The sequence below is a fragment of the Microcaecilia unicolor genome, chromosome 8 (assembly GCF_901765095.1).
Source record: "Microcaecilia unicolor chromosome 8, aMicUni1.1, whole genome shotgun sequence".
Classification (NCBI taxonomy): domain Eukaryota; kingdom Metazoa; phylum Chordata; class Amphibia; order Gymnophiona; family Siphonopidae; genus Microcaecilia; species Microcaecilia unicolor.
In genome coordinates, this window is record NC_044038.1 from 45,626,030 (window position 1) to 45,698,118 (window position 72,089).

Here is a 72,089-nt window from a genome sequence, read left to right on the forward strand (position 1 = left end):
TACCACTATTGTGGAAAAAGGAAGTCACATCAGAGGGAAGGCTCTGGGCTGGCACAAGCTGCAGATATGAGTCGCTGTTCGCAAAACATTGAAAGATTGAAAAGGTACAGAGAGGTTGGGGGATTGAGTTGACAGATGCCAAAATGTCTGTGGGGGATGGGATGGAGAGATGCCGGGAGTCTTCTGCTGACAAGACTTAAGGAGCCTCGCCAGCCAAATCAGAGTTCTGCCACTTATGGGTGAGCCTGAGCCTAAAGTGGGTGGGCCTGTGCCCACCCAGGCCCACCTGTGGCTATGCCACTGCCACCAAGTCTAATGTCTCTTTCCCCCCCCCCCTCCCTACAAGGTCGTGTGTCACTTTCCTTCCCTCCGCCTGTATGTAGCCCCTTGCAGGAAGTCAGGAGTCAGGACTGACAGAAACAGATCAGCGAATGCACCGGAGACCAGCGCTGAAGAAGACTTTGGCTGGCAGAGGTTGGGGACCCCCCGCCAGCAAAGGTAACTGGGGGGCGGAAGGGGGAGGTTGAAAGTGGTGGGGGAGGGCTGGCGGCAGGGGGGGTTGAAAGTGTCGAGGGAGGGTTGGCAGCTGGGGGAGGTGGGCTAAAATGTGCCCCCCACCTCAGGCTCTAGACTCCTCTCCCACCGAGGTCTGGTGACCAGTATTGAATATCTGGGTTTACTTGGCTGCTAAAAAGTTAACCGACTATGCCCATATTCAGCGCTAACCAGTTAACTTTATAGTGGTCAAAGAAAGACTGTTTACTGGCTTGGAGCTGTTAAATAGTTTTGAATATCAGAGGGGAAGGAGTATAAAAGAGGGTGTGGAGGTAGAGAAATGATACACCAATGGGTGGCAGTAGTAGTCCACTGAGCGGGATGGCGGTAATCCCAGATTCTATAAATGGTGCCTAAAGTTAAGGTATAGAATTTTGTGTGCAGTCTGCATTTCTACATGTAACTTAATTGATCAATTTGCACTCAATTAGTGCTTGGGATATCTTAGGTGACCTTAACAAGCATTAATTGGAACCAATTATTAGTTACATGCAGAAATATTTAACTTCAGTGGCAGTGAACTCCAAAGTGGGCATGGCCAGGTTGGGGATATGGCTAGAAGTTGGGTGTGGCATTATAGAATACAGTGCAATCTGCTTAAGTGCAAGGGTCTTGGACCAAAGAAATACATGCAGTTAACCGGAACGTGAACTTAACCGTTGTGACCCAAAGAAGCTTGACATCTGATAAACATATGTACAGTACTGTTTATTATACGTACAGTATACAGTCTCCGTTAACTGACGTTATTCAGTCTCCGTTAACTGACGTTAGGCTTACTTGAAGTAATCAGTCATAGTCCTCTGTACACTGTTGTGTCTCTGAGTTCCATAGACTATGTCTGCCAGATGGTAAAAACTGTCATAGCACTGACATCCAGTGGCCTCCAGATAGGCCCGCAAGGTGTTGAGACTCTCCAGCGCTCTTGCAAAAGTGACAGGAGGTTGTTGAATTTCATCAGCATGTGCCTCACTGCTTATTTCATCATATGATTCATCATCAGCCATTGCCTGCGTGTAGGCGCATATCTCGACATCAGTGCTGTCATCAGCTGTTTGTAGATCATAATCAACAGCTACGCAGTGATGAAACTCCTCTTCAGTAACACCTGTTGGGATGTCAATAGCCTGTTCATCTGACAAGTTTGCAACAGCTGCATCTGTTTCGTCCCTCTCCACATCCTTAACAAAGCTTGCCTGCTTGTAGCAGTTCACAATGGTTGCCTGTGTAACATGATTCCAGCCTTCTTTCTGCATATGTAGGGAATCCAACAGTGATAGATTACGAGCCAGTTCAACAGCATGTTTATAATTGCCAGTCTGGTCATCCATAACGCTCATCAGAAGACGTAGCACAAGAGCCCGATAATGTTGTTTGAAATTGGCTATTATGCCCTGATCCATAGGTTGGATCAGAGAGGTGGTGTTTGGTGGCAGGAAGACCACCTTGATGTTAGACAGCCTGACATCATCACTGTGTGCAGCACAATTATCACAAAGCAACAAAATCTGACGTTTTTGTGCCCGCATTCTAGTGTCTAACTTCTTAGCCACTGCTTTCCAAATTTCCCCAGTCATCCATGAACTTGCGTTAGCCTCATATGACACAGGAAGTCGCTTAACATTCTTGAAGCAATGGGGCTGTCTGCTCTTTCCAATGACGAATGGTTCCAACTTCTCACTCCCATCCATATTGCAGCAAAGGAGGATCGTCAGTCGGTCTTTCGACGTTTTACCTCCTGTAGTTTTGGCTTGTTTGAATGCAAGAGTTCCATCAGGAATCACTCGCCAGTAGAGACCATTTTCGTCAGCACTGAAAATGTCACGAGGTGCAAACTTGTTCAGATGGTAGGAAGAACTGAAACAACCCAATTTTCAGCACCAAAGCCATCAGTGTCTTGTTTCTCACGATGCTGTTCTTGAATTTTATGTTGTTCCTCTCCTTTCATCTTTCCAACCATCCAACAGTGGCTTTGAATTCAGTTAGTCCAAGACTTTCAGCTAGCTGATTAGCTTTCTCCATAAGCAGTGGACCACTGACAGGAAACTGTCTGCTCCTGACTTGAGAAAACCACCGAAGAAGAGCATCTTCTACATCCTCAGCTTTTCCCGCCTGTTTTCATTTCCGTTGTGTATTTATATTGTTTTGCCAGTCTTCCAGAAGCTGGTGTTTCTGCTTCAAGTTACGTGAAACTTGACTGGGATTGACACCATATTCTTTAGCAATAGATGCTTGACTTTGTTTTTTTTCTAATTTTTTAAGAACTTCTATTCGTTCAGCCAGTGTTAAAGTCTTACATTTGCGCGATGATAACGATGACTCCAGTGTACACTCTAACAACTTTCTTTCGCTTATTCTGCCTGTGGCAGTTAACCAACGATATTTCAAATTTACTGCCCCTTTGTCACGTGCCAATCGGCTTCCATATTCCATGCGTGCACTTATGTGGGGACTTTCCTGCAGAGGAGCGGTCTTAAACCATGCACATAAGCGAATCTTGCACTTATCCGTGATGCGCTAAACCGAAGTTTGTCCCCATAGAAATTGATGGCGCCAAAAACGGGACTGAAGTATGGCATGCAGTTAAACAGAGTATGCGCTTATCCAACGTGCACTTAAATGGAGTGCACTGTACTTGCAATTCTGCGTGCAACTAGCAGAACGTAGGCACCTTTTGTTAATTTGTGGCGGGCATAGATGCCACACCTAAACATAATCGCTGAAATCTGCCCTTAGTGCAAATTCTATAATGACAACACTGTTGTTCTGGAATTTGCACTGAGTCCTGATGATAACGGTACCTATCTTTGGGTGCCATTTACCAACTCTAATGCAGGAGGGCACTGGTATCTACATTGTGCTCTCAGTGCTGCCCAGTCAGTTGCTGTGACTCAGTTGGATTCTATCAGAAATGATTAGTTAGAAGCAGTGCAACTGAACCTTACAAGTTGCATATAACGTAATGCTCATATTTACAGAGAACAGAATCCCAAACATTTTGCAGAGGTTTCAGGAAGAGGGGAAAAAGACACTAAAAAATATTTTTTTTTCTTCATCTGGTCATGTATCCCTATGGATCACTTAAAAATGTTTGAGTCATATGTTTTCCCATGCCCATAGTTTAAAGTATTTTTATGCCGTTTGATGTGATGCTCAACAGCCACACTCATATTGAAATTATATAGCTTAGATGTAGTGAAGTATTCACAAACAGATGGGTAAGTATTCCTCAGCTGCAAAGTACTATCCAGATGGACTGGTCCAGGTGCCTTCACATCCTGTGGAGAACTGCTCAAACTGAATTAATAATTTGCAAAAGAAAAAGAGCAGTGGTTGGAAACCATCTCTTGGCCTGTTCTTGAGACTGCAAGAATAGCTATAATTGCAGTAAGTATGTAAGTATATTTTTATAACATTATTTTTAATTCAGTTCTAAATTGACTCTGATGAAATTAATGACCAGTGCCTGGCTCAGCATGTGAGTGTTCTATACTGGAAATTATTGTTTGCAATTGGTGATTATGTTCACATGGCACAATTATTTAAGCACCGTGAACAAGCAGGGTAATAGATTCACTGTTGAAACAGTAAAGGCGGCAGCAGCAGTCAATGAAATGTGAATGAATTTGCTGTTAACATCAAGATGAATCCTAATGATTTGCAAGCTTCAGTCAGAATATTATGGGATCGATATTCAAAGCCAGTTAAATGGGTAACATTGCCTCTTGCCTGGTTAACTGGATCTGAGCAGGCCCCGAAGGAATTTTCAGCAGCTCTTACTCGGATAGTTCCGTTGAATATCCCTAACTGCTAAAGCCAAAACTGGCTATTGTATAGGGGCAGAGTCAGGGTAGAGCTGGCTCTTAACTGGAAAAGTGCAAATATTCAACCCTTAACTGGTCACATAGAACCACATAATAGCAGTCCAGTCTTTGGCCAGTTTAATTTAAGTGCCAATATTCAACATAAGAACTACATGATAGACCTCATAAACCTACCAACGAGAAACACATCTGAATCATCACGGACTTATCTAAATCTCCACTACCCAAGCTGCAAAGGACTTAAATACAAATCAATCTACGCATCCAGTTTCTCCTATATAAGCACACAATTGTGGAACGCACTACCGAAAGCTGTGAAACATCATATGGCCATTTAAACTTCCGGAAATCACTAAAAACCAACTTGTTTCAACAGGCATATCCTACCGACCCAACTTAAATGCTCAAACTCTGCAACACATCAAAACCTAAGTACGCAATGGTCATTACACAACCCTTCCGCCTTATGATACCCCAGTAAGACTGTTCCACGAGAACCTATCCCACCATAATATCATTTTGTATTCGTGCACGCCAGTGCCTGTGAATGCCTCTCCGGTACTATGTAAGCCACATTGAGCCTGCAAATAGGTGGGAAAATGTGGGTTACAAATGCAACAAATAAAAAAGAATAGCTATAAGAATAGTCACACCAATGGTCCATCTAACCCAGTATCCTGTTTCCAACAGTGGCTAATCCAGATCACATGTACCTGGCAGAAACCCAAATAGTAGCAACATTCCGGAACCCCAAAGAGTAGCAACATTCTATGCTACTAATCCCAGGGCAAGCAGTGGCTTCCCCATTCCATCTCAATAACAGACTAAACTGGTTATCTCGTTGTGTGGGCTGTCCGCAAATACCTGGATATTTAATATCAGTACACAAACGTGACCCAGATACTCAATGCCAAGGCCATGGCTGGGCACCATCATTGAATATAGGGGGTTTGTGGCTGTGCATGGAAGTTATGTGTGTATGGCTGACATTAGTGCCAATCCCACATACCTAGCCAGGCAAAGTTTTAACACTGCCTTTTCTACAGTCCAGCTTTCCCAGTTAGGTATGTGGGCACTGGTACTAAATATCACCAGTGCACGTGTAACTTCTGGGGACATCCGGACTCCAACCCTGAACAACACCAGCATGACCTGTACAATGCTGTGATGGTCATAGCCAATATTCAGTGATACGGCCTGGTTAAGTATCATTGAATATCGGTGGCTGGCAAACTTAAGGGTCCTTTTACAAAGGTGCGCTAATGATTTTAGCATGCACTAAATGTTAGAGAGTCCATATATTTCAATGGGCATCGCTAGCATTTAGCACATGCTAATCATTAGTGCACACTGATAGAGTGCCTTTGTAAAAGGACCCCTCAGTGTGTTTTAAGCAGGCAAGAGCCTCCCTTGCCTGCTAAAACCACACCGACCACCAACGTCTATAAAGGGTGCTAAAAATTGGGTAGGCAAGGGTCATTTACTCGTGTAACTAAGGAGTCCTTGTACTAAGCTGTGGTAAAAATTGGCTTTAGCTTGCCCTTACAGAGGTCTTTCCCATAGGCTAAGGCCATTTGTACTGTAGTTGTAAAAAAAACTATTTTGCTATTGGCTTGCGGCCATTTTTAAAATTGCCACAGGAGCTCTGACTGCCACCTATTTTTAAGGTGGAAAGGGCTCCTATATTATTCATGTGCTAACCGGTTAGTATGCAATAAAGTACATGCACTAACCCCCATATTCTATAAATGGTGACTAAAGTTACACATGCAAATGCACGCACCTACACCAGCGCAGGCCATTTTTTCGGAGTGCCTTAGTAAAAGGGCTCCTTAGCACCTAATTTCATTGGTGCGCAATTCTAAGAAGGTGTGAATGTGGGAGGGGCCAGTTAAATAGTTTTGAATATTGGGAGGGGGGGGGGGTTGTAAAATGAGTGCATGTCAGACAAGCACCAGATAAAGAAATGCTCAGGTGTAAAGTGGGTGTAGTAACCTATCCATGTCTGTCATTATCTGCAGAGAAAAACAGGTTATCAATGTCAGTAGCTCTGAGACACACCTGTTAGTGATTGCAAAGACTCTTAATCATTTCTACCTTTTATCATTTTAGAAATGTTATTAGAACCTATTGAGCCAAAAATGAATAAGAAGTGATTGAAAGACCTAAAAACCAAGATTGCTTTCTTCATGAAAATTAAATTAACAGGTGTACATCACATTTGTTGTCAAGGAGAACAGGATTCCCTCTTTATCCCTTATTCAAAGAAGAAAAAAATATTCTTGGGTCAAATAACGATCAAGCAGAATGACAATATCAGGTGGGTGAACCTGCTCTGGTGTTGGCAACAATGGGGCAAAAGGCCAAATTCTATAAATGGTGCCTAAACATCGGCACAGAAAAAACATGCGCATAGCATGATTCTATAAACTACACCTAAAGTTAGGCATAGTTTATAGAATATGCTCATGCGCCATTCTTGTAACTAAAATTTAGGCCACCAAAAACCAGGCCTAAATGCCTACATCTAAGTTAGGTGCAGATTAGTGTATTCCATAATAGTGTGCATATTTTTTGAAATGCCCACAACCCGCTCATAGTATGCTTATAGCCACGCCCCCTTTTCAGCCGCACGCATTAGAATTTAAACGCACCACATTATAGAATATGCCTAGAAAGTGGTGTATGTAAATTCTAATTAAAGCTAATTAGTGACGTTAGCAATTAGGTTGTGCACACAGTTTGGTCATGCAGCCAAATTAGATTACAGGCTTCAACTCATTTTAGGGAAGGCCCAGTCATTCTTGCCTCAACTCAGATAAATTCAAACTATTTCTTCATTACTCTGAATCTCTGTCTCAGATAATAACTAAATCTGTGTTATGATCCAGCCCTATATATCGTAAATGTCATTATTTCATGCAATAAAAAATATCCCTTGCCGTGAAAATCAATAATATAATCATATCACAACAAAAATGAAAAAAGTCACTAAAGATTTAACTATAAATTATTATGGACCATCAATATAGAGGAGAATCAGCAACTTTAGTGAGACAAACTCACAATGTTGTCAATGCCAACAAGCATTTTATGTTGTCAATCACAGGTCCATTCTTATATCGGTCCCAAATCCATATTGGACCAAATTTTATAAATGGCACCAAAAAAATAACATGCTAACGACTATGTTTACTAAAGTGCGCTATATGTGTGTTAGTGTTTTTAATGCGTGAAATGTTTTCATGCATTAAATGCTAATGCACCCATAGAAATGTATTGGTGCATTAGCATTTAATGTGCTTTAACTTTAAAGGCGCATTAGAAACGCTAATGCACCTTAGTAAGCATACCTGTAAGTGCTATTCTATAAATGACACTGAAAGTTAGGTGCCATTTATAGAATAGCGCTTAGTGCCAGGCAGTGACGATCCTAGGTCAGCTGCCACCTGGGGTGGATCGCCAATGCGCACCCCCTCCCCCCCGGGTGCATTCTTGGCTGCTCGGAGCAGCCACGCGGCTCTCGGCTCCGCTGGCTCCCTGCTCCCTCTGCCCCAGAACAGGAAGTAACCTGTTCCGGGACAGAGGGAGCAGGGAACCAGTGGAACCGACAGGCGTGCGGCTGCTCTCTGCATCCTTCCAGGGCGTGCACCCGGGGCGGACTGCCCCTACCGCCCCACCCTTGGTACGCCACTGGTGCCAGGAATCATGACTACATTTAGGCATGGCCATTTATACCAATGAAACCTTTGTGTAAATCTCTGTGCCTAAATTAGGTGTGGATTCCCTCAATTCTATAGCAATGCGTATAAAGGAATGCCCCTGATCTGCCCATGACCTCTCATGGTCCCCTTTTTGGACCCGTGAATAAAATTTACACACAGATCTTATGCCTAAATTTATGTGCATAAATTTTAAAGCCAATTAGCACCCATAATTGTTAAAATTCCAATTAGCGGAATAATTGGCTCTATTCAATTAAATTGCATCCACAAATTGGGCAGAAACCCAAATTTGCACACACAATTGTTAGCAACTTTCATAAATTTGGGGGCTTAGCGCTTAACTTTAGATGCAAGGACTTACACAAAGTAAACCCTGGTATAAATCCGTGTGTCTAAATGAAGCATGGATTCCCCTTATTCTATAACAGTGCACACAAATTCTAGAAATGCCCCTAATCTGCCCATGACCCCCTCACCCCCCGCCATGGCCATACCCCCTTTACAGAGCTGTGCACATCTGCACCACTAAAAATGCACACTTAAGGCCAATTAGCACCAATAATTGTATATTAGCACCCAATTATCTGTGCTAATTGGCTTGTTCAATTAAATTGCTTGTGCCTAAATTTACACATACAATTTTAAGCACCATTTATAGACTTTCAGGGATATTATGTAATATGTGTTATAAGTTCCCAAATGAAATTCAAATGAATCTTAGTGTCAATCACGATGTAAATTTTCAATGCTGGTACAATGTTAAAAAACTCCAACATAGCACTGCATTTCAATCTAACTCTCTTTATCAAGATGTATTCACAGTCATTTCTGATAAATCATGCAGGGAACGGTTCCCTAAATATAAGTGAATGACTGTCTTATTATTTGACATTTCATCTTTGTTTAATATACCACAAATAGCAAATACATCTAAGCGGTTTACAAAAGTAAATAACTATGTATAAGGGAAAGAGATGAAAGGGAGTACCAAGTTACATCAATTCTTCATAAGTAGCTAATGATGAAAACTCTAAGGGCTACTTTTACTAAGTAGCGGTAAGCCCAACGCGAGCTTACTGCTCGCTACACAGGAAGTACCACTGGGCTACTGTAGCAGCCCGGCGGTACTTCCCACCCCTAGGATGCCGTCATTTCTGGTGCTACAGAAATGTATTTATTTTTGTTGCGGCAGAGTGTACTCGGCGGTAATCAAGCAGTGCCGCGCACTGCCTGATTACTGCCAGGTTAGCGCGGGAGCCCTTACTGCCACCTCAATGGGTGGTGATAACGGCTCCCCCCTGAAATGGCCATTGGTCTGACCCTGTATGGCTACTCTTATGTTCTTATGAAACATGGCCGTGTCGAGTCACAGTTTTTGTGGCACAGATGCCGGTCGACACTATTGAGCACTAAAGTCTCCTTGGTTCTGCAATTCACTTGTCTTCATTGTTTTATTTGCCTCACTATTTTATCCCGCTATTTTATACATGGGGACATTTTTCTTCTTCTATATACCACCTCATGTTGTTTCAAATCCATAATGACCCAATAGAAATTAAAAGTACACTTGGTAGTTTCATAAAGATTATAAGATCTAAAATCAAAGGAGGAGTCAAGTTTGTTTATAACCTTAAAGGTTATCAATAGAAATCAAACACAATAAAACATGGAAAAGAAAATAAGATGATACCTTTTTTATTGGACATAACTTAATACATTTCTTGATTAGCTTTCAAAGGTTGCCCTTCTTCATGAGATCGGAAATAAGCAAATGTGGTAGCTGATTGTATTTCTCTGTTTATCACCCTCCTCTCACCTATCCACACCCATCCTGTTAGACTATCAATGAAATGCTTTGATATTCCCATGCATACTTCCTACCCACCCCCACCCTGCTAGACTGTCATTGTAATGCTTGGATGTTTCACATATATATACTATCAGCTACCACATTTGCTTATTTCTGATCTGACGAAGAAGGGCAACCTTCGAAAGCTAATCAAGAAATGTATTAAGTTATGTCCAATAAAAAAGGTATCATCTTATTTTCTTTTCCATGTTTTATTTTGTTTGATTTCTATTGATAACCTTTAAGAGTGGACTAACACGGCTACCACACCTCTTTTCTTTATAACCTTAAAAATAGTCGAGCCCCAAAATACAACTTTTAAATATGAACAAATATTGTGAATTTATATTACAATTAATATCTGTGACATGACTTCATGTTTACAAGTTGTATTTTTAAGTTATTGATATTTTCTTATCATTTGGAAACAAACACATATCCATACCGTGGATGAAAAATCAGAAAACTGGATAAATGCAAATCCTTCAAAAAGCAGCAGCATGTTATATAAAAAGGCATATGGGGCTGCTGATGCATACCAGTTCTAAGTGTTCAAAACAGCAAATGTAACAATTTTGCAAGATTAATCAATTAGACTGATGACATTTTGCCAGACAAAATCTCTACGTGCTGTATTTCATATTTTAAAACAAGTCAGATTATTTTGCACAATTTAAATCAAACAAGAACATTCTGTTATTTTTCCTTCAAAGAATATTTTGGGATAGCTGAACATTAATATATTTCTAAAGAAACTGAACATAATTCAAATTAAAATATAGCACATAGAACATTATTTTTCTTCTAACAGGAGATCTGTATCCTCCCCCCCCCCCCCCCCCCCCCGCCCTTTCATTTCACATTCATGGCTAGCTATGAAACTACTAATTTTCCAGTACAATAAGAATAGTGTCAACTACTGAAATCTTGAATCAAGGGTGGAAAAAGTCAAGTGAAACACAAAAGCTGCATAGGAAACCTAAAAACTACCAATCAAATTGTAAATGCAACTGTAATGCTTTGCAGAGTATAGTAGACAATTTAGAACACAGCAAGGGTAGGGCAGGGGCAACTGTACATCTTTGCTGTTCCTTTTGGATCAAAGGATAGAAGATTAGTTACTGGGATCAGGACTAGAAATAAATATGGGGTGGAGAGGGCTTCTGTATTCTTTTGTGTATATTAGAGGAGAGAAGGGACAGAGGAGATATGATACACACTTTTAAATACTTGAAAGGTATTACAGAACAAACAAGAGGATATGATAAAGTTATCTGGAGGTAGAATGAGAAACAACCTCTGGAAATATTTCATCATAGAACCAGAAACAGAAAATAATGACTTTGCTTTATTGCAACTGACCATTTTAGCAACCACCTTTCAGACCAGCTCCATATTGTTTATATCATTTTGAAGGTGTGAAATTATATACAATGGACACTAATCCTATATAATAATTCTCACCTCCAACGTTCTGAGGCTGCCTGGAACCGTGGCTTCTGGCCAGAGGTGGTCTACTTCCAATGGAGTAGATAAAAGTGACGTCATGAATGAAGTGCCACTGATTGGCTGCGCCTCCGAGTCCAGCACGATGCCCAGCAACAAACCGCCACACAGGAAAACCGCGACCCAGGCAGCCAGCAGCAAACAGCGACCCAGGCAGGGGGAGGAGTAGGGAATCCCTGCCTAGGAATCGCTGCACACTGCCTGCGAACCTCCCGAAACACCCGCGCACACTAACCGTCCTCAATCGGAGAGGATGGGCGGCGACACGGTGAGCAAACACCTGCGGCAAGTCTCGAATCTGCAGGAGGCGGGTGAGGGCTCAGGACGGGGTCGGGGTCCACTGGTGACTCGCCAGACGGTGGAGGCAAAAAGCAGCGGGTCCTTCTCCAACGCAGCCGTCATCCCCGTTCACTCAAAACAAAGGTAGCAAACCTATGCGATGCTGCAGCAAGTTCAATAGACAGGAGTGGAAGTGAGCAAAGCAAGTCTAGGTAAGCAATGAAGCACATTGGTTAATCTCTGTTTCCACTCCCCTACACAGTCATCATTGGTATACACTGAAAAACAAGCAAAAACTTGCAGCTGCTACACATTGTCGTTTTTAAAATGTTGTTCCATCTGAAACAAGTCTAAAGCTCTTTCAACTGGATAGACAGTGCCTTAAAACTTGCAGGACAAAAGAAGGGGGGAGACAAACACACCCTGCAACTGGGAGGGAGGGAGGGGGGATCCTGCAACTGGGAGGAAGTGAGGGAGGGGGAACCCTGTTACTGGGGAGGGGGGAAAGGAGGAAACCCCTGCAACTGCGAGACAGACCCGGGGGGGCGACCCTGCAACTGGGAGGGAGGGGGGACCGACCTTGCAACTGGGAGGGCGGGGGGACCCTGTCACATACTCTCATTCTCACACACACACTCGCACACAGTCTCACTCTCTCTGTGTCACACACACACACACTTGCACATTCACTCTCTCTCACACACACTCTCTCTCAAACATACACACTCCCAGGAAAACCTTGCTAGCGCCCATTTCCTTTAAAACAGAAATGAGCCTTTTTTTACTAGTTCTATATATTGCGCTGAAAAAATTGGTGCCGAAAAAATACGCCTTGGAGTATTCTATAAATTACACCTAAATTTTGGCACATTTATAGAATATACCTAGTGTCCATCCGTGCAACTAAATTTAGCCGCAGGCAGTTATGCCAAGTAAAACTTGGTGTAAATGCTTATTCCTAAATTAGGCATGGACTGGGTATAGGAGTCCTTTTACTAAACTGTGGTAAAAAATGGCCTGTGGTAGTGTGAAAGTGTCTATTGAGCACACACTGGGCCATTTTTTACCATGTCTAGGGAAAAGGGCCTTTTTTTTTAAGGGGCCAGAAAATGGACGTGCGCCAAAATTGGAAACCAGCATCTGTCCATTTTTGGCCTGAGACCTTACTGCTACCCATTGACCTACCAGTAATGACTCACACGCTACATGTGCGGTGACCAGTCAGCACATGCCAACTGACGATTAATGCTGGAAACACCACGAGCGGTAGGAAATAAAATACAATTTGTCCAGGCATTAGGGGTGCATGCCAAAACCAAAACTACTGCTAGGGGGGCGCTCTAGCCTGGCGGTAGTCTCATTTTGGTACACGCTGCACATGCATAGAGCCTACCGCGCCTTTGTAAAAGAGACCCATAGTTTTTAGAAATGACCACGCCCCATTTTCAACTATGCACTTTAGAATTTAAGCTCATTACTTTATATAATACGAATAGACAGTTGTGCATGCAAATTCTAATACCAATTAGTATCAATAATTGCTTGTTAATTGGCAATTATTGGTGCTGATTGGCTTGTTAGCTAATTAAGTTGTGCATGGAAATCCAGAATAAGGCCGGATTTGTGCGTGCAATTTAAGTTGCACTATATAGAATCCTGGGGAATATTTTAAATGAGGTCTCACTAAAGACTTATTTAGAGACACTATCACCGCCTTTCTCCAGATAACCATTCTTCTCCCTCTTCACCCAAATATTCTTCTGGCTTTTGCTGTTGCCTTTTCTATCTGTTTGGCTACTTCAAGACCACAAAAGTACTTCACCCCCTATACTATATCAATCCGTAGAGTTTTTGCAACCCAAATGTATGATCCTTTATTTTTAGACATTTTGGCCTAGATTCTTTATACAGCACCTGAAAAATCGGCACCAAATATATTTCTGCCTAGGTATATTCTGTAAACTGCGCCTAGATTTAAGCATGGCTTATAGAATATGCCTATCAGCCATTCCTGCGCCAACTTTAGGCGTCTATTTACTGACAGCATCTTTGAACAAGAACATTTTTAGATCAGTCTTAAATTTATCAAGATTCATTTCTAGAAGAAGAAAATGAGGAAGCAAGTTCCAAATGCGCAGTCCATTTACATCAAAGATCTTAGCATGAGCGGTATCGAAGTGAATATGTCTTGATCAAGGGACAGAGAAAAGATTGAGTTGAGGGTCTCCGATTTCTAGAGGGAAAGGCTAAAGCGGCTAGGGCTCTTCAGCTTGGAGAAAAGGTGGCTGAGGGGAGATATGATAGAGGTCTATAAAATAATGAGTGGAGTTGAACGGGTAGATGTGAAGCGTCTGTTCACACTTTCCAAAAATACTAGGATTGGGGGACATGCGATGAAGCTACAATGTAGTAAATTTAAAATGAACCAGAGAAAATTTTTCTTCACTCAACGTGTAATTAAACTCTGGAATTCGTTGCCAGAGAATGTGGTAAAGGCGGTTAGCTTGGCGGAGTTTAAAAAAGGTTTGGACGGCTTCCTAAAGGAAAAGTCCATAGACCGTTATTAAATGGACTTAGGAAAAATCCACTATTTCTGGGATAAGCAGTATAAAATGTTTTGTACATTTTTGGGATCTTGCCGGGTATTTGTGACCTGGATTGGCCACTGTTGGAAACAGGATGCTGGGCTCGATGGACCTTTTGTCTTTCCCAGTATGGCAATACTTATGTACTTATTTACTTATAATAGAGGGTACTAGAAACTGAGAGGGAGGTTGTCAAGAGTGCAATATTTTAAATATTAAAAGGTAGCGCATGCACATCCCACACAATTACTGCGGAATACCTCAGTGCACCCTGCAGTACGCCATATTTTTGCTGCAGTAAGTACATGTTAGTGCTTACCATAGCTTTGTAAAAGAGCCCCATAGATCTGGAAAGGCAAAACTGCACATAATCTTCCCTTCCCTACCTAACTTGGGGGCTCTTTTACTAAAGGACGTTAAGCCCTAAGGGCCCCTTTTATTAAGCGGTGGTAAGCCCAATGCGAGCTTGCCAGGCTACTGTAGCAGCCCGGCAGTACTTCCCATCCCTAATGCGCTGTCTGATCCAGCGCTACAAAACTACATTTAGTTTTATAGCGCCAGATTGTATCCAACAGTAATTGGGCAGTGCCGCATGCTGCCCGTTCACCGCCAGGTTAGCGTGGGAGCCCCTACCACCACCTGAATTGGTGGCAGTAAGGGCTTCCCCCAAAATGGCCGCGCAGCAAGCACTTTACTTGCAGCATGGCCATTTCCTGCAGGAAAGAGAGCCTTTCCTTTTACCCGCTGTGGTAAAAGGGAGCCTCGGTGCACATGAAAAACATGCGCTGACACCAGTGCAGGCCCCCTTTTGCTGCAGCTTGGTAAAAGGGGCCCTTAATGCACTGTTAGCGTGCGAGAACAGGCTACCACAGAAATGCATTAAAGCATTTGTGGTATGTTGCCTTTTTTGCATGCATTAACCACTGCATTATCAAATGTATAAACATTTTTTCAGAGGGAGTATGTCATGGGCAAAGAGTGGGCATTCCCATGTTATTCAACTAGTGTATTATAATTAGCATGCACTATAGGGGGAACTCTATATTTGGAACTAGATTCTATCAATGATGCCTAAAAAATCATCACAGAGAAAAATACGCCTTGGCATATTCTGTAAACTACGCCTAAAAATAAGCGTGGTTTTTAGAATATGCCTACATTTAGACGTAGTGTATAGAATATGCCTAAAGCCAATTTCCCATTTACGGCAACTAGAACCTGGTGTAAATGCCCACGTCTAAATTACATGTGGAACAGGCACTGCACGTAAATTCAGGGAACACTCAGGACCCACCCATGCCCCTCTCATGTCCATGCCCCCTTTTCAGATTTGTGCCCTAGAATTTTCATGCATCACTTCACAGAATTCACTTAGAAAGCTCTATGCGTAAATTCTAATCAAATCTAATGTAATCTGAAACTTGCATAACGCGCAAATCTCAGCTTGAAGTTCGAGGCAGTTTACTTAAAAAGGGACTGCACAGAACAGGAAGAACAGAAATGCAAAGGAGGAAATTAAGGCTTAGTAAAGATTTCACAATCGGCGGTCATGCGTAGTCAATAATTGCTTATTTTGGCAATTATCGGCACGCAAATCAGAATATGACCAGATTTGTGCGTGCAAATTAAGTTGTGCTATATAAAATTTGGGGGATGGTAACAAAAGTTGCACAAGCAAATCTGGCAGTGCGGCCAAATTGTACACACAACTTAATTGATTAACAAGCCAATTGGGGCTGATAATTGAGTGATAACGAACAATTGGGACAATTTTATTTCAGCGGGCCTTTGATGTTGTAATGTGAGTGACATCCAGGGAACTGTATCAGATAAGAGTTTGACCTATGTGTCAATGTGATTAGATGGTACTTAAAAGAATATCGTTCCGGTTTACTAAGCAGCGCTGGTGGCTGTGCATGCGGTAGTGCCGACACGCCCATCCACTTTGAATGGGCCCTGTCAACACTAGCGCTGCTTTGTAAACAGACCCCTATATTTGTTATATCTGTTTTGATTGTTTTTACTGTACAATTGTTTTTACTGTACGATACTTTTTATTATGTATGTAAATTTTGTTATCCGCGTAGGATTTATGAGATAATGCGGGCTATATGAGTTTTTACAATAAATAATAATTAGAATTTACATAAGCATAAGTATTCTTTAAAGTGGTGCCCATAAATTCTAAAGCGCAGGTCTCAAAAAGGGGCATGGCCATGGGAGGGGCATGGGCGGGTCATAGGCATTCCTAAAAATTATGTGCAGTGTTATAGAATATGCCCAATCCACGCCTTAAGTGCAGGCATTTGCACCAGGTTTAGGTCACATAAAAGGTCATGTCTAAATTTTAGTCACTATGCATATTCTATAAACTGTGCCTAACTTTAAGCGAGGTTTATAGTGTAGTGGTAAGCATGCTAAGGTGGTAATTGCTCCTGTGTGAGGTTCCTGTTTGCTAATGACAACTTTAGCACAAACCTACAATAAAATATTTTAAAATCCCCCCAATAAGTACTCTGTTACTTCTGGGCTTAGCACTTGGGAATGTCCCACATTAAATTGTATTAAGCCCAGATTTTATCGCACTTTAGTAAAAGAGTCCCTCAAATTCCAAACCCATCTACATTTTGTTCAGTGACCCCCATGCACATTTTTAACCAGAGTAAAGTGGCCCAATTTTCAGATAATCCATTATTTTGGGTAAATTGCTATTTATTTACTAGGGATAGTGTACATGAAAGAAATTTCAATTTCATTTTTGGATTTTTTTTCCCAGATTTTTTTTTTTACTTTTTCAAAATTTGTACCAATTCATATTGAACTTTTAACATGCACAAATCAACTATACAAATATTAATTTATAGGGTAATGCGTATTATATTGATTTTGCATGCACTACATTTTTTAAGGCATACAATGAACCAAATGCAAGCTAACTAATGCACATTCCTACCATTTATCTGCATACATAGCTTTGAAAATTGTCCTTTAGATTCATAGTTGTAGCATGGCGCTATCATGTTAGTCAATGAAATAAGGATGAAATGTGCTTTCAATGATAAATTTGCTCCACAACTGCTGACAGAATCACATTGTTTATCAGATATTTATAACAATAGACCTGGAGTGGCTATATGTTTGAGGTACATTGGCTAGATTTTTGTAGACATTTCACAAAAAGGAAGAAAACTAAAGTAGGTATAATCAAAAAGGTAATCGGGGACATTGTGTGATAAGCTTACTTAAAAAATACATTTTCCAAGGTATTTTTCACATACCATTGAAGGGATTAATGGATTATATTTATTTTAGCATTTATAGAGTAGCTTAACTGAAAAGAGGGGATATGCACTGAGGATCCCTAGTTGTGAAGAACTGAAGCAAAAAATCAGATATTGACTAGAATTAATAACATTGCACCAGGAATGAAATTGGACAGACAAGATGGGTTTTCTAATTCTTGCATATCAACATACACATGATTCAATGATTTTTTTTTGTCCCATTGATTTGCAGCTTGACCCATAGCAGTAGTAATGTGAGACCACTGCTAGGGGACAACTAGAGCTATTTTGAACCTGAAGCCCAAGGGGACAGCAACAACTGGGGATTGCTCCTGCCCCAGTCACTAGAAACCAGGGAATCCCCATCCTCCAGGAGGATGTGGGGAGGGAGTTGGGGGGTCGTTGGATGGGAACTGTCTCATGGTATGAGATCTTGACTGTGTAGACAAAAGATCATTATCTTCTTTAAGAGAGCTTGGGAGCATCAGTTTGAATGTTACTGGTTTGTTGGTCCAGGGAAGCAGAATAATGCTGCTTATGAGGTTGATACCGTTATCCATATAGGGCCGGATTCAGTAAATGGCGTCTAAAATGTAGGTATTTGGAATAACGCACATAGTGCTATTCTATAAATGGTGTCTATAGTAAGATGTGATTTACAGAATAGCACATAGGCTAGGAGAATGCATGTACATGTAGGTGTGGCCATTTATGCCACTAAAAACCTGGTGTAATATTCATGCCTAAATGTATGAGTATTCCCCTGAATTCATAACAATGCGCGTAAATTTGATTTACAACACATACACGCCTACACTCCTCTCATGGCCATATTCACTTTTCAGCTACACACATTGAAATTTACATGTGCCTTTCTTTAGAATATGCCTGAAAAGAAGCACGTGCAAATTCCAATTTGTTATCTCTTGGATAGCAAGCCCTTGAGCTGTCATATGGGCCTTACTTTGAAGAGCAAGGGAGTGCCAGGCAGTCAGTGACAAGTCACCAGAAGGTTAAGCAGTGTGGGACTGTGTGCTGGACACAGGAGTAGGATCTGGCAGGAGCGGAGAGGAAGGTCTGATGCTAGCCAGAAGTTTGGCTGAGGCTTGCCTGGAGCTTGGCTGAGGCTTGACTGGAGGTTGGCAGAAGCTTGGCTGGAGCTTGGCTGAAGTGAGGCTGGAACTTGGTGGAAACTTGACTGGTGTTTGGCTGAAGCAAGGCTGGAGCATGGCTAGAGCTTGACTGACATTTACAGGGACTTTGTGAAGGCGGGGAATGCTGCCACCGGTGGGTTAAAGTAGTACCCCTGAGTGACATCATCATTCAGGGTACTGGGTAGAGCCCTACCAACCAGGTGTGCAGGAGCACATGCACGCCTCAATGAGCAAGAGTCCATCGACGATGGCTACCATCCTGCCAGCGGTTCCAGCGATCAGCAGTGGGTGGATCTGAGCCCCCCCCCCCCCCCCCCGCCATGCCACGAGAGATAGGCCCAAGGTGGCCATGATACAATTAATGCCAATTAGTGATTATAATTGGTTATTGGCCAATTATTATCACTAATGGTTACTCAATTGAGTATTGTGCGTAAATTGGCCACATGCACAATTTAACGCACGCTACTTGCCATGCCTTATATAGAATCTGGTTCATATTGTGGGAAACACTAATTTGTGCTATTAAGATAACCTCAGGTTATTGGCTCCCACAGTAAACTAAGCTGCAGTAAAATGTGATATTTTACTGCAGTTTAATAACTAGCCCCGAAATCTTACATCATATGGCTTATGTTGTAAACTGCACTTTTCTGGTTGCCTTTCTCTTCTTCGTTTCTATAAACAATCTCTTTCATCTTATTGCATTCCCCAACATCTAATCTTTTGATACCTAGTTTAAGTCTAATTTTATCTGCCTCTACAAATTAGCATACCTTAGGTTTCATTGCGATGTGTCAGCAACCTTTCGCCCCTTCACCTAATTTCCTCAGAATAACTGGATGATTTAAAGCAAACAGAAATAAATGATGACTAATCTGTGGAGCTACCGGTGCTTTTTGACCAAATCAAATCCCAAATTCTGTTGGGAAGTCCAAGCTACCTTTTACAGTCGAGACAAAAGATGATTGAAAAATTGTTTTATATGGAGTGATTAAATAATTCAGACGTCTGCCCTAATTCCAACTATGAAATGTGAAGACTGGAATTATATATTTGACTTTACAATGAGTTGATCCATTTTTCAGTAGTTAAGGCACACTTATAATGCTAAGCGACAGCTCTGATGACGAAGACAGCTGCTTGTAACATCTGTATAAACTTGTGGTTCACAGGTTCAGCTCTCAGCATGGTGAACTCGGTGTTTCATTCTTTTTAGGAAAAGATGAATATTTAATTGAGGTAATAATATACGGTGTTTATAAAGAGTTGGAGAGAAACAAGCAAAATGAGAATAAAAAGTACTATCGCTATTAAGATGTTCAAGACCAGTGTTTGAAATTTAAAATACTGAAACCAGATTTAGCACATCTCAGACTACTGTCTTACTGTTAGTTACTTAAGTGTACTACTGTGTTAGCATGTGCCAGGGGCGTAGCCAGACATCGGCGGGAGGGGGGTCCAGAGCCTCAGGTGAGGGGGCACATTTTAGCCCCCCCACTGCCGCCACCAACTTTGCCCCCCCCTGCCAACGACCCTCTCGACCCCCGCGCCACCAACCTGCCTTTGCCTACCTTTGCTGGCGGGGGACCCAACCCCCGCCAGCCGAGGTCCTCTTTTTCCCGCAAAAGGCTTCCTTCTGTTTCTGATGTCCTGCACGTACAACGTGCAGGACGTCAGACTCACAGAATGAAGCCTTGCAGATCTGCAGACCTTAAGAAAGGTGCTCTGATTGAGCAGCTGTTCAGTGGAGAGATTACGGCAAGTCATCTCCCTAATGTCCCTGTGGTTTCTGTCCCCCTCCATCTCTGAATGTGAAACTAGCAAGGGATACCGGCCTCTACGACAGCAACAGGAACTATGGACATTTATGGCACATTTTTTTTTAAGTATATAATTTTTATTAGATTTTAATGCTTATACAGATATTATAATACTGCAAAGTATAATACAGCCATTAAGTAATAAGATTTACAAATCAGGAAATCAAAGAAAAAATTATCTTCTTATACAAACATAACATGGCTTCCTTAGACCTCAATTGAACAGGGGGGGGGGGGGGGTAGGAATCTAGTGAAGTTAACACAATATACATAAATCATTACAACCTTAATTATGGTTCCGTCATTCCTTACTTCTTTATTCTACTCTACTGATTGTTTACTGTCTAGGAAGGTCTGAAGCTGATTAGGCAAATAATAGACATATTTTATCTGATTTAGTCTAATAATACCTTTACAAGGATAGGCCAGGAGGAACGAAGCCCCCAATTCCAAAACTTTTGGTCTCATGGAGAGAAATTTTTTTCGTCTTTCTTGAGTGGACTTAGTCACGTCCGGGTAAAGCCAAATTTTTTGACCAGCAAACAAACGGTCAGTTGATTTAAAATAAAGACGCATTATTGCATTTAAGTCCTGCTGAAATACAAATGAGACAATTAATGTCCCTCTTTCAGTTACATCTTCAATTGATTGTTCCAAAATGTCTGTGACATTTTGCAGGTCTATTGACTTCTCTGAGTCTATTTTTTTCATTGTAGATGGTATATAATAAATTTTATTCAACAGTGGAAACACTTCTTGAGGAAATTTCAAATTTTCTTTTAAGTACCTACAAAACATGTCATTCGGGGAAACTCCCAACAGTCTAGGAAAATTCAGTATTCGGAGATTTAATCTCCTATTATAGTTTTCCACTTGCTCTATCCTCCTTCTTAAATCCATATTATCCTTTATCACAGCCATTTTAAATTCTTCAGTTTGTTTAAACTCTCCCTGCAAGGCCTCAATTTTCAATGAAAAGTCTTTGTTTCACCAACTCATGAGAGTTCTTCACCTCCTGTATATTTGCATTCAAAATCTTTACCTCTTCAGAAGATTGTTTCAGTATTTTGTCCATCTCTACAAGCTTCAGCCAAATCTTACCCAGGCTCACCTCCATCTCTCCGGCAACCGCAGGTTTTTCCTCAGATTTGAGTTCCCCTCTGGGCTCCTCGGGATCGCCCCTTCTGGGCTTCACAGGAAACCCCGTTCGAATCGCAGCAGTTGCAGGGCAAGGAGGCGTCATAGAGATTGGTGGGGAGAGAGATGTTTCAATTTCCAGCGGGGGGACCGCTTCACCGGTTCCTCCCGCTATGGACTCCACTTCACCTCGTCGGGAAAGAGCGGGGAAGAAGCATTCCAGGCCCACAGTTACCGGCGTGGACGTTCCAGAAGGTAGGGGATTCTTCCGAATCGTTCCCTTTCGTTTCGTGTGCGGCATATTGTAATTGAGGCAAAAAGAAAAATCAGATTTAGCCACTGTGGAGTGGAGCACACTTCAAACGTTACCGCTCATGGCGCCATCTTGACACGCCCCCCCCCCCCCCCCCCCCCCCCCATGGCACATTTTTTAAATTAACTACCATGCAGAGTTGAGGAGTAGAGTAATGGTTAGTACAGCAGGCTGAGAACTAAGGAACCCAGTTTCAAATCCCACTTGAGCTCTTTGTGATTTTTATTTTAAATTGTGAGCAGTCCAGGTTTCTTATATCTGAATGTATAAGAAATCTGCAAGTCTGAAGGCTGTTGAAGTGGTGTACATTCAGGTACAATACGTATTTTTCTGTCCCTGGAGGGCTCATAATGTTAAAAAAAAACACGTACAGCTGAAGTGGGATTTGAATCTGGGTTCCTTTGTTCTCAACCTACTGCTCTAACCATTAGGCTACCCCTCTGCTATGCACTGGATGTCTATGTGGCCATTTTATAACATGGATGTTTCTGTGCTGCTTCAAAGATGTTCATGTCCCTTGTTTTTCCCCATTAAAAATTTAGGTGTTTCAGTTTGTGAAATGGATGATCATGCTGGATATCGTGCAGAAGCCTGGCGGTACTTCCCACCCCTAGCATGCGTCATTTCCAGCGCTACAAAAATGTATTTATTTTTATAGTGCTGGAGGCGTATCTGGCAGTAATTGGGCACTGCCGCTTACTGCCCATTTACTGCCAGGATAATGCAGGAACCCTTACCGCCACCTCAATTGGTGGTGTGGTAAGGATTCACCCCGAAATGGTCATTTCGGCCTGGCCTGGCCATTTCCTTTAGGAAAGTGAGACTTCCCTTTTACCAGCTATGTGTAAAACACGTGCTGGCCCCCTTTTGCCGCAGCTTGGTAAAAGGGGCCTTTAATCACGCAGACAGTCGCAAGGCATATTCTATAAACCGTGCTGAAATTTAGGCGTATTCTATAAAGTACCCCTAAATTTAAGCGTACTATATAGAATATTCCTAGGCATATTTTGTTTTGCTGTTGATTTTTGATAAGATGTTATATAGAATCTAGCCCTATCTCCTGGTTTCTATATAACAATGTGTATAACTTAATTAGTTAACAAGCTAATCAGCGCTGATAATTGGATGTTAACAAGGAGTTAGCACTAATTGGCATTAATTAGAATTTATGTGCACTACCTGCTAAGCATATTTTGCAAAGCGGTGTGTGTAAATTCTAATGCCAAAAAGGAGACATGGCTATGGACGTGGAATGGGCGAGTTGTTGGCATTCTGTAAAACTACCGTCAGGGTTATAGAATACACCTGCTCTGTGCCTATCTTCGGTACCAGTATTTACACCAAGTTTTACTTGGCGTAAATGACTGTACCTAGAGAGTTAGGTACTGTCATGGCCGCTTGGTGTATTCTATAACTCTCACATAAATTTTAGGCTTATTCTATAAAGTATGCCTAAATTTAGTCATTCTTTATGGAATGCTCTTAGCTGAATTTCATTTTGGCGCCAAATTTTAGGCGTGATATATATATATATAACCTAGTCCTATATGTATAAGTGGGAGCTCATGCTCTGCCCTCATGTGCACCCTCATGCAGTTATGTGCTACCTTATTGAATAGCATGTGGAAGGGCATAATCGAAAAGGACGCCCAAGTTTTGCTGAGGACGTCCTCGCAAAATGTCCCGGCGAAGGGGCGGGGAAACCCATATTATCGAAACAAGATGGACGTCCATCTTTCGTTTCGATAATATGGTCGGGGACACCCAAATCTTGAAATTTAGGTCATCCTAAGAGATGGTCGTCCCTAGACTTGGTCGTTTCTGATTTTCGGCGATAATGGAAACTAAGGACGCTCATCTCAGAAATGACCAAATCCAAGCCATTTGGTCATGGGAGGAACCAGCATTCGTAGTGCACTGGTCCTCCTGACATGCTAGGACACCAACCAGACACCCTAGGGGGCACTGCAGTGGACTTCACAAATTGCTCCCAGGTGCATAGCTCCCTTACCTTGTGTGCTGAGCCCTCCAACCCCCACCCCCACCAAAAACCCACTACCCACAACTGTACACCACTACCAAGCACTAAGGGGTGAAGGGGGGCACCTACATGTGGGTACAGTGGGTTTCGGGTGGGTTTTAAAGGGCTCAAATTTACCAGCACAAGTGTAACAGGTGGGGGGGGGGGGGATGGGCCTGGGTCGGCCTGCCTGAAGTGCACTGCACCCACTAAAACTGCTCCAGGGACCTGCATACTGCTGTGATGGAGCTGGTTATGACATTTGAGGCTGGCAAAAAATGTTTTTAAATTTTTTTTTTTTTGGGGGGGGGGGGGGTTGGTGACCACTGAGAGGGGAGTAAGGGGAGGTCATCTGGTCAGTTTGGGCACCTTTTTGAGGCTTGGTTGTGAAAAAAAATGGACCAAGTAAAGTCGACCAAATGCTCATCAGGGACGCCCTTCTTTTTTCCATTATCGGCTGAGGACGCCCATCTCTTAAGCACGCCCCAGTCCCGCCTTAGCTATGCCTCCGACATGGCCCTGTGAACTTTGGTCATCCCCACGATGGACTGCAGTTGAGGGCACACAAAATCAGCTTTCGATTATGCCGATTTGGGCGACCCTGAGAGAAGGACGCCCATCTCCCGATTTGCGTCGGATGATGGGTGCCCTTCTCTTTCAAAAATGCCCCTGATAATGTCCAGCTATGGCTTTAGTGGTTACTTCTGATATTCAGTGACAATATCCTGTTAATTTTCCCTCATTATTATAACGTTATGCAATTGAGGGATACTTTGGTTTTACATCTGTCCTCTTTTTTTATTTATAAGTTTTCAATATTACATTCATTTACCATAAATGCATAGAAATGACTGAAACATAACATAAAAAGAAATATTTTTCCTTAAACAAGGTTAGGAAAATTCACCTCTAACTTTTTCCACAATAATGAGACAAGATACAAGGAAATATCCAAAATCAAAGACTTATAAATCAAATCAATTAGACCAGGGAGATGCCAACACTCGCAGCCCATTTATCCAGCATATTTTAACCTGTATGAGCATTCAGGGTAGAACCTCTTTCATCTTCCTTGGATATTATAAATTCCTGCAATTTCTTCAGATCAAAAACACATAATTTATCGAATTTAAAGACACTAAACATTTACATGCAAATTTTAATATATATGTTCCACCCAAAGCAAGTATTCTTGGTTTTAACCCCAAGAATTCACGTCGTCTTTTTTGTGTGTCTTTAGTTAAATCAGGAAATATTTGAACCTTGGCACCAAAGAACATTGCATTCATATATCTGAAATATAGTCGAAAGATATTATTTCTGTCTGGTTCCAATTCGAAAGTTGTTCGCTCTGTTACTACTTCCAAAGAGCTCTCCAAAAATTCAGTTAGATTTAATTCAGGTTGAGGTTCCATGGTTGGAGTTCTAATTCCAGATATATATTGGACTCTAACAATGGGTGGAAAACCTCCCACCGGAACTCCCAGTATATCTCCAAAGTACCTTTTCAACATTTCTATAACAGGAATAAAAGGTGATTTAGGAAAATTAAGAAATCTTAAATTGTTTCTCCTCCCATGGTTATCTAAATATTCCAGCTTCCTAGCCAGAATATCTCTCTCCTTAATAACTGTCACTGCAAAACTCCGTAATTTTTTTAGTTCTCTTTCTAGTGATTCAGTTTTCCCCTCTTGTTTTTGAATTCTCCCAGACAGAGATTGTTGTGATTGTTTTAAATCAGAGACTTCTTCCTTAAATGAATTTGTTACCTGAAGAAGAGAAGAGTTCATTCCCTGTATAGCGTCCCACCGAGCATCCATGGTCACCACAGCAGGTTTTCTATTTCCTCCGATTCCCATGGAGGCAGCTCCCAGACTGGAGGGAAAAGAGGGCTTACTTGCCCGCATGTTCCTTGTTGTCACCACTTCTGGGGTCCAGGTAGCGGCGGGTCCTCCTCCAGCTGCTTGAGAGATCAACTCCACTTCGGGCGACTCATAGCGCTGCTCCTCTGCCAGCACCAAACTGCTTCCAGGTCACAAGGGAACTGTGTTCGGGGGAGGGCTTAACGAAGCCCCCTCTATGCTGTGATCTGCCAGGGATAGCGCGGATCCAGTCAAAGCAGGTGTCAGCATCTCCAGCGTCTGAACGCTGAACGTCTCCAGAGTCGTCTGTCGGAGAGTAGGATTTCCTCCAGGGTTAGGGGAGGATTGTCCCCTGGTTTTCCCTTTTCTTTTCCCCATGAAGAATCTGGGGAAAAGCTCTACTTCGTCAGACGCGTCCGTGGAGGGTCAGGAGCTCAGGTACGCCCAAACCGCTCTAGACGCCATCTTGTCCATGGATGTCTAGTTACATCTGTCCTCTTTTAAGTCTATTTGATATAACAGAATGTTTCAATCTTCATTCCCTTTTGCAGAAATTAAATCATGGAATGATCATCCTGCAATTGTTAGATTTTCTAATAGTCTTTTGCGGTTTTGAAGCTTTATAAAAACATGGGGCCCTTTTACTAAGCAGCGGTAGCGCTAATGCACGGTTAGTGCACACCAACTCAGCACTACCGCAGGGGGTAGCACAGGTAGTTTTAAAGTTGGTGCGCGCTGTTTCCTGTGGTAGAAAATAATTTGATATTTTCTACCGTGGGAGGCATTCCTGTCGGTAATTGATAGTGCATTGCCGTGCGCTGCCCAATTACTACACAAGTAGCGTGTTAGCCCTTACCAGTAGGTAACAGGTAGTGGTAAGGGCTCAGGTAGTAAATAACCGCATGCTACCTTTAATTTTAGCGCATGGCCATTTTCTGCTTAGCCGTAGTAAAAACTTGGCCCAGCGTGTGCCAAAAACACATGTCCACACTACCGCAGGCCACATTTTACCTTGGCTTAGTAAGAGGACTCTATGGTTATTTGAGAAATTTCTGTATCGAGTATTGAGGGGGCATGATTATTTTTTAATTGTTTTTTTAACAGTTTGTTTGATTGTTTTGATTGATTGTATTTTCCCAGATATGCCTGGCTTCTTTTTATTTGTAAACCACACAGAACTGATAAGGTATTTACAGTATAAAAGTATTTTTTTTAGTTTAGTCTAGTTCAGAATATCGGTGCATAGCTCCACACAAGCAATTTAACTGGTTGGGATCCTCTCCTGGCTGGTTAAATCATTTTGAATACTGACCCCTAAATATGAGAGTCGAATAATGACTTTGGTTATGATACATGTGCGGTTTTCATTAATTCATTAATAAAATGCAGTGGGTGCACAAATTTTAAATTTTAATGGAGTAACCAATATAAAATATACTCACATGAATGATACTCATTTAAAACAAGTTTGTCACAGAGCCATGTGCCATTACAAAGTTGGGAGTTACACTAATTGCATTAGCTTCTTAAGAGGATGGCTATGTGCCATTTATTTCCTTCATGAAAGCTATGGCATATTTCAGAGGTGTGAAACTAATAATTAGTATTTTAACTAGAGCAGTCCTCTGATTTATGAGGCTGAATTACCACAGAATCTAACTGCAGGCATAAAGTGAGAGTGACTCTTTAGTAAATAGACATCCATGAGTTCTGAGTCAAATTAAAGGTCATCTGCCCAGCCTGATGTATCTAAATTTAGAGTAAGACAAATACGAATGAGAAAAAGATTGATTTATACACTGAAATGAATACTTGGATGAAGGTGAAATGTTCAAGTTCAGTGAATGGTTAAACTAAAAATGGAAGCTTAATTTACAGGAACGTTGTACAGAAAAGAACTTTAAAATGAAGCAAGAAAGAATGGTTTCTGAACTGTTCATTTTTAACAATATTATATAGAAGAATAAATAATTGATTAAAATGTAGATGTGATTAAGGTATTCATGGACAATTTTCAAAAATAGTTTACCTGGGTAAAATAGCTTGATTGAAAACTACACTCCTCAAATGTAGTTGAAAGAGTAGAGGAGTGTCCTAATGGTTAGTGCAGTGGGCTGAGATCTTTGGAGGCTGGATTTTATTCCCACTATGGCTCCTTGTGACCCCTGGACAATTCACTTAGGGGCCCTATTACTAAGCTGCGTAAGTGTCTACGCACGTCCAACAAATGCCAAAATGGAGTTAACGCCCATATTGGGCACGCGCCAAGTGGCATTTGACACTCATAGGTCATTACTGCCCGGTTACCACATAAGACTTTATCGATAGGTCAATGGCTGGTGGTAAGGTCTCAGACCCAAAATAGATGCACGGCAATTTTCATTTTGCCGCACGCCCATTTTCTGCATACATTTTAAAAAGGCATTGTTTACAGGTGCGCTGAAAAATGATTCTGTGTGAGCCCAAAACATGCGTCTACACTACCACAGGCAACTTTTCAGCGTTCCTTTGTAAAAGGGCCCCTTAACTCTCCATTGCATTTAGCTGAGGACGCCCTTGTTGGGAGTGTTTTCAGCATGTTCCTATAATACTTTCCAAGACAGAAAAGTGTTTTGGGCTGGATTCAGTCAATTGTGCTCAAAATTCCGTGCAAAAAAAAAAAAAATTGGCACTGAATGGTTTTCTGTAATGGATGGTTTGGGATCGGTGTCCTTTATAGAATAGCATGTAGAAGTGGGATCCCTCTCATCTTTGGGCATGAGGAGTTACACCAACTGAAACCAGATGTAAATCTTGGTGCTCAAGTTGGGTACCAATATGCAATGTTCTACAATATTGCATGCATTTTAAGTGAACACCCGACCTGTCCTTTCCCCTCCCATGGCCACACTCCCAAAAAAAACTCACAGCCTTCCCTCTGACATACTCCTGCCTATGTAGAAACAGGAAGTTGCATCATAGGAAAAGCTGTAGGGCTGATACAAGCAGTATGTATCAGTCACTGCTCAGTACCAGCAAAGAATTAGTATTTTAAAAGGTACACAGAGGGTAGGGGCGGGGGAGTTTAGAGACTGGATTGCCTGTGCGTGTGTGTGTGTGTGTGTGGGGGGGGGGGGGGGGGGTCTTGTGCTTACCCACTTTGGGCCCAGGCCCATAAAAATTGGGTAACTGGCACTGCTAGATAGTGCCTCTGAATATCAGCACTAACTGTGAAACTGAAAGCCAACATTTTGTGAGTGGTCCAAAAGTAGAGTTAGCATTTATTTGGCTAAATCCCAATATTTAGCACTTAACTGCATAAGTTAACTGGACAAATAGGGTCACATTAAAACACAGTTCTATCTTTGCCCAGTTTAACTTATGCAGTTAAGTGCTGAACTTTGCATTTAATTGGATACTTGGTAGCTGACTTCACTTACTCGGATATCCAATGCCAGTACCCAGATATGACCCAGCATTGAATATCTGGGTATAAGACTGGTGGCAGCCAAAAAACATTGACCACCACCAGATGAATATTTACCCATATGTTTATAATACAATTGCAGAAAAGACAAGAAATAGAATTATAGACACTTCTTTTGACCTTCTGCCGCAAATATATGAAATAAAGGAGTGTGAATTTGTGCTACTAATAAGTCAAAATAAGCTTGTATTATTGCATCATAAGAAAGATCATTGATGACTGTATGATACCACGGCATAATTCTATCAATCACAATGCCATAGAGACATAGAAATGGCTGCAAAATCCATCTAGTCTACCTATTTTCCTTGCCTATGACAATATTGCAGATGCTATGTGATTTCCTTTTCTAACATGCTCTTTCCCATCACTACAAATAACATTTTGGTATTGCTTCTCCCTCAATATCTTCCTTGGGGAACCATTCTCTGCATCTTGCAAGCTACTTAAATGAAAAAATCATAAAGCTCCGACTCATGATACCCACTAACACAACAGATTACACAAATATCCTTGAATGTCTAGACACAAAACCTGGAGAATGCCCAGCAGACCGATTATGGACCGACTTTGACACACTCTCATCAAAAGAAATCTCATATTGGCTCGGAAAAATGCCAAATCGCAATGCAAATTGGACATCTGCCCTAACAGTCTAATAAGATCCGCACCCAAATAATTCAAAACAGACCTCATGAACCACATAAATTACAGACTTCAAAATGGACTTTTTCCCACGGATAAAGGAAACATCCTACTCCGTTACCGAAAGATGCTAAAAAAAGCACAATGGACCTAACCAACTATCGACCAGTAGCATCTATTCCACTCATGACCAAACTCATGGAAGGCATAGTGACGAAACAACTCACTGAATACCTAAATAAACACTTAATTCTACACGAGTCCCAATCAGGATTTCAGACAAATCACAGCACCAAAACTGTAGTAGTATCCGCAATGAACTCATTCAAACAGGCAATTGCGACTGGTAACAACATCCTCCTCCTGCAATTCGACATGTCCAGCGCCTTTGACATGGTTAACCATGATATACTAATACATATACTAGAATACTTCGGAGTAGGAGGCACAGTTCTCAAATGGCTCAAAGCATTACTGACCACAAGATCATACCAAGTAACAATGAACACGGATAGATCACCCCCATGGATACCTGAATGTGGAGTCCCCCAGGGATCCCCTCTCTCACCAACATTATTCAACCTAATGATGATACCTCTAGCCAAACTACTAGCCGATCAAAACCTCAACCCCTACATTTATGCAGATGACGTCACAATTTACATCCCATTCAAACATGATCTAAATGAAATCACCAACAAGATCAACCAAAGCCTCCAAATAATGCACACTTGGGCAGATGCATTCCAACTAAAACTTAACGCAGAAAAAACACACTGTCTCGTACTCACCTCACAACATAACACAAAAATCTTTACCACCACAGTCACACCATAATGTTCCCTTCCTGTCTCACAAAACTTAAATTCTTGGAGTCACCATTGATCGAAACCTCACTCTTGATACCCACGTGAAAAACACAACGAAAAAGATGTTCTACATCATGTGGAAACTTAAAAGAGTAAAACCTTTTTTCCCGAGAAACATCTTCTGTACCCTGGTACAGTCAATGGTAATAAGTCATCTGGACTACTGCAATGCACTGTACACCGGGTGCAAAGAACAGACAATCAAAAAACTCCAAACGGCCCAGAATACGGCCGCCAGACTCATATTTGGAAGAACTAAATATGAAAGCGCAAAACCCCTAAGAGAGAAACTTCACTGGCTCCCACTTAAGGAACGCATTGCGTTCAAGATCTGCACGATTGTACACAAAATCATTCATGCAGACGCCCCAATCTACATGCTAAACCTCATGGACCTACCTCCCAGAAACGCCACAAGATCAGCCCCAAAATTTCTCAACCTGCACTACCCCAGCTGCAAAGGACTTAAATACAAGCTGATGCATGCCACTACCTTCTCTTACATGAGCTTGTAGTTATGGAACGCATTACCTACAGACTTGAAAGCAATCAATGAAACAACTATCTTTCGAAAATCTCTGAAAACATTCTTCTTCAACAAGGCCTACAATGAGAACCTATAACCTCACTAAGTCACCTCACCAACCCACTCAATTATGAACGCCCACCTTCTATATCTATCCTAATCACTCTCTTCCTTCTTCTTTCTTCTCTTCCTTGATTACTACACATTACTAACTGTATCTGATATCCTGAAATGACAATGTTAACAAATCTATGTAAGCCACGTTGAGCCTGCAAATAGGTGGGGGAATGTGGGATACAATGCAATAAATAATAATAATAATCTTCTACCCTTTCTGTGAAGAAAATATTTCCCATATAAATGTTAATAGAGTACGGGGCTCTCTCGTGAATGCTAAAAGTAACACAGTATTCGAGCAATGTTTGCAAAGTATTTTGAAGTGACCAAGAGAAATGTTACCCTGAGAGCACTAAAATTAGTATCTTCATGGATGGAAATGAAATATTATGCAAGGCTATGGGGGAAATTCTGCATAGGGTACCACAATTCTGGAACCCAAAAAGTGAGCACTAAACCACTAATTCTATAAAAGTTGCTAAAAATTGAGTGTGCAATTTAATTGCATAATGAGCTAATTAGCCTCAATAATTGGTCTTTTAACAAGAAATTATTGCCACTAATTTAATTTGGATATATGCATGTAAATTATAGGCGTCGGATCCACGTCTACATTTTACACGTGAGTTCAAAAAGGGGAAATGGAAATGGGAGGGTCATGGGCAGAAAGGGGGTGTTCCTAACATTTACACATGTTGTTATAGAATGAGGGGGTATACATGCCTAAGGAAAGGTGCATACATTTGCACCACGTGATTCCCAGGCATAAGTGCTATTATATAACCTGTGTCTAACTTTAACTATGGCTTATAGAATAGTGATTTTTTTTGGCGCCATATAAACAATTCACCAGTGTTCTCCAATGACCAGATTGCACACCAAAACCATTAAAGAAATACTAGCTTAAGTTGGCAAAGGCATGCCTAAATGTAGGCACAACCTCTTATGCCTGCTCTATGGAAAGTGCAATCGCTTGCACTTAAATATGGTAGTTGTGCACGTAACTGGCGGTATTCTGTAGCGAGCACTAAGGCGGAAATTCTATAAATGGTACTCAAAAATTAGTCCTAAACCCTGTTCTGTAAAGGGTGGGTGCTCTGAGATGAGCACCCTTTATAGAACAGCGCTTCGAGTCGATTCCCGTACCTAAAGAGCACCGAAATTTACACCAGGTGCCAGAGCCCAACTCATTACTCTAACAAAATCCCAGCAGTTAAATGACATTGGTCACCATTCTCAACATGCTGCTCAAAGCACATTTTATAAATTTTTAGAAGGATCTTCAGATGTTACAGCACAGATACTGCACCCCAGACAACGTTTTATGCAGCACTGTGTAATCATTGATCCAAATTTTTAAACTTCTTTTAATGCATTGAACTCTTATATAAAGAACATCAAAGCTACTTAATTTAGAGAAACTGGATACTCTGACGACATGGCCAGGTTTCGGTCTTTTCTTCAGGGTAGAGGTCCAAGAAATACGATCTCCCTCTCTGATTCATATGAGTTATTTACCAATTTAGTTGCATAACTTGACATTGCGCCAAAATTTTAATGGAATACCGAGGTAAGGAGGTAATTCTCTATAGATTGCCAAAAGTGAGGCACAGGATGATGCTCGTTATGGGGGAGATTCTGTATATGACGCCTAAAGAAATTAGCACTGAAATCGCTGCTAAGCATATTCTATAATCAGCACTTAGATTTAGGTGCCAATTATAGAATACGCTTAGTTGATATTTCAGAACCTAAAACTACACGCATTTATTTACACCAATGAAAATGTTGCATAAATCCCAGCGCTTAGATTTAGCGCATTGGGCCATATTCTATAACTACACATGTAAATTTTGGAATGCCTATGAAATGCCCATTTCCCTGCCCATAGTACCAATTATAGCCAATAACTGATTGTTAATGGCAATTGGCAGCTAATTATATCATTAAGGGGTCCTTTTACAAAGGCACGGTAAAAAGTGTCCTGTGGTAGCGTGGGTGCATGTTTTGGATGCATGCTGGGCCATTTTTTTTACTGCGTCTGTAAAAATATATATTTTTTAATGGGCTGGGAAATGGATGTGCGGCAAAATGAAAACTAGCGCACGATTATTTATGGCCTGAACCTTTAATGCCACCCATAGACTTAGCAGTAAGGGCTCATGCGCTACCCATGTGGTAACTGTGCAGTGCAAGTCAACTGCCAATTACTGCCGGGAACACCCCCCCCCCCCCCCCCCCGTGGTAGAAAATTATTTCTACCATGGGACTCGGCGTGCGTCAAACTCAGAATTACCACCAGGTGCATGCGCTAGCCTGGCGGTAGTGCCAATTTGGCATGTCCAACCCGCGTGTTTGCCCTCCTGCGACTTTGTAAAAGGGACCCTATATTATGCATGTAACTGATCTTTATTCTATAACTTGTGTACACAAAGTTGTGCACTAATTGGTAATGTGGACACACAACCTTCTAGAATAGTTTGCATGCCCCTGACCCACCCGTACCCTGACCACATGTACACCTCCATTGTAGTTGCGCGCTGGATGCCAACTTTATAGATTAGGGACATACCTAAATAATGCATGTATCTCCAAATTAATGCCAATTAGTTCAAGTTAATGCCAGTTATTGACAATTAGTGGCACTTCAGTGCCAATTAAAGTCCAAACAATTAAGGTATGCATGTATATGAGGTATTCTATAAAGAATGTGCACATTTTCATATTATAGAATTAAGGAGATAGTATATTATTCTTTCCTTTCATGCTATTTTCTGAACGCTTACTAGCAGCATGAAATTTAACACCTGCCTCAGACCAGGTGTTAATTTGCTAATGTTGGGGGCTATTTTATAAATGTTTTCCAATGTAATAAACCTGATTAAAATGTGGAAAAGGGTTGTTATAAAATTGCATGACAGCATACATGCACAAATACATGATCAAGGTTCTTGGTGCTACGTTTGATTCCCACCTATCTTTTAAACCACATGTTGATTCTGTACTTTGTTCTTCTTTTTTTGCTCTCCACCATATTTGTCCGTTACATCCTCTCCTTGACCCTTCTCTGGTCTGCACACTTCTTCTCTCTCTGGTTATTTATCATATACACTACTATAATTCTCTGTTTGCTGGTCTTCCCTGTTCATCCATCAAACATTGTCAGCTTGTTTAGTCTACCACTGTTAAGTAACTTCACTCTGCCCAACACTGATCACATACCCCCCCCCCCCCCCCCCCCCCCCCGCTTTCTCTGCTCTGGACATTGGCTTCTAGTCTCTGCCCATATTAAATATAAGTGTTTCTGGGAGCATAATTTGGTGGAGCTAGAGCTGCAATGTACACCCAGAGTCCTGTTTACTAAGGTGTGCTAGCGTTTTTAGTGCCTACGGGTGTCTCTAGCATTAGCATGCACTAATTTTTAGCGTTTGCTAAAAATGCTAGTGTGCCTATATAACACAGCTTATTAAACAGCCCCCCCCCCCCTCCCCAGTGTTTATAAAATACTCAAGTACACATGTAGAGCACATACAAATATACATCTTTTTCAGTGCAGGTCCAAAATTGTACATGTGTATTTGCTCTGTTGCCTTTACAAAATAAGCCCCTTTTGGACTTTTTACCTGTTGTTAAATTACTCCTAAACATTCTAATGCAGGGGTGGCAACCACACTTCTCAAGGGCCACAACCCAGTCAGATTTTCAAGATTTTCACAATCAATATGCATAAGATATATTTGCATACAATGGAAGCTGTACATGCAAATCAATCTCATGCATATTCATTGTGGAACTCCTGAAAACCTGACTGGGTTGCAACCCTCGAGAACCATGGTTGCCCACCCCCTTCTCTAATACTAGATTCTGTTAATTGCAAACAAAGACCTTGAAATATGAAGGCCATGGTGACATATAAAACATTTTATCCATAGGCCTTTGAGATGAATGTATTTGACCGCATTTCTTTGTACCAAACCAGAACACAGCCAAGAAAAAAAAAAGAAGCTTATTCAGGAGTTTGGGGTTTGTTAATATTGTTAAGGGGTGTGACATCCCGATCAAGGGTTGGGAGTAGGCCGGTGAAAGAACACATCTGGACAAAGGGGATGAAACAAAAATAAGTATTTATTTAACTCACCTCGGCCTGTTACGTCACAGGGCCGGGGTTGTAAAGTAAAGCAGTTTTCTTTTAACTCGTACCAGTTAAGTAGGCCTCTGGCTATCAGGCAAAGAAGTCAGTGGGTGCAGGCTTGCCCACCCCAAACACAGCTTTTCAGTTCTACTTTGTGGGTCAGGTCTGACTCCAGTCAGACCTCCAGCAAACTTGCACAGTTCAGTTAAATAGCACAAATGGCTGACCTCAGCCAGGTCACCCCAGTTAAACATATGTAGCAAAGGCGTAGTCTGGTGCTTCACCTCACTATTCCCTGGGTCTCCTCAACCTCTACCTGGCCCTTTCCTTTAAACTCCCCTGTCTCAACTACATCCCGCCCAGCTCACTTCCTCCCAAAGTGGGACCTGTACTCTTAAGATGGCCCTGGCTAGTTATAGAGGGATCTTTCTTAAGGGTGAAGGGCAGTGTTCTATAAACACCCTCACAAGGGGATGATATTCAGTGTTTATATTTCACTAAGTAAGATTAAGATGAAATCATTGAATAGTTTAACTTTATGTAGCCTACATTGGTCACTAAGAAATAGCAGGCTATACATTTTGAAAATAAAAATACATAGATAACAAAGGGGTCCTTTTTCAAAGCTGCGGTAAGAATTGGTCTTAGCACGCCCTTATGTGGCTGTTTTTCACATGTTAAGGCCATTTTTCCATGGCCATCAAACTCTTAGTTTCTATTCATTTCATTTATGACCATGCGCTACTGGTACCATCAGTGCACAACTGTTTTAGTGCTTTCTTTATAAAACTGTGCTACTGATTAACGGTGTGCTAAATATGAAGAAGCCCATTCTATTTCCATGGGCTTCTTTGCATTCAGCATGACAGTCACAGCTTTGTAAAAGGAGCCCTTAATAAATTACCTTATGAGCACTTACCACCACCTATTTAGGTGGCAGTAAGAACTTCTGCGTTAACTGCGGCTAATGTAGATGTGCTAACTGGTTAGCACAGGAAGGCCCACACTCTGCCTCTGATGTGCCCCCTCGAAACATTTTCAAAAAAATAATAAGCAGTTAGAGCACACACACACATATGCCAAAACCAATGCGGGATGCTTTAGCGCAGTGTTTCCCAAATCCGGCCCTGAAGTACCCCTTGTCAGTCAGCTTTTCAGGATATCCACAATGAATATGCATGAAAGAGATTTACCTATAATGGAGGCAGTGTATGCAAATCAAGCTCATGCATGTTCATTGTGGATATCCTGAAAACCTGACTGGGAAGGGGAACTCGAGGACTGGACTTGGAAAACACTGCACTAAAGCATCCAGCCTTAGGCTTTCTTGCTGAGTTAAATGTATATTAGCACTTTACCCCAGCTTAGTAAAAGGACGCCTAAATAAAGTCATGTCCATTGTTAATGATTGACTGAAGTCTTCTAACTGCTTGACTACAGTACCTGGAACTAAAGCTTGTTTTTTAAAATTAATTTATTCAGTGCAAAATCAGGTTTTTAATACTGGGATCCTGAGATACAGCCATGCTTTCACAGATCATGCGAGTTTATAAGTCTGGCTTTATACACTTATTACTACTCTGTCCTCTTTCGCATAAGTGGATTTTATCACAGCAATCCATGCATTAATTACTACTAGATGTGACTTTTGTAATCCCCTTTTGATTGGGTTACCATCGAAATAGATTCACTGTCTCCAGTTAATTCAAAATGCAGCTACTCACTCTGTTGTAGGCTGTGGTTACAGGAAATCCATGTCTCTGGTTCCTGCCAAACTACACTGCTAGCCTGTGTCATCTCATATTTAAAACTTGACTGTCTGACGTTCAGACCCCTTCTTTAGAAATGTCTAGATGGCACATAATAGTAAGTACTACTACTACTTATCATTTCTATAGCGATACTAGACGTACGCAGCGCTGTATACTTGAACATGAAGAGACAGTCCCTGCTTGATAGAGCTTACAATCTAATTAGGACAGACAAACAGGACAAACAAAAGATAAGGGAATATTAAAGTGAGGATGATAAAATAAGGGTTCTGAACAAGTGAGCAAGGGTTAGGAGTTAAAAGCAGCATCAAAAAGGTGGGCTTTTAGCTTAGATTTGAAGACGGTTAGATATGGAGCTTGACGTACCGGCTTAAGAAGTCTATTCCAGGCATATGGTGCAGCAAGATAAAAGGAATGGAGTCTGGAGTTAGCAGTGGCATACACACACCCATTTCCCCTTGATTCTATAAAAGTGACCCAAAAATTGCACATGCAAATTAGAGGCCCTTTTACTAAGCCGCGTAGGCACCTATGCGTGCCAAATTGGAGTTACCACCTGGTTACCTTGTTGCCCTTGTGATAATTTCAATATTGGCGCGTGTACGCTACCCGTGTCTGAAATTCTTTTTTATTTTCTGACCCGCGGCAGCTACGCACGTCAAGTGGAATTTGACTGCGTAGACCATTACCGACCGGTTACCGCGTGAGACCTTACCGCTAGGTCAATGGCTTGCAGTAAGGTCTCAGACCCAAATTGGACATGCGGCAATTTTCATTTTGCCGCACGTCCATTTTTGGCAAAAAAAGGCATTTTTTTTGGTGCATAAAAAATAATTCTGCATGTGCCCAAAACATGCATCTACACTACCACAGGCCATTTTTCAGTGCCCCTTAGTAAAAGGACCCCTTAGGCATGTGTCTAATTTGTACATGCATTTTAGTTGAAGGTGATCCTATTAGTGCCAATAATTGGCTTAACAAGAATCTATTAGCACTAATTGAAATCAATTAACATGTATGTTTGTAAATTTAGGCGCAATTTATAGAATTTGCCTCCTTCAGTCCTGGAATGGGTGGCGAGTGCACCTCATAATTTAATGGGGAGGTTGTTACCACTAATGCAGTAGATAACACAAAGCAGTTAATGCCACCTCACGAAATGTAACTAGCTCTATTCTATATTATTCAGCATTTCTGCTTTAACTTAATGGCAGCCCTTCTAAAACTGTGGGAAAGTACTGTTTTGCCAAATGCTACCCACATGGTTGCCCTACTGCCAGTTGATAAAAGGGCTCCTTAAACATGCAAATGTTCTCATAGAATACTAGTGTAATCTGGAATTAGCACGCCATAATGTATGTGTATATTTACGACAGCTGTATTGCTCGCATAAATGTTAGAGCCCGTATACTTTCATTTTTAACACCATAGATATCCACAATGAATATGCAAGAGTTACAGTTGCATGCCGTTCTTCCATTGTATGGAAATCTCTCAGGCATATTCATTGTGGATATCTTGAAAACCTAACTGGCTAGATATGACCAGAGGACCAGTTGGATAACCCCTTTTCTAGATTGATTCCCAAGCTCTTTGAGGGGGCCTTTTACAGAGCAGCAGTAAGCCCAACGCAAGCTTACCGCTCGCTCTTCCAGAACTACTGCCACTCCAACGCGGATGCTGGCGGTAGTCCCGCCCTGAGCGTGCGCCATTTCTGGGGAAAAAAGGAAACCCCCAGCTAGAGTGGAAGTAGTATAAATACTTCCGGTTTGGCAGGAGCAATCACGCAGATGAAAGCTGGTGGTCCGTGAAGGTATTCTTTCGTTTCCCGAATATGTGAGTTTTTTCATTTACTTTTCTCTATTAAATGACAGCTGATTTAATGATTATTTGTTACATGGTTATAGGTGCTGAGAAGGGCTAGTTTGTCCGGCTCCTTAAGAAGCTACGAGCGAAGCGGGAGCTCGCCGTCGGGCTTGGACTAGTTGGATTTGCCCTAGCACTAACCACAGCTAAGTATTATCTGAGTCACACAGCGAGTAAACATATGAAATATATGAAATTGATAGATCGATGTGTAAGAGGTTTTTATGACTGATGAGGATTCTCGCCAGCGTGGACTGAATGTCAGACACGCAGAGCAGAGCGGTCACCTAGTTTAGTCTTAAGTGCGAACAGCTGTGACCGGGAGTCTGAAGTCTTTTCCTCTAAAAATAATGCAGTTGCCATAATGGAGTAAAATACTTGTTCTCATTTATATTTTATTTAATTGTAATGTAGTATACTACTATGACACATAATGTGTGCACTTAACAAGCAATAATGAGCATTAATTGGCATGAATAGAATTTAGGCACACATCTTGCTAAGCGTATTTTATAACGATGTATGCCGAACTTCTAATGCGTAGAGGCAAAGAGGGGTTTGGTTATAGGCAGGGAAATGGGCGTTTCACGGGCGTTCCAAAATTTAGGCGCCTAGTTATAGAATATGGCCCACTGCACCTACTGGACTTCATGGACACAGACGTGGAACAAGAGATTGGTGAAAATGAAAAAAAAATACTGCATGCCATATGTCACAAAAATACAATTCAGGAAGATGCATCAAATGTGCAGAGAACCTGTGCTAAATGAAAGTTACTAAGAAGTACTGTAGAATGACAGATCATCTATCACCATGCTCTGCATAGGAAATATAAAGCTACTGTATATAAAATATAACAGAGATAAAATTGTTTCGGTGACAAATTACCAACCAGCTGCCTCTCTTGTTGAATGCAATCAGCATTTTTCTCTCTGTGCTCCAGGACTGAATATCAACATTGACACGTTCTCATGTGAATATTAACCTTTTATCCTACAGAACAATTAAGCCAAATAGAAAAATGCATGTCTACCGAGACTTACAATCACCCCCTCTAATTCTATAAATAACCTCTGCACAACAATTCCTAGAGTATATAAAACCAATGACAAAGTCACTTGCTATGAACAATTCATGATATGTTGCCTTGGAAACCATGAAAAGGCATAGTAAAATAACAATGTTTCCATTATATAAGCGCCTCTTCCAAATTCTCCAGTGGGGTTTAGAAAAAGTAGTTCTGAAGGTCTTTCTGCTGTGCTACTAACTACATTTCGGCCTTAACTCTGCATTTCCTCTGCTTCCTCTTACCTAGTTCTTTTGTTTTATAGAAACGATAATGTCTACTGCTCGCTATTCATTAGTCATTTTCAATGCAAATTGATTTTTTTATGTTTTGTGTTCCTCATGCTATCACATGTTTTATGGTTTTACCTCCCTGCAAACATTGTATAGCTAAGGGGTCATACAGTAAAACTTCCTGCTATGTATGGAACTGATCCAGTCAAGCAATTATTTAGTGGAGTGGACAAAGTAAAAATGCCAAAACTTTGAAAAAAACAAACAAACAAACAAAAAAACCAACCTAAGTTTTATGGCTTTTTGTACTTCATAAGAAAGGATTGTTGACTGAACTGGGTGATAAATGACAATCAGGCTTATTTTCGCAAGTGATCGCCGGGCATCTTCCGACATAAATCGGGAGATGGCCGGCGGTCTCTCAAAGCGGCAAAATTGGTATAATCAAAAGCTGCTTTTTGACACTATCACCGCTCTCCCGTTGTTGAGCTGGCGAAAGTTCAAGGGGGCGTGTCGGCGGCGTAGCGAAGGCGGGACATGGGTGGGCATGGGCGTGGCTACCAGATGGCCAGCTTTCGCAGATAATGGAAAAAAAAAAGTGGTGTTAATCAGTATTTCGCCGGGTTTACTTGGCCCTTTTATTTTCACGACCAAGCCACAAAAAGGTGCCCCAACTCACCAGCCGGTATGCCAGCCTCAAATGTCATACCCAGCTCCCTGACAGCAGTATGCAGGTCCCTGGAACAGTTTTTGTTGGTTGCAGTGGACTTCAGGCAGGCAGGTCCAGGCCCATCCCCCCCCTACCTGTTACACTTGTGGTGGTAAGTGTTGAGCCCTCCAAACCCCCCCAAAACCCACTGTACCCACATGTAGGTGCCCCCCTTCACCCATAAGGACTATGGTAGTGGTGTAGAGTTGTGGGGAGTGGGTTTTTGGGGGATTTGGGGGGCTCAGCACCCAAGGTAAGGGAGCTATGCACCTGGGAGGTATTTGTATATATATTTTTTAATTTCTAGAAGTGCCCCTTAGGGTGCCCGATTGGTGTCCTGACATGTCAGGGGGACCAGTGCACTACAAATGCTGGCTCCTCCCATGACCAAATGCCTTGGATTTTGCCGGGTTTGAGATCGCTGGCATTTTTTCCATTATTGCTGAAAAACAAAACCGGTCATCTCAAACCCGGCGAACACTGGCATTTGGCCGGGCCAAACCGTATTATCGAAAGAAAAGATGGCCGGCCATCTTTTTCGATAATACGGTTGCTAAATTCTTTCACGACAAGGTTCAAAAGATAAACCTTGCATTCTCTACCTCGCCACCTCTCCCTCCACTAGTCCGTTCCCCTCTCTCTCCTCCCCCTCATTCCCTTTCCTCCTTTCCTGAAGTTACTATTGAGGAAACTACACTTCTCCTTTCTTCCTCAAAATGTACCACCTGTTCCTCTGATCCCATTCCCACCCACCTTCTTAATGCCATCTCTCCTGCTCTTGTTCCTTTTATCTGTCACATTCTCAACCTCTCACTTTCCACTGCAACTGTCCCTGCTGCCTTTAAACATGCTGTGGTCACACCTCTCCTTAAGAAGCCTTCACTCGACCCTACTTGTCCCTCTAATTACCGACCCATCTCCCTCCTTCCCTTTCTCTCCAAATTACTTGAGCATGCTGTTCACTGCCGCTGCCTTGATTTTCTGTCTTCACATGCTATTCTTGTCCCACTACAATCTGGTTTTTGCCCTCTCCACTCAACCGAAACTGCGCTTACTAAAGTCTCCAATGACCTATTACTGGCTAAATCCAGAGGTCTCTATTCCATCCTCATTCTTCTTGATCTTTCCGCTGCTTTTGACACTGTCGATCACAGCATACTCCTCGATACCCTGTCCTCACTTGGATTCCAGGGCTCTGTCCTTTCCTGGTTCTCTTCCTACCTCTCCCTCCGCACTTTCAGTGGTGGATCCTCTTCTACTTCTATCCCTCTGCCTGTCGGCATACCTCAGGGTTTTGTTCTTGGTCCCCTCCTCTTTTCTATCTACACTTCTTCCCTTGGTTTATTAACCTCATCCCATGGCTTTTCCTACCATCTCTATGCTGATGACTCCCAAATCTACCTTTCTACCCCTGATATCTCACCTTGCATCCAAACCAAAGTTTCAGTGTGCTTGTCTGACATTGCTGTCTGGATGTCTCAACGCCACCTGAAATTAAACATGACCAAAACCGAGCTTCTCATTTCCCCCCCCCAAACCCACCTCCCCACTCCCCCCATTTTCTATTTCTGTTGATGACTCTCTCATTCTCCCTGTCTCCTCAGCTCAAAACCTTGGGGTCATCTTTGACTCTTCTCTCTCCTTCTCTGATCATATCCAGCAGACCGCCAAGACCTGTCGTTTCTTTGTTTACAACATCCATAAAATCGGCCCCTTTCTTTCCGAGCACTCTACCAAAACCCTCATCAACACCCTTGTCACCTCTCGTTTAGACTACTGCAATCTGCTTCTTGCTGGCCTCCCACTTAGTCACCTCTCCCCTCTCCAATCGGTTCAAAACTCTGCTGCCCGTCTTGTCTTCCACCAGGGTCGCTTTACTCATACTACCCCTCTCCTCAAGTCGCTTCACTGGCTCCCTATCCGTTTTCGTATCCTGTTCAAACTTCTTCTACTAACCTATAAATGTACTCACTCTGCTGCTCCCCAGTATCTCTCCACACTCGTCGTTCCCTACACCCCTTCCCGTGCACTCCGCTCCATGGATAAATCCTTCCTATCTGTTCCCTTCTCCACTACTGCCAACTCCAGACTTTGCGCCTTCTGTCTCGCTGCACCCTAAGCCTGGTATAAACTTCCTGAGCCCCTACGTCTTGCCCCATCCTTGGCCACCTTTAAATCTAGACTGAAAGCCCACCTCTTTGACATTGCTTTTGACTCGTAACCACTTGTAACCACTTGCCTCCACCTACCCTCCTCTCCTCCTTCCTGTACACATTAATTGATTTGATTTGCTTACTTTATTTTTTGTATATTAGATTGTAAGCTCTTTGAGCAGGGACTGTCTTTCTTCTATGTTTGTGCAGCACTGCGTATGCCTTGTAGCGCTATAGAAATGCTAAATAGTAGTAGTAGTAGGTTCCGGACAGCTGTTGTACCGCCACCAAAATAGATCGCCGGAGATCTATTTCGCCGGCGCCGTTCAATTATGCCCCTCTATGTAACCTTATATAAGAACTAGGGATGGGTATGCATGCATTGATTCATTCATTTGTTTATTTATTTGGATTTATTAACCGTCTTTATGAAGAGATTCACCCAAGGCGGTATACAGCAGATACAGTTTAACATAAAACTTATAATTTTGTTAAGAGCAAAACAATAGTAAAATAACCAAAAATAAACATAAATACAATAAATGAGGTAAACTTGAAAACAGTAAATTGAAACCTAACGACAGAACATTTCTGCAATGATAGTTTATTAGCACAGGATTCGCGGGTGAGCCTTTACTGCCTGCAAAATAGATGTCAGCAATTGCTCACACACTAATATTTGTAATGTCCATGTGCTAATGGCTATTAATGCAAAATATAGAAAATCAGCCATTTTATTGCTGTGATAAAAATGGTCTTACCACATAAGAAAAACATGCATAAGGGTCAGCTAAGGCCACTTTTTACTGCAGCTTAGTAAAAGGGCCCCTTAATGTTTTCTCTAACTACAAACCTCTGATCAGTATTCTGGTTTTCACAAAGATATTGGAAGGTCTTGTTTCTAGGCAGCTGATGGCTTTCTTCAATACACATAATATTCATCATTCTTCTCAATCAGGTTTTTGGAGTAATCATATTGCAGGAACTCTGCTGAGGACATTAGTTGCAGAAATTATAACTTATATAAAGGACAATAGGCCCTTATTATACAGTTTGATTTATCCTCGGCTTGGTAGATCTTACACTTTTGTTGATGAGGATGAGTGAATTAGGGATATCAGGGGATGGTTTGAACTGTTTCAATTGGTTTTTAACAAGTAGATATTATAGTGTAAAAATGAATGGTGTTCTTTGTAAGCTAAGCCTCAGGGATCCCCATTATCCTCAATTCTGTTTAATGTTTTTATGAGCTCTTTTGGTACACGTTTGTCAGAGCTAGAACTTAACTTCTATAGTTATACAGATGATATTATGCTGTTAATATCTGTACAATCAGTTTCATGAGGAATATATTTAAATATCTATGCAGCATAAATGTACAGGATGTGAGTCTCAATTGAAAGGAAACTCTGGAATGAGGGGGCAAAGGATGAAGGTGAAAGGAGATACACTCAGAAGTAACCTGAGGAAATACTTCTTCATGGAAAGGGTGGTGAATTTGTGAAATGGCCTTCTGGTGGAAGTGGTGGAGACAGTATTTGAATTCAAAAGAGTTTGGGACAAGTACATAGCATCTCTAAGGGAGTGATCGGGAGAGTAGATAGAATGGATGAGTAGACTGGATAGGCTATATGGTCTTCACCTGCCTACATTTTGTTTTTAATGTTTCTATGTTGTTCAGCAATGTTTTAAGGTTTTAGAGAAGTGGGTCTCTTTACATCTTTTGAAACTGAATGAGGAAAAAACTAAGGGCCCAGTTTACTAAGGTGCACTAGCATTTTTAGCATACGGTAAAAATTAGCACACTAATGCTAGAGACACTGATAGGAATATATGGGTGTCTGTAGCGTTAGAACACGCTAAAAATGATAGTGTGCCTACAGCGCGGCTTAGTAAACAGGGCCCTAAGTTTTCTGGCTAGGATCTGCTCATAATCTAAGACCTTATGAAAGTCTATCAATTAGTAATATCAGTATTCCTTTTAATAGAACTTTAGAAATTTTAGAAGTTGTATGGGATCCATTATTGACTATGGAAGCTCACATTAAGACTGGTTTGTAGATCAGTTTGGAGACTAACATGCATAGAGGGGCATAATCGAAAGGGACACCCAAGTTTTACTGGGGACGTCCTCGCAGGTCGGCTCCAGCAAGAGGTGGGGAAACCCGTATTATCGAAACAAGATGGGCGTCCATCTTTTGTTTTGATAATACGATCGGGGATGCCCAAATCAGCAAATTTAGGTCGACCTTACAGATGGTCATCCCCAGGACTTGGTTGTTTCTGATTTTCGGCGATAATGGAAACCAAGGACGTCCATCTCAGAAACTACCAAATCCAATCCATTTGGTTGTGGGAGGAGCCAGCATTCATAGTGCACTAGTCCCCCTGACATGCCAGGACAACAACTGGGCACCCTAGGGGCCACTGCAGTGGACTTCAGAAATTGCTCCCAGGTACATAGCTCCCTTACCTTCAGCCAGATGCACTAACTGAACGGAAAAAGCCCTTCCCTTACCGATCCCTTAGTGATTCAGAAAGGAACGGGCATGTATGAAGGAAATCGCATGCAAATGAGCCACTCGCTGTTAGCTCATTTGCACATGATTTCATTCTTAAGGAGGGGAAGCCAGTGCAGAGCAGCCAAGCATTATGCATGGCTGTTCTGCGCATGCCAAAGACGGTTTCATAAATGCAGACAAGCTGCGTGTATTTATTTATTTATTTGTAACATTTGTATCCCACATTTTCCCACCCATTAGCAGGCTCAATGTGGCATAAAGGCGATCGTCAGGTCCAGTAGATGTTAAACAAATACAGTATTAAATAAGGGAATATAATAGCCATCTACAACCTAAGAAAAACACGAGTGAACGAGCAGCTGATTTGCATGTGACTTCCTTCATGCATGCCCGTTCCTTTCCGAATCGCTAAGGGATAGGGAAGGGCTTTTTCCATTCAGTTAGTGCATCTGGCTGAAGGTAAGGGAGCTATGTACCTGGAAATAATTTGTGAAGTCCACTGCAGTGCCCCCTAGGGTGCCCGGTTGTTGTCCTGGCATGTCAGGGGGACCAGTGCACTATGAATGCTGGCTCCATCCAGAACCAAATGGCTTGGCATCAAGGCAGCGGCGGTGAACATAGCACGCTCAAGTAATTTGGAGAGAAAGGGAAGGAGGGAGATGGGTCGGTAATTAGAGGGACAAGTAGGGTCGAGTGAGATGGGCATCCTCGGTTTCCATTATTGCTGAAAATCAGAAACGACCAAGTCCTGTTTCGATAAAATGGGTTTCCATGCCCCTTGCTGGAGCCATCCTGCGAGGATGTCCCCAGGAAAACTTGGGCGTCCCTTTCGATTATGCCCCTCTAAGCCAACTGAGGTGATTACAAGATTATTTTTGATTTGATCAGTTTAAAATCATTGCACGTGCATATGTTCAATCCCTGTTTGATTATAGCAATATTCTTTATATAGGTTATTGTAAGACATTTTCCCATGGATTTTATATACTGCGCTTAGATTTAGGCGCTGAAATTGGAGCAGATTCTATAACACCATGTGTAACTTAATTGGCATAAGCTAATCACTAATAGCACTTAAAAGGCAATAATGAGCACTAATTGGCACTGGATAGAATTTAGGCGCACATCTTGCTAAGCATATTCTATAATGATGTGCGCTGAACTTCTAATGCGTAGAGGCAAAGAGGGGTTCGGTTATAGGCAGGGAAATGGGCGTTTCATAGGTGTTCCAAAATTTAGGCGCCTACTTATAGAATATGTCCCACTGCATCTAAATATATGCGCTGAGATTTGCACCAGGTTTTCAATGGCATAAATGGATAAGCACAGATATCGGCGCTGAAATATCAACTAAGCAAATTCTATAATCGGCGCCTAAATCTAGGTGCCGATTACAGAATATGCTTAGTCAATACTGATTTCAGCGCCAATTTTATTTAGGTGTCAAATATAGAATCTCTTCCTATGGGGGTCCTTTTACAAAGCTGTGGTAGAAAGTGGCCTTAGCGTGCATTAGCACTAATTTTACCATTAGCACATGGGCATTAACAATAATTAGCATATATATACATATATATATGTATATATATATGTATATACATAACTATATATATATAGTTACAAACTCTTCAGAATACAGCTTCTAGAATGTTATGCCAGGCGATAAAATTTGATCATGCATCCCCTCTTTTATTGAAGTTAAACTGGTTACGTCTAAAAGCCCATCCAGGAAGCAATTCTATAAATTGTAAGCACCACAAAGGGGCATGCTTAGTGCCAATTCTATAATGGCTTAAGGGTGAACCTAAGTTCACCATTATATAATTATTTCCAGCTTCATCTAAGATAATGCAAAGAAAGGAGCAATTAACTTTTCAGTTTTGTACTGGAAAAGATTTGAAATATATGTTTATGTTATACTTTTATCAAGCTGCATTGATATGGAATAATTTACCTTCTGAATTAAGAAACCAAACTGATTACATGTTGTTTTGACAAAAGTTGAAAACCCATCTGTTTCAGAGAATGTTTAATTAATTTATTAATTTATTATGATTTATTTACCACCTTTTTGAATGTATAATTAAGGATGACTCTTGATAATTCTATAGCAGCAATCTATTTGCACAGTTCTTGCTTGATAAGGATTAGTTGATTTTTTTTTATAGGCATATGTGTCTTGGGTGTCTTTTAATGTATAATTACTGTTTAACTTGAATTGTTGTTGATTATGTTACTATATTGTGGCATCCTAGCTAAATTATTGTAATCCATTTTGGACTTATAAGGCAATAGCAGAATATAAGCGCTTGAATTAGAAAGTGAAAGTTCTAGTCTTTAAAAAATAACGTTGTCAAGGTGGGGGAATACCTCAAAGAATTGTTAGCAGGATGGGAATATCTTGGGGAAGTGGGAAAACAGTGGATAAAAATAAGGAGTTATTTTAAAGGCAACAACACTTGGGGGTGGGGGGGGGGTAGAGGGGGGACGTGGGAGGGACTTTAGGGGAAGTAAGGGAGTGATATGGGGGGGAGACTGGGATAATGATTTTGATGAATGGGGGGAGGGTTGGGGAATGTCTCAATTTACTTCCTAGAGTAAAAAGGTTGATGTTTAAAAGATTATTAATAGAATTGTTGAAGCTTGAGATATGATATGTTGCATGATGAAGTAACTGTTTGACTTGTATGTTTGGACATCAATAAAAATTGTTGAAACATAAAGGCAACAACACTTTTATTAGGAAAGTAAATGAAACTAAGAGGGAAAGGAGGGTGAACATAAGAACATAAGCGTTGTGAGACTAAAAGATACTGCGAACCGCTATGTGGATAATGATGAAGAAAAAGCAAATTTGCTAAATAGATACTTCTGTTCTGTTTTCACAGAAGAAAATCCTGGAGAAGGACCACGATGGACTGCAAAAAGTACAAATGAGATTGAAGTGGATAGAGCACCGTTCACGGAAGAGAGTGTGTATGAACAACTTGAAAAGCTAAAGGTGGACAAAGCCATGGGGCCGGATGGGATCCACCCTAGGATATTGAGGGAGCTCAGAGAGGTTCTGGCGGGTCCTCTTAAAGATTTGTTTAATAAATCCTTGGAGACGGGAGAGGTTCCGAGGGATTGGAGATCGGCGGATGTGGTCCCACTTCACAAAAGTGGTGATAGGGAAGAAGATGGAAACTACAGGCCGGTAAGCCTCACTTCGGTTATTGGAAAAGTAATGGAAGCGATGCTGAAGGAAAGGATAGTGAATTTCCTGGAAGCCAATAAGTTGCAAGATCCGAGACAGCATGGATTTACCAAAGGGAAATCGTGCCAAACGAACCTCATTGAGTTCTTTGATTGGGTGACAGGAGAATTGAATCAGGGACGAGCTATGGATGTAATCTACTTAGATTTCAGCAAAGCTTTTGACACGATTACCCACAGGAGGCTCTTAAATAAACTGGATGGGCTGAAGATAGGACCCGAAGTGGTGAACTGGATTAGGAACTGGTTGACGGACAGACGCCAGAGGGTGGTGGTGAATGGAATTCGCTCGGAGGAGCAAAAGGTAAGTAGTGGACTGCCTCAAGGATCGGTGCTGGGGCCGATTCTGTTCAATATATTTGTGAGTGACATTGCCGAAGGGTTAGAAGGTAAAGTTTGCCTATTTGCGGATGATACTAAGATCTGTAACAGAGTGGACACCCCGGAGGGAGTAGAAAACATGAAAAAGGACATACGGAAGCTAGAAGAATGGTCTAAGGTTTGGCAATTAAAATTCAATGCGAAGAAATGCAAAGTGATGCACTTAGGAAGTAGAAATCCACGGGAGACGTATGTGTTAGGCGGGGAGAGTCTGATAGGTACGGGCGGAGAGAGGGATCTTGGGGTGATAGTATCTGAAGATTTGAAGGCGACGAAACAGTGTGACAAGGCGGTGGCAGTAGCTAGAAGGTTGTTAGGCTGTATAAAGAGAGGTGTGACCAGCAGAAGAAAGGGGGTGTTGATGCCCCTGTATAAGTTGTTGGTGAGGCCCCACCTGGAGTATTGTGTTCAGTTTTGGAGGCCGTATCTTGTTAAGGATGTAAAAAGAATTGAAGCGGTGCAAAGAAAAGCTATGAGAATGGTATGGGATTTGCGTTACAAGACGTATGAGGAGAGACTTGCTGAACTAAACATGTATACTCTGGAGGAAAGGAGAAACAGGGGTGATATGATACAGACGTTCAAATATTTGAAAGGTATTAATCCGCAAACGAATCTTTTCCGGAGATGGGAAGGTGGTAGAACGAGAGGACATGAAATGAGATTGAAGAGGGGCAGACTCAAGAAAAATGTCAGGAAGTATTTTTTCACGGAGAGAGTAGTGGATGCTTGGAATGCCCTCCCGCGGAAGGTGGTGGAAATGAAAACGGTAACGGAATTCAAACATGCGTGGGATAAGCATAAAGGAATCCTGTGCCGAAGGAATGGATCCTCAGGAGCTTAGTCAAGATCGGGAGGCGGGGCTGGTGGTTTTGGAGGCGGGGATAGGGCTGGCCAGACTTATACGGTCTGTGCCAGAGCCGGTGGTGGGAAGCGGGACTGGTGGTTGGGAGGCGGGGATAGTGCTGGACAGACTTGTACGGTCTGTGCCAGAGCCGGGGTTGGGAGGCAGGGCTGGGGAGGTGAGGATAGTGCTGGGCAGACTTATACGGTCTGTGCCTGTGCCAGAGCCGGTGGTTGGGAGGTGGGGCTGGTGGTTGGGAGGCGGGGATAGTGCGGGGCAGACTTATACGGTCTGTGCCCTGAAGAGCACAGGTACAAATCAAAGTAGGGTATACACAAAAAGCAGCAAATATGAGTTATCTTGTTGGGCAGACTGGATGGACCGTGCAGGTCTTTTTCTCCCGTCATCTACTATGTTACTATGTTACATACTGGGACAGTTCGAAGGTCCATCAAGCTCAGTATCCTGTTTCCAACAGTGGCCAATCCAGGTCACAAGTACTTGGCAAAATCCCCCCCAAATTAAAACAGATTTTATGCCGCTTATCCTAGAAATAAGCAGTGGATTTTTCCCAAGTCCATCTTAATAATGGCTTATAGACTTTTCTTTTAGGAAACTATAAATCATGCTAAGCTAACTGCTTTTATTACATTCTCTGGCAATGAATTCCAGAGTTTAATTACACATCAAATGAAGAAATACTTTCTTCAGTTTGTTTTAAATTTACTACTTAGTAGCTTCATTGTCTGCCCCTTAGTCCTAGTATTTTTGGAAAGAGTATATAAGCGATTCATATCTGCCCATTCCACTCCACTCAATATTTTATACACCTCTATCATACCTCCTTTCAGTCAGATACACAATAATGACCGACTCACCTTTATCCACGTTTATTCACACCTTTAAAGAAATGTAATACATTGGTGAGGCAAGATTTCTCTTGATTAAATTCATATTGGCTTTGTCTCATTAATCCATGCTTATGTATATACTCTGTAATTCTGTTCTTTTAATAGTGTCTACCATTTTACCCAGCATCCATGTCAGACTCATTAGTCTATAATTTCCCAAATCACCTATGGAACCCTTTTAAAAAGTTGGCCTTGCATTGGCCACCCTCCAATCTTCTGGTACCATGCTGGATTTTGAAGATATACTGCATCTTATTAATAATAACACCGCAAGTTCATTTTTCAATTCTATCAGCACTCTGGGATGTATACCATCTAGTCCAGATGATTTGCTACTCTTCCATTTGTCAAATTGCTCCATTACATCATCCAGGTTTACAGAAATTTGTTACAGTTTCTGACTCATCAGCATTGAATACCATTTCTGGCACCGGTATCTCTTCCACATCTTCCTTGGTGAAAATCGAAGCAAAGAATTAATCTAATCTCTCTGCTATGACCTTGTCTTCCCTGAGTGCCCCTTTTACTCAGTCATCTATTGGTCCAACTGATTCTTTTACCAGCTTCTTGCTTCAGTATACCTGAACCAGCTGCTCTATAAAGTAGTCATTGATTTCATCAAGAAATTTTACCTCCCTAGTGTGCCCTAATGTTACATTTGCCCAGTCAAATGCTTTGGTTTTTAAACAAAGTGGCTGAAAAGATAAGGGAAAGGAGATTGGTCTTCCTAAATTACTGGAGCTGGTAGAAAGAAAGATGGGCAACAATATCTAGAAAAGATATGAGAAGAAAAGTAAAGATACAAATAGAAGAAAATATAGCCAATTTAGTAAAATCGGGGAGAGGGCATTCTTGTTTAGCAAAATTGAATGTTCTATTTTATTGATGAACGGCCAGGGGTATGACCACAGAAGACCATCACTTTCAAAGCAAATGAACATTTTTAGTGCTAGTGATAAGCACAGTTTTACTATCATGTGATACAAAACACTACCATATATGATAGCTGAAAGTTGATTTTAGCAATTTTGTTAATTGTGGGGTCCTCTTACTAAGTAGTGGTAAGCACTCTTCCTGCATGCCAAAATGCACTACTGCAGGGTACGTTCAGGAGCCCTGTGATAGTTCAGCCATCTGCGCACACTTCCCTGGTACTTGGGGCATGTTTGGGGGGCAGAGAGTAGGCATGCACAGCACTAATCAATTAGTGCAGCTACATCGCCACATGCCATCCGATTTAACACATGGTTAGCGTATGAACCCTTTCCACGTACTAAATTAGTGTTGGTAAGGGCTCGTGCGCTAATGGCCACATGCTAATTTGGAAATTGGGAAAAATGGAAATGTGGCCATTTTATAGCTGTGCTAAAAGTAGCACATGACCCCTTTTAGCATAGCTTAATATAAGAGCCCCTAAATTCTTAAAATCTCATTTATCCTGTATGTTTATTATGAGTAGTCCATAACTTCCACTAAGAATTGACCGTCTCATTTGTGTTCTTCCACTTATCACTTACATAATAACATAGTAACGTAGTAGATAACAGATAAAGACCTATACGGTCTATCCAGGCTGCCCAACACGATAAACTCATTTTACATGGTATGTGATACTTTATATGAATACCCGAGTTTGACTTATCCGTGCCATTTTCAGGGCACAGACTGTAGAAATCTGCCCAGAAATGTTCTTGTACTAAAAGTTCTGAAGCTAATGTCGAAGACCCTTAAAATTTACACTCCAGCCCATCCATGTCTATTCAGTCATAATCAGGGCACAGACTGTAGAAGTCTACCCAGCACTGTTTTTTCTTCCCAATTACTGATGTTGCCATCCAATCTCTGCTAAGATTCCGTGGATCCATTCCTTCTAAACAGGATTCCTTTGTGTTTATCCCACGCATGTTTGAATTCCATTACCGTTTTCAACTCCACCACCTCACGCAGGAGGGCATTCCATGTATCTGCCACCCTCTCCGTGAAAAAATACTTCCTGATATTACTCCTGAGTTTGCCCCCCTTCAACCTCAATTCATGTTCTCTAGCTGTACCGCCTTCCCGTCTCCGGAAAAGGTTTGTTTGCGGATTAATACCTTTCAAATATTTGAACGTCTGTATTATGTCACCCCTGTTTCTCCTTTCCTCCAAGGTATACATGTTCAGGTCGACAAGTCTTCAACAGCACTAAACTTCAATAGCACCACTAAACGTATGCACTGTTATTGACGTGATAAGTGGCATAGTAGTAATAGTAGTTTTAGATTTAAATGAAGAGTAGATGCAATGAGCACGGTGATTCCGAAAGTAAACATTTTCACCATTATCAAAGCAAATATTAATAAATTTATTTTTGATAAAGCAAAAAACGCTATATAGAATATGCAGTATTTGGTCAATTTCTCATCGAAATAGTCTATTCTCAAGATTCTGCTTAAGATTACCAGTGAATGCCTTTTACCGGCTCTGAAATAAAGTCTGAATTAAACATTTCTATGTACAAAAAAAAAAGAGAGAGGTAGGAAGTAGACCAAATGAAAATCCAAACACTGGGTTTTATGTTTGAATAAACCCACTGTTTATATTTTCATTTGGTCTACTCCCTACTTCTTTCTTTTTTTTTTTTTTTTGTACTCTGTGTGGTTTGCTGCTAGGGGGATACTTCTGTTTGTTTTGTTTTGTTTAAATATTTCTCTGACACCTATTAAGCTCTCCTATAGGATAATTAATTGCTTTTGCCTCTCCGCACAGTAGTCCTCACCGTCTATGAAAAATTTTAGGAGGTAAATTAAACATCTTGTATTTTTGAGAGGGGCTGCGAGAACTGTGACAATTGTAAGATTTGTATAGATCTTATCAAACCTCAAGAAAACAAAGGACTTTAGAGAGTGAAAGAACAGGATATTTTGAATTCTATAAATCGTCGTTATAAAAAAACTGATGAGATTTAAGTCTGACAGTTGCAGGAAAACCCTCAAAGGCTGTTAACATTGAATACTAGGATGGCAGATGGTTCTACCTGCGGCAACCCAAAGCCAATTTCTGTTAGTCTTCAAATAGTATTATGATTTTACAAGAATGACTTATGAACACTTACTTCCAACAAACATATTTCAAGGATTTAAATCTCTCTAGTGTGACAGAAGGGGAATGAGGGAAGTCAGATAGAGAGAAAAGAAAATTTTAAATTATGCATGCTATCTGAGATCAACAAAGCAGTGAAGCAGTGAGTGATGATTGCCTCCCTACTGAATTGTGCAAATTGTCGTAGGCAAGATGATCCCTATCTTGCAATGTGCTTTACATGTTCCAAAGTCAGGCACAGTAATCTGAACATTACTTTAGTGCACCAGAACTGCAAGGTAGATGATAAGTAGGATTTTAACAGAGCAATTCTATTGTTGCTTTCAAACAGATATAACATTAGCAGTGACTCTAGAAAGGCTAATGAGAGCCATTATACTGCTAGCTGTACTGCCTGTTAGTTGATGATTGTCTATAGTGATCATTCATATGATAAATCCAGCCATTTAGCGTACCCCCCAAAACAGCAACTTTCAAACTAAGGGGCCTTTTACTAAAGGCTTGCTGTGTAGTAACCCAGAACTACGGCCGGCTCAGTGTAGGTGCCGGTGGTAATTCCACCCCCAGTGTGTTCCATTTCTGCTGCTAGCAGAAATATTGACAAAATATTTCCGCAGGCGTTTACCCCTGTTACCGCCTGGTTAGCTTGGGAGTCCTTACTGCCACCTCGATGGGTGGCGGTAAGTGCTCCCTCCCGAAATGGCCATGTGGCAAGTGCAAACTTACCACACGACCATTTCCTTTTTGATTATTTTCACCAGCTGCGGTCAAAAGGGCTCTGGTGCATTGCAAAAATGTCCGCCACTGCTAGCACAGGGCTCCTTTTACCGTAGCTTAGTAAAAGGGCCCCTAAAGGCACAAGTGTTAAATAGGCACTCCCACACTTTAGCAAGTTAGGTTATATTGGTAATCATTTTAGAGTCTTGAATTAATTTTTACCTTTATAAAATGATATGTACATGAGTTAATGACTGATATGTGAGTAGATGTTTTAAAAAGCTGCCAATTACACAGCATGCATAGTTTCCAATGGGGGTGAGTTGTGACCATGTTTTTGAAGGATCAGAAAAGTATGCACTTATTTCTGATTTTATAACAGCAATACACATGCACTTTAAACAAAAATCTGGACATTGGCATTTACACTTGCTCCAGGCAAGTTTAAGTGTCAGATAACTGCTTGATCAGACCTTATGGTTTGCACCATTGACTGACAGTGCAATCGTGGGGTTCAACTTTAGAGAATGATGAGAACTAAAATCCTAATATTAACATTCAACACTGATCCTCACTTCAACTCTCACCACTGCCATATAAACTGATAAATATCACAACAAAATATATATTTAAAGTGGCAGACTCATTGGCTGTAGCTTTATCATTATTTTCAAAACATTTTAGGAACTACAACACTTCCCCAAACAAACACATTGCTTCAGTGTGGCCTTTCCCTTCCCAAACAGCTAATCGGTGATGAACTAGGTCCCCTTATAAAAATCACATTTTCAATAACATGACATATGCATGACCAGTAGTGTCACACGAGCGTACAAACAAATGTTTTCTTGCTCCTCAGCTTTCTCCTTTTCTCCCCAGCCACTTCTGAGTCCTAAGTTTCCCATTTCCGCAAGCTGTGACCAACCCTACCCCTTCCTCCTCAAGACCCTCTTGCACAATATAGCTTGCCTATAAGTACCCTCCACCTCTGTCCCCATCCTGCATTATAAGCTCAGTGGTAAACAACACTCTGGGACAACAGGGTGGGAATTTTCTCACACTTAATCACAGCCCTTTTCCACCCTCCCTACCAGCTGCCAACAAAATGGAACACCAGTAGCCCACCAAAAACGCACAAACAATCTCCAACCGATTTGCTATCAATCCCACTCTTTTCTCCAGGTACCTTTCTTAGAGTCCTAACACTACCTTTTAATTTATATTAAGTGTAATCACACTTTCCCCTTCCCCATTTCCTACTATCGCTCAGATTCATCTGCTTTTATGAGTTCTAAGATTAGGGCTGGAAACATTTTTATCACAGCATCTAGAAAATACGGATTCTTGGATGGAGAACAGCTAGTTGTATGGTTCTTACAAGATCACCTATCGCTCTAAACATGAAAAAGTAGTCCACACTTGCCTTATCTATTCCAAATGAGAAAACAAGTTTACTGACAAAAAAAATCAGCATTAATAAAAGAAAAGAGAGAAATAAATAAAGGGAAATCAGTCTGTAGATTTCACAATCTTTACCTTCATCAATTGAACAGATCTAAAGTGGAATAACACATTAATTCACTTAGAGGCCCCTTTTACTAAGCTGTGTAAGTGATTACACAAACCAAATGCACGTCAATTTTGAGCTACCACCTGGCTACCGCGTGGCCATTGTGGGAATTCCATTTTTGACGCACGTCCGCTAGGTGCGCCAGAAAATATTTTTATTTTCTGGCATGTGGGCAGTAATTGGGTGGTAATCATTCTACGCATGAGACCTTACCACTAGCTCAATGGCCGGCGGTAAGGTCTCAGACCCAAAATGGACGCGCAACAATTTTCATTTTGCGGCACGTCCATTTTCAGCAAAAATTTTAAAAATTATTCTGAGTGAGCCCAAAACACATGTCTACACTACTGCAGGCCATTTTTCAGCACACCTTTGTAAAAAGGCCCCTTAAACTCCACTTGTGAAGTTTATTGAGTAAAATAGCAGGAAAAGGTAGACCTCCTAGATTCCCCTAGTGGCTGTATGCAGGCATGTTCAGGGACGGTGTTTGGATGGCGCACTGGCGGAGTTATGATTCACAGGCATAATTAATGAAACCCTATGTACATGCATATCTTACGCATAGACATTTACACCTGTGGCTCCAGTCTAGTCATGATTTCTGCCATTCGCTCCTAGTGTTTTATAAAGATAAGTCAGCTTATATGTACCTTTATAAAACAAGCTGGCAATTAGGGGTGTGCATCTGTTAGTGTGAATTATATTTGTCAGTGTACCTTTAAAAATTTAGTGTTGAGTTAATGCACATTGAGGGGTCCTTTTACTAAGCTGCAGTAAACACTAACATATGCTTATTGCACATTAGAAAAGGGTATACCACACACAGGCATCCTGCGTTAAGTTCCTAATCTGTGGGCACAAACCACATACTAAAATATGTTTAATTTTGCTGTGGGATAGATTAGTGGGTGTTTCTGCTCTAATCAGTTAGCACAGCTATATCACCGCACGCTGATTAATGCAGGATTAGTGCATGAGCTCTTACTGCCTACAAAATAAGTATTGGTAAGCGGGTATATGATTTTGTCGTGCTCCTCTATGTGATTATGTGAAAATTCCTCTATCCTATCTGCCATGGCATTCTTTTATATTGGTTTGGTTTTAGATTGTTAACTACTGAGAGCTGTACTAGAATTGGCGGGTTATCAAGTTTTAATAAACACAAATATAAACGTAAACATGGGCTAATTGTTTTAGTGGCCACGCACTCATGGAAACATTAGTGCATGGTCATTTATAGGGAAAATGGAAAATTGGACATTTTCCCTGGGATTCTATATATCGCTCTGTGATTTCCACACAGAAATCAAAGCATATTCTATAACAATGCGCATAACTTAATTGGTTAACAAGCTAATAGGCGCTGATAAATGGATGTTATCAATCAGCACTAATTGGCATTAATTAGAATTTATGCACACTACTTGCTAAATGTATTCTGTAACATGGTGAGCGTATGTATCAGTTACATAGTTGAAAAGTGGGTGTGGTTATTGGTGTGGAATGGGTGGGGCATGGGTATTTCTAAAATCTATACACGTTGTTATATAATTTACCTGCTCCATGCCTAATTTAGGCGCTAGGATTTACACCAGGCGTAATTGACCGTGATTAAATTTAGTCACATGGACCAGTGCTCAGTGTATTCTATAAACTGCGTGGAAATTTAGGCTTATTCTATAAAGTACACCTAAATTACAGCATATTTTATAGGATTCACCTAAGCAAATTTCATTTTGCCGCCAAATATTTAGGCATTATATTTAGAATCTAGTCCTTTATGGCTGCAGTAGAAATGGCCTTAGCATGTGGGAAAAACCCAAATAAGAGCACACTAAGGCCACTTTCTACTGCATCTTAGTAAAAGGACCCTTAATTGGCTTAACGCTTCAGAGTATGTTAGATCAATTTAGTGTGGAATAAAAATCCCCTATTAAAATACATGTGAAAGTAATTTAAAAAAAACACCTCAAAATTTAGAAAAATTCAAGAAAAACTAAATCGTTCCAAATTATTCTTGCCTGTCAACATCTCTACTGGGCAACCTGTTATAAAATTACCATCTAAATACTCAAGATGCATCATAATACTTAAATACAATAATACATCATTGATTTAAAATACACAAAAATATAAATGCATCAATAAAGTGCAAAATATATCATTAGCATCTGACACATAGCTCATATCAATCCCACCCTCAGTGGGGAAGGGTAAAACTACTAACTGGAACTACCATAACAATTCAAAATGGCAACAGCCCATCCGTTCAGCATGTCTCCCCTGGCTGATGCCATTGGGGAGATGAGGTAATACCAGACTGAAAAACCAGCAAGCAAACAGGCACATTGGCATCTGGGCTCAATCCTAAGAGCTCTGAAGCGAGCAGCATTGACATCTATAAGATCTCCATTCTAGATGTTTTGCAGACACTCACTCTATTCTAGTTCCTAAATCTGTGCTAGAATATTAGAGAAAAACAATGTTTTACAGACACCTACCCATGGATTCTATACAGGCCACCTAAAGTTGGACACCCAGGGCAGATGTGCATGCAAATTAATTAGTTCACATGGCATTAATAATTAATTGGCGTTAACTGACAACCATGTGCATTTGCATGGGCATCTGCTTAGTCGCTATTCTATAACATCTGCGCCTAACTTTTCTAGCTAGAAACTCAAAAGGTGCATGGCCATGGGAGAGGTATGCGTGGATCAGGGGGTGTTCTAAGAAGTTAGGTGTGACGTTATAGAATACTGTTATTTACACACCCAACTGTCAAAACTTAGGCACCAGAGTTTACACCAAGTTTCAGCAGACGTAAACCAATGGCTGGGTTCGTAAAAGCATGCTGACGTCAGCTCGCCTCCAGCGTTCCCTTCCCTCTCAATGTCCCGCCCTCGCGGAAAGATGAAATTACATCAGAGGAGGGCAGGGACACTGAGAGGGAAGGCAAGGGAAGGCTGGATGCGACTCAAGCCCAGTCTGCCACTGCTGCGACCTGAGGTAAGATGAACGGCTTAAAGGCAGGGCGGCAGGAATGACAGAGTCTCTGGCCATGGATGGGAGGGCAGGGCAGAGGAGAATCGCTGGACATGGAGGGAAGGCTAGAATCGCGGGACACGGAGGGCAGGGCAGAGGAGAATCGCTGGACATGGAGGGGAGGCCAGAATCGCGGGACACGGAGGAGATGGGAGGGGAGGGAAGAATCACTGGACATGGAGGGGAGGGCAGGGGAGAGAAAGGAGAAATCGCTTAGACAAGAGCCTTCCTAGGGCCCATTTCATATTTCACGAAATGGGCTTTGTTGCTTGTACTCTATAAAGGGCATTCATAGAATACTAGTTTACTGGGGATCTTTCCAGCATCATTTACTGAACCTGGCCCTAAGTGGAACTTGATATCAAAGCTGCCTCAACAAACTTGATGTCTGTGGACAATGACATTCATCAGAATAGAGCATTTAGGCACATTGCTCTAGTGACATGGAATACCAGTCGACCTGTGCATAACGAGACAAACCTCATCTGTAGTTTCTCAGTGCCAGGTTAAAATAAATACCCATTTGAGCTTCTCCGTATTTAAAAGGGTCTACTAGCTACATGAAATGCCTTTTAACAGATGTAATGCTCTTGTTTATCATTTTTGGTAGTTTTCTCTTTTGAGTGCTTAATTTAACAGCTGTGTGAAATGCAGTTTTGTAGTAATGCAAAAATTAAATTGCTTTCAAATCAGTCACAATAAGATCACACCTGTAAAACAGCAGAGCTTTGTGTTCTGATATTCCAGTTCTTGCTTTCATTATGTAGGAATTGTTCTGCTAGATTCCTGCTAATATTATATTGTGAGAGCATGAATATACCAGGTGCAGATTCTGGCATAATGTCATCGATATAATGCCAGTGTGCTTCTGATCATATGCCTGGTTTGAAGTTGTTTAGGACAGATTAGTGACAAGCACATCTGAAGTCATAATATATTTTTTACGGTGCCATTTGAGAGATAAAGGATAGGAAATGTTTGTGTTTATGTTTATTAAAACTTAATATACTTCTTAACTTATACAGATCAAAGCAGTGTACAGTATATATAGAAAACAAGTAAAAACAAGACATGCATAATACAAACAAATTAAAAGTAATAAAAGGAGCTCCATTATTTTCATAGCAAGACCTAAAACACTCTCACAAGTGTTATTCAAATCCATCCCATTTAATCATAGAAAGCATTCTGCAGAGAGGCTAGTGTATAATACGGTCACCATCTAATTCAATATGAAAGGCTTCCTTAAAAGAGAGAGCATTTAGCAAAATTTTAAACTTATTGAAATTCGCTTCTGTATGGAGATGATTTGGGAGATGATTCCATTAAAAAGGTGCCAGGTAAAAGAATGCTTTGGATCGGTTCGATTCCCACATTACGTTTTTTTTTTTTAAAGATGGTATTAAAACTCTAGTAGTGGTATAAGGGATAGTTAATGAATATAAATAATTTGGAGGGGTATTTTACTAAGGCGCACTTGCGTTTTTAGCGTGCGCTAAAAATAGGCACGCGCTAAATGTTAGAGATGCTCATAGGAATACATTGGCGTCTCTAAAGTTTAGCATGCTCTAAAAACGCAAGTGTACCTTAGTAAAAGACCCCCTTGGTAGTAAGCGTAATATGCATTACGGTCAAAACTCATAACTTAAATTTTATCCTATAACATATAGGTAACCAATGATATTTTAGAAAAAAAAGGGTATGTGAGGGGGTTTATAGAACACTGTCCCTCACCCTTAAGAATGGTCCCTCAGGTAGTCTGAACCACCTTAAAACCCCTAGTCCTGCCCAGAAAGGAAGTGAGATGGGGGGGTGGATCCGAAAGGGCAGGAATCAGGAACTATAAAAGGCAGGATCAGAGTTGGGATAAATAGAGCCAGGAAAGGAAGAGGTTTTCACTTCTATCTAGCTACTAGGACCTGGCTGAGGTAAACCAAACTTTCATTTGGATAATTTGTGAAACCTTGCTCTTGAGGTCTGGCTAGAGCCAGACCAGGATTTGCAACCCCAAGAGAAAAAGAGAGGGACCTTACAGACTGTGGTTTGGGCCCTGTCAGCAACACGCCCATGTTGTAACTTTTCATATGAACCTAAGAGACATTCACCTTTGTTTTCTTGACCCTGTGATGTAACAGGCCTCAGTTCAGAATTAATAAAGTGCTTACCTTAATTTTGCAAACTTGTCCAGCTGTGTCATTTGAAGACACTCTCAACCCTTGCTCACAGTATCACAGGGTAATATGATCATATTTTCTACCTTGACCTAATAATCTAACTTAATCTCCCCAAAATAAAGTCAGAATGATTGAATATTTTGACACCCAACAGACAGGACTTAGCAAGGATCTGGGTTTTCTAGCCCATTATAAACCATAAAATTGTATTTCTCTGTTTACCACCCTCCTCTCACCTACCCTCACCCAACCTGTTAGAATATCAATGAAATGCTTTGATGTCCCCATGCATACCTCCTACCCACCCCCATCCTCCCACCCTGTCAGACTGTCAAAGTAATGCTTGGATGTCTCACTCATATATAATATATATACTATCTGCTACCACATTTGCTTATTTCCGATCTGACGAAGAAGGGCAACCTTCGAAAGCTAATCAAGAAATGTATTATGTCCAATAAAAAAGGTATCATCATATTTTCTTTTCCATGTTTTATTTTGTTTGATTTCTATTGATAATCTTAAGAGTGGACTAACATGGCTACCACACCTCTCTACCCAAAATAAATAAAACCTGGTGGTCCAGTGGGAGCCTTGTCTGGCTACCCCCAAAAGCTACCCCTACCTTGAAGGAGGAGGGACTAGGACTCCCTCCCTCCTCCTGCCGGACTGGGCGGCTCCTCAAAATGATGTCACCCTGCTCTGCCTGGTGCATCCTGGGATGCACTGGATGGGGGCTTAACCAGTGGCGTAGCTAGGGTAGTTGACACCCGGGCCGGTCATTTTTTAACACCCCCCCCTCCAAAATCTAGTACTAGGCATGCCGAGAATACAAAACACTCAGGACCTATAGAGCAATTCTACCATACCATAAGCAGTAATTTCTACGAGTCACACAAGGAAAAGGAAAGCATCTTAAACACTACAGTGAGCACTAGAACATCAATTCACTTATTGTAAAACGAAACCAGACAGAATAGTACAGATGTTGATCCTGCACAGTCAATGCCAACTGAAAGCCATGTCTTTTTCACCCTCAGCTCAGGGTTTTAACTTTTACATTTAATTGTAGGTAGGCACCCCCACCCCCCATCTGGGCTCCGCTCTCGCTGCTCCCACCCTACCTTTAAATAAAAATCAGTGAAGCGGTGGCAGGCAGGCAGCACCTCCATCTGCCCTGCGAAGTAGATCATCTCGTCGAGCCTTCCCTCACTCTGTCCCGCCCCGCCCTCGCAGAAATAGGAAGTTAGAGGAGGGCGGGACAGAGTGAGGGAAGGCTCAATGAGATGATCTACTTCTTTTACAAGCAGGGCAGACGGAGGTGCTGCCTGCCTGCCACCGCTTCACTGATTTTTATTTAAAGGTAGGGTGGGAGCACCCCCCCACCCGCTGACACCCGGGGCGGACCGCCCCCATCACCCCGCCCTTGCTACACCACTGGGCTTAACTACCATATATGGGAGGAACTCCTTATTTGGTAGTTAAGCTCTGCCCAACGCCTGGCCCAGACCACTAGCCCACCAGTGGTAGCCATTGCGTGGGGGGGGGGGGGGGGCTGGACAAGGATCCCACTGGAACACTAAGTTTTATTTTTTTAAGGGGGGGTAGGCTTTCAGTAGGCTGGGGAGTAGGCTGGGGAGTCTGGGGGTCCACAGACCTTCAGGCCCTTAAGTGCTTGGGGAGATGGGTGGTCTGGGGGTCCACCAGACCTTCAGGCCCTCATGTCATCGGGGAAGTGGGGGGCCTGGGATCCACCGGACCACCAGGCTCTCACATCCTTGGGAAAGCCTGGGGGCTTTTTTGACAGGGTCTCCCCTTTGCTGTCCAATGTCCTAGCAAACCCTAACTTCCGCTCTGAGCGGGAGGAGCGCCCTAGTTTGTCGTGCTGTCTGCTGGGTATTGGGGATGAATAAGTAATGACCCGTTTAGCATGCATTTGCATGATCATTGCATTCAGAGCCAATGAGCTCATTTCACATGCTCGCTGGCTCTGAACATTTCACGGTAGCAAATGTGGGCAGTAGTCCGGTGCTACTGTCCTCTAGTGTCCGCATTTGCTTCTGAGCATCACATCAGGGCCTGAGAGAACACTCTTAGAAAATAAAAATCAAGCAGTTTTAAGCACCACAGAGATTAGCACAAGTGAACTATCAATCACTTGTGCAAATAACAAGTCCAAATAAGCAGTTAGGTGACACTTAAGCCTGCCTCAGGCAGGTGATAATGCTGTAGTCTAGCTTACTATTATTATTGTTGTTATTGTTATTCTTGTTATTATTTAATAATGTGTGTAAGCACACAACTGTGGAACACATTACCAAGAGCCTTGAAAACAACGTATGACCACCTAAACTTCCGGAAATCTCTAAAAACCAACCTGTTTAAAAAGGCATACCCTACTGATCCAACTAATATGGCTGTGCCACATGAACTTGATCTTACCACAACATCACCCTGTATTTGTTCACATCGGAGCCTGCAAAGGCCTCTCCGGTACTATGTAAGCCACATTGAGCCTACAAATAGATGGGAAAATGTGGGATACAAATGTTAACAAATAAATAAATAAATAAATACATTATTTTTATAAAGTCAGACGTTTGCACTACTTTTCCAACCCACCCATAACCTGTCCTCAAATATTCCGAAAGCATGACCCCCAAATATTTAGCTTTCTAAGATGTGCTAAGAAATGGGCTTAGCACATTTTAATGTGGGGCTATCTCGTGTGCTAAGGCCGTTCCTAGCATGCCCGCAAAATAGGGTTTTTTCCTTTTTTATTTTTGCAGGTTTTATGCTAATTTTTTTTCAGGGATGGCTTAACCTTTGGACCAGGTGAGCACTGGCTCTGGATGCTGGTAATAAAGGGTGCCAAAACTTCAAACTCATCTGGTACAATGGTTAAGTGTTTCCTCCCCCTCCCAGCAGGTCCGGCATCTCTCTTCCCCTCTCTCCCCTCTGCCATGGTATGGTCTTTCTCTCTCCCTGTGATCCAGCATCATTCCCTCTCCCCCTCCTTCTCTCTGTCTTCCCGCAGTTGTACAAACTTGTCAGCAACAACGTGAAAACTTCAACCTCCAGCCAATTCCCGAGTGTTCCCTCTGCCAAATCCCACACAGAGAACATCCAGAGGCTGCTGTTTTCATGTTGTTGCTGTTGGCAAGTTTGCTGGTACATGGTAGGATGGGGAGAGACAGCAATGTTGGGCCTATGGGGGAGGGAGAGAGGGACTGGGTCAAGCGGGTGAGGGGAGGGAAAGAGAGAGAGAGAGAGAGAGAGAGAGAGAAAAGAGACGAAGAAGCCGGATCATTTGTGTGTGTGTGTGGGAAAGGGGCAGATACTAAACCACCAGGAAGTGACACTGATGTGGGTGGAAGTGAAGGGGCCGGCACTAATGGGGGGCGGGGACACAGAAGCAAGTTGGCTCAGGGCGCCATGATCCCTTGAGCTGGCCCTGATTTTCCCATTAGTGTGTGACACCTGCAAAAATATTGATGTGGGATAAATGTAAGGCAAAAAAGTGCTCCCACTTTAAGTCAGTGTCATCCAGTTAGCGTGTGCTAATGCAAATGTGCTAGCTGGATAATGCGTCCATGTCAATTCCCCACCCATAACACGCCCCCTCCTGAAAAACATTTTAAAAAATAATTATTACATGACTTGTGTGTGGTGACAGACAAATTACTGCAAATTGTTTTAACACATTTTGTGGTAAGTCATTTTTTTCCATCATTTTAAGCACATGCTAGCGCTTAACACAGTTTATTAAAAGAGCCCCTACATGTATTGATCATTTATACATGTAAATAGTAGTGATCATTTACATATTAAATATCACCATTTACATTTGTAAACACCTTGCAAGGCTTCTAAAATGACCTTAATTTACTAACTATTCAGTTACAGAAGGGCAAAGGGCAAAAAACAAATATCCCCCCATTTATGCAATTATTTCTATTCATTTTAAATCATCCTTGTCACCTTCCTTTCAAGGTCTCATATCCTTGAATAACCTAAGTTTAAGACTGGAATGAATAAGCAACGTTTCCAAACCTATTGCTGTGAAAATAACTAAGATTGCAGTCATATTGCTTTATGTGTCACCATATTTCTATACTGGGCATGAAGACCAGAATTAAGGTTGCTAAAATTGAGTATGGAAAAGGTCATATATTAACATGAAAAACCTTGAGGTTACTCCCCTGACAGATCCCTTCAGTGCTTGACTAGCAAACAATGCCAAAAACTGATATGGTGCAATGAACCAGTCAACCATTAAGGAAATTGAAAGAGCTGTAACGTTATAGCTAGATCTGTCAAGATGTTGTAGAAAAAGGTATGATAATATGAAATATTAGATATTTAGGTCATACAATAAAAAGGGCAGGATTCTCATCAGCCTTGAGTGTCTAGTCACACCAGTTTGAGCTTGCAGCGCCTTGGATTTAAAGAGTAATTTCAACCCCGGAAGCAGACGCTTGAGTGCTGCTGGAACACCATTGCACACTCCTTTGTGGGCATCGGGTGTGGGCTTGGCATCCAGCATTGGCCTTTTATCTGTGTAATCCCCTGGTAGATTGAGTTGGAAATTTCCTCAGGGGATTGCTAAACTGCTGTAGAACTCTCCAGAGTTACTTGGGGGGGGGGGGGAGGGAAAACAGTGTAAATGGGTGGGCGTGGAGCCCAACCCAGAGGGAGGATTTGCAATAAGTAACTGACAGTAGGTGTCATAGTTGGGGTGGAGTTAAGAAGTTATAAAAATGTTATAGGATTAGTAAGCACATGGTCTTTGGTTGCCTTCACCCCTGCCAGGACCCATGGGGAGAGGGGGGTGTTATGGATAGACCCAATGATCGAAGGCTGGATAAAGAGGAGTGTGTGCTATTCTATCAACGGTACTCCAAGTTAGGTACTGTTTATAGAATAGCGCTTAGCATCGGGATCCACTCCCTGTTTGGGTATGATGATTTGCACCAACTGAAACTTGGTGTGAATCCTCCTGTCTAAATTAGGCACAGATCTCCCATAGTCTGTAATACTACGTGCATTTTTAGTGAATGCCCCTGACCCTCTCATGCCCCTCCCATGGCCATGCCCCTTTTCAGTTGCATGCTTAAAAATGTACGTGCACATCTTTATAGAATAGCGCCTAGCAAGATGCATCTCTCCTACTCTTATTCCTTTTATCTGTCACATTCTCAACCTCTCACTTTCCACTGCGACTGTCCCTGCTGCCTTTAAACATGCTGTGGTCACACCTCACCTTAAGAAACCTTCACTCGACCCTAATTGTCCCTCTAATTACCGACCCATCTCCCTCCTTCCTTTTCTCTCCAAATTACTTGAGCGTGCTGTTCACCGCCGCTGCCTTGATTTTCTCTCCTCACATGCTATTCTTGACCCACTACAATCTGGTTCTCGCCCTCTCCACTCAACCGAAACTGCGCTTACTAAAGTCTCCAATGACCTATTACTGGCTAAATCCAGAGGTCAATATTCCATCTTCATTCTTCTTGATCTTTCCGCTGCGTTTGACACTGTCGATCACAGCATACTTCTCGATACCCTGTCCTCACTTGGATTCCAGGGCTCTGTCCTTTCCTGGTTCTCTTCCTACCTCTCCCTCCGCACCTTTAGTGTTCACTCTGGTGGATCCTCTTCTACTTCTATCCCTCTGCCTGTCGGCGTACCTCAGGGTTCTGTTCTTGCTCCCCTCCTCTTTTCTATCTACACTTCTTCCCTTGGCTCATTAATCTCATCCCATGGCTTTTCCTACCATCTCTATGCTGATGACTCCCAAATCTACCTTTCTACCCCTGATATCTCACCTTGCATCCAAACCAAAGTTTCAGCGTGCTTGTCTGACATCGCTGTCTGGATGTCTCAACGCCACCTGAAATTAAATATGACCAAAACCGAGCTTCTCATTTTCCCCCCCAAACCCACCTCCCCGCTCCCCTGTTTTCTATTTCTGTTGATGGCTCTCTCATTCTCCCTGTCTCCTCAGCTCGAAACCTTGGGGTCATCTTTGACTCTTCTTCTCTGCTCATATCCAGCAGATCGCCAAGACCTGTCGTTTCTTTCTTTACAACATCCGTAAATCCGCCCCTTTCTTTCCGAGCACTCTACCAAACCCTCATCCACACCCTTGTCACCTCTCGTTTAGACTACTGCAATCTGCTTCTTGCTGGCCTCCCACTTAGTCACCTCTCCCCTCTCCAGTCGGTTCAAAACTCTGCTGCCCGTCTCATCTTCCGCCAGGGTCGCTTTACTCATACTACCCCTCTCCTCAAGACCCTTCACTGGCTCCCTATCCGTTTTCGCATCCTGTTCAAACTTCTTCTACTAACCTATAAATGTATTCACTCTGCTGCTCCCCAGTATCTCTCCACACTCGTCCTTCCCTACACCCCTTCCCATGCACTCCGCTCCATGGATAAATCCTTCTTATCTGTTCCCTTCTCCACTACTGCCAACTCCAGACTTCGCGCCTTCTGTCTCGCTGCACCCTATGCCTGGAATAAACTTCCTGAGCCCCTACGTCTTGCCCCATCCTTGGCCACCTTTAAATCTAGACTGAAAGCCCACCTCTTTAACTGTCCCGTCTGTGGCCGTGACAACCCTCAGACTTACCCTGTTTCTGGGAGTCAGTGTCTGTGCTGGCTTCTGCTTGTCTCTGTGTCTGTGTCTGTCTTAGGTTCTCTCTGGCTCTGTGTGCTGATTGCCCTACTGAACCTCACCTGTGTGGGCTTTGCCTCTTCCAAGATGGCTGCCGCCTCCTCCTCTTTGCCAGTATCCAAGATGGCCCCCACTGTTCCTTCCTATGGGCTGACTGCTCTGTGTGTCAAGCCTCTGTTTGGTTGCAAGGTGATTGCTGCAGCTGTGGCTCTGGTGTTGAAGGGCTTTATTAATCACTTAGAGACTACAGTCCTGGCCTTTGCATCTCATCTAAAGGTCCTGGTGTATAGAGTGCTCTGTACACAGTTTCAGTGTTTGCTCTGTGTGAGTTTCTATGTTTATTTAGACTAGCTAGCTTAGGCATCGTCTGGCTTGTAGCCTGTGTATAGCTTTGCTAGTGTTCTATGTTTGTTTAGACTAGTTAGCTTAGGCACTGTGTGGCTTGTAGCCTGTGCATAGCTCTGCTAGTTCTCTGTGTTTGTTTCCAGTGCATGACTAGTTAGCTTAGGCACCGTCTGGCTTGTAGCCTGTGCATAGCTCTGCTAGTTTCCTGTGTTTGTTTCCAGTGCATGACTAGTTAGCTTAGGCACCGTCTGGCTTGTAGCCTGTGCATAGCTCTGCTAGTTCTCTGCGTTTGTTCCTAGTGTTAGACTAGCCGCCCTTGCTAGCCACTATCCCAAGACTGTGTTTGTTCCTAGTGTTAGACTAGCCGCCCTTGCTAGCCACTATCCCAAGACTGTGTTTGTTCCTAGTGTTAGACTAGCCGCCCTTGCTAGCCACTATCCCAAGACTGTGTTTGTTCCTAGTGTTAGACTAGCCACCCTTGCTAGCCACTATCCCAAGACTGTGTATGTTCCTAGTGTTAGACTAGCCGCCCTTGCTAGCCACTATCCCAAGACTGTGTTTGTTCCTAGTGTTAGACTAGCCGCCCTTGCTAGCCACTATCCTTAGACTGTGATTGTTCCTAGTGTAGACTAGCCAGCTTAGGCACCATCTGGCTTGTAGCCTGTGCATAGCTCTGCTAGTTCTCTGTGTTTGTTCCTCGTGTTAGACTAGCCGCCCTTGCTAGCCACTATCCCAAGACTGTGATTGTTCCTAGTGTAGACTAGCCAGCTTAGGCACCGTCTGGCTTGTAGCCTGTGCATAGCTCTGCTAGTTCTCCGTGTTTGTTCCTAGTGCAGACTAGCCAGCTTAGGCACCGTCTGGCTTGTAGCCTGTGCATAGCTCTGCTAGTTCTCTGTGTTTGTTCCTGGTGCAGACTAGCCAGCTTAGGCACCGTGTGGCTTGTAGCCTGTGTAAAGCTTTGCTAGTGTTCTGCGTTTGTTTCCAGTGCATGACTTGTTAGCTTGGGCACAGCTTAGTTGTTAGCTGGTGTATAGCCTTCCAAGTCTCCTGAGTTTGCTCTGTGTATGTTCCTGTGTATGACTGGTTTGCCTGGGTATAGCATTCCTATTAGCCTGGGTACAGTTTACTAGTCATTGTGTTGAATCCTGCCGACTGCCAGAACCCGGACAGTCCCTGCTTGTCTGCCTTGCCTTCGCCTAGGTGCCAGGGGGCACTCCTGGATCTTCATTCCTGCTGTTCCTGTAAGTCCTACCGGCTGCCAGAACTTTAGGGCTCAACCCTCGGGGAAAGGCAGTCAAGTGTAGGTGAAGCCTAGGTCCAGGGTGTTCCAGTTCTGCGGGTTCCGCTCCAGTGTGTTCCAGTCCAGCGGGTTTCACTCCTGTATGTTCCAGTCCAGTGGGGCCACTCCAGTGTGTCCAGTCCAGCGGGCCCCACTCCAGTGCGCACCCGTCCGGTGCGTTCCAGTTCCGAGTGTTCCGGTGTAGCACTCCAGTCCGGAGTTCCGGTCCAGTCTTGTTTCCTCTCTACCTGGAAGGTGATTTTGCCTGCCACTGCCGTTCCACGGTAGTGGCCTATGGACTCACAAACCCCGCGCTCCCGGGGAAGAAGCCTGAAGGTATACCAAGGTCCTCGAGAGCGCGGCAAGTGCGAGAGACGTGACAAAAATTGCTTTTGACTCGTAACCACTTGTAACCACTCGCCTCCACCTACCCTCCTCTCTTCCTTCCCGTCCACATTAATTGATTTGATTTGCTTACTTTATTTATTTTTTGTCTATTAGATTGTAAGCTCTTTGAGCAGGGACTGTCTTTCTTCTATGTTTGTGCAGCGCTGCGTATGCCTTGTAGCGCTATAGAAATGCTAAATGGTAGTAGTAGTAGTAGTAGTAATTCAAATTGTTGCCAGTTAGCACCAATATTTGATTATCACTCAATTATTGGTGCTAATTGGCTTATTACTCAATTAAATTGCACACACAAATACGGCACGCACCCAAGTTTGTTTGCGCCATTTTGAGTGCCATTTATGGAATTGGGGGGGTTAGCATGCAAGTCGCACCTAACTTTGGGCGCTGCTTACACCTTGTATTACCGTAAGTATGGTGCCCAAAATTAGGCGCAGATAGGCATTCTATTACATTGCCTCTAACTTTTGGGAATGCCCAGAACCCTCCCAGGCCCCTCCTATAGCCACACCCCCTTTTAAGTTGCACATGGAAAAGGTTAGGCACCGTTATAAAATAGTCTGCAGAGGAGATCCGGCGCAACTCCAATTAAGTGATTAACACCAACTAAGTGACTAACTGGTGCTTATCACCCCTTAATCAATTGAGTTGGAGCACCTAAATGGAGACATGTTTATATAATTACTCCCTAAATGGTCGGACAGATTAAGTGGCAGACCTATACAGTTACCCAGTTCTAGGCTGGGGATTTTGGGACAGTTCTGGATTTCTGATCACCCCATCTTGGTGCATTTATGGGCCTTGTAACACTGATTTCAATAGGCAAGATCAGGCACTACAAATCCTATACTGCATTGGGATGTAAGTTCAAAACCAGGACTGGCCAAAAATGTCCAGCCTGGAACTGGGTAACTTGGCATCACTGCTTATATAAAAGGCTATGGAGCTAATTTTTAAAGCACTTGGGGCCAGATGCACAAAGGTAGCCATTAAAAATGGCTGTTGCATGGAAAACTTACTGAGTCACAAATAGCGACCAATGCACAAAGAGGATGGCATGCATATGAGATGCACGGATCCCCCTTTGTGCATTGGTTGCTGTTTGCGACCCACAGCTATTAAATGCAATTGACAGTAGACCACCAAGGAGTTTTTCGAGTTGCACGGCGGGCTCTAGAGGGAGTGCATTCTGGGATGCACTGGGCAGGGGCTTGGAACCACCATTTTGAGAAGGTGGGTCCAGTGGCATGGGGGAGGAAGCGTTGCACCTGCCTCTAGAGGTTTGTGGATAGGAGGGGATGGGGTCACTAGACTATCATGGAGATTTTTGGTAGTGAGGGGGCTCGAGACGGGGGGGTCCACTGGACCACCAGGTATTTTTGTTTGGGGGGCCAGGAAGGGTGCAGGGTGGT